The sequence below is a fragment of the Schistocerca serialis genome, chromosome 8 (assembly GCF_023864345.2).
Source record: "Schistocerca serialis cubense isolate TAMUIC-IGC-003099 chromosome 8, iqSchSeri2.2, whole genome shotgun sequence".
Taxonomy (NCBI): domain Eukaryota; kingdom Metazoa; phylum Arthropoda; class Insecta; order Orthoptera; family Acrididae; genus Schistocerca; species Schistocerca serialis.
Window position 1 is genome coordinate 148,129,162 of NC_064645.1, and position 72,089 is coordinate 148,201,250.

The 72,089-nt window shown below is 40.4% G+C and overlaps 2 protein-coding genes across 2 annotated transcripts in view; both read right to left on the reverse strand.

Moving 5' to 3' along the window:
• Positions 1–305: 305 nt before the first annotated feature.
• On the reverse strand, positions 306–42,857 carry LOC126416449 (odorant receptor Or2-like). Its single transcript, XM_050084175.1, has 5 exons — positions 42,383–42,857; positions 34,473–34,572; positions 20,933–21,046; positions 7,817–7,972; positions 306–915 (listed from the first exon to the last, which is right to left on the reverse strand). Exons 1-5 carry the CDS (start codon positions 42,775–42,777, stop codon positions 868–870), a joined length of 813 nt encoding a protein of 270 aa, XP_049940132.1. The 5' UTR covers positions 42,778–42,857; the 3' UTR covers positions 306–867.
• A 6,118-nt stretch (positions 42,858–48,975) lies between these two features.
• LOC126416885 (uncharacterized) overlaps positions 48,976–72,089 on the reverse strand; it is a 38,876-nt gene continuing 15,762 nt past the window's right edge. Inside the window, exon 3 of the mRNA XM_050084769.1 lies at positions 48,976–49,146. Within this exon, the coding sequence (XP_049940726.1) occupies positions 48,976–49,146 (171 nt within the window). The remainder of the gene's footprint in view (positions 49,147–72,089) is intronic.

Sequence of the window (72,089 nt, forward strand, 5' to 3'; positions counted from 1 at the left end):
TATTCCAATCATTTAATGTCAACTTTTTCCATTTTAATATCGTAATTTTTCTTCACAAGTCTAGAGAGAGAGAGAGAGAGAGAGAGAGAGAGAGAGAGAGAGATTGACTCATGTATGCACTAGTGCAGTGTCTGTTTCACTTTAATGAAATCATATTGGATGTTGGAGGCAATGTGTAGGATTGTAGTGGTAAGAATAGAGCACAAGAAAAGCATTTTATGCAAGAGAAAATTTTATTTAAGAACATGGTGCAGTTAATGCCCTCAGATTTGACACAGTATCATGAGCCCAACAATAAAATGTTCAGTGTCAGTGTGCGTGCATCTTATAAATCATTTTCTGTCTTGCATCTTGTCAACATGGAACTGTTTTTGTAACAATACCAGAGAAGGAAAGTTGCTACTCGCCATACAGCGGAGATGCTGAGTCGCGATAGGCACAATAAAAAGATTCACACAATCATAGCTTTGGCTCTCGTATTGTTACATTCCATACTGGATTTTCCGTTGTTTGTTTTTGTAATAGTTTATTCATGTGTTGTTTTCAGTACTTGCTGCGTTCTCTAGAACAAATAATAATACACTTATTCTGTTTCTCCATTCTCTATACATGTGAAATCGTGACTTAGATCACTTGTACTTCTCTCAAAATGTGTTGGATCAAAACATTGCTTTTTCGTATTGACAACGCAGACTTTTAGAGTAATCAACGTTACAGTTTTCCTAGATGAAACTGATTCGATAAGGAGATGCATTCATCTGTGTGCAATATAAAAAGTGGCACTTCTTTGTGTGCAGTAATTCATATTGATCATTGTTGAAATAACAGAGGTCTGAAGTTGAAGCATTAGAAGCGCTCATTTCTTCTTTAGAAATTGATCATCATGTTGAAGATCGTGTACGATGTATTCAAAATCTGAAAAAAAGCAGAATCAGTTACAGTGAAAGGTAAAAAAAGTCTTTCAAAAATTTCGAAAGTTTGTATAGCAGTGCTGAAAAAAGTGGTTACAGACAAAATTCCCGCCGTGAATAACGTAAGTGTCGCGATGTGTAACATATTAAAAGTATAAAAAGGTGTCTATCGTTGCAACATACAAGTATGAAGACAGAGTGGGGAGGAGATGGTGGGCAATGATGATGAGTGAAGTGTTTGTAATATGTGGCTGGGTTAGAGATAAATCTTTGACCTGACTGTGAGTGCAGAGCGAGAGACTGGTCATAGGACTGTTCCATGTCCGAGGAGACAATAATAGTGGATTTTTTGGGCATTGAGTTGGAGTTAGGAGATGAGGAAGGTAAAGGAACTTGTCATCAGGGGAGGAGTTGGGACGAAAGCCACACTGGTGAACAGGAACAAGGTGGTGGTGGTTCAGGTGTTGGATGCTTTGGAAGATGACGGATTAAAAAATCTTGAACAATGAGGCCTAGCTGGTGGGGCGATAAGAGGAGGTATCTGTAGGGGTCTGTGAGTTTGAGGAATCGTAGGGTTTTTACAAGTTTGCTACAGTTGAGGATTGCAACCTATGGAGAGGATCGTGTTATAAAGCATTGAAAGTGTGGCAAGAAAGGAGAGGGGACATTCTGTTAGATGCCAATAGGTAATGCGGTCTGTGTCATATGCTGTGGTACGTGTATTTGGTTCAAATGGTTCAAATGGCTCTGAGCACTATGGGACTAAACATCTATGGTCATCAGTTCCCTAGAACTTAGAACTACTTAAACCTAACTAACCTAAGGACATCACACAACACCCAGTCATCACGAGGCAGAGAAAATCCCTGACCCCGCCGGGAATCGAAACCGGGAACCCGGGCGATACGTGTATTTAATTCTGTGTATGGTATGTTGTCGTAGTAGTTGAAGCTTGGATCCAGGGGTAGGACAGCAGTATTTGTGTTTTCAGAAATTGTAGGGAATCAGGAACGAAGAATATGTCGGAGAGATAGGACGCAAAATGGTGATGTTTGCTCAGGTTATCAGGTAATGGATTGTTGTTGTGGAGGAGCGGACAGTGAGGTATGTAATTACTGCTGGTGTGTTGATGGAATGGTTTCCAATATTTGGATGGGTTAATACATAGTGTGGCGTTGAGTCTCATGCATATCTGGCGCCAGTCGCGGCGTTTACTCACATATTCTTACATTAAGATTGTTATTGTGAATTAAAACTGTGAAAATAGAAACTTTGTTCACGTTACCTGAGAAGAATCTGACAAATGACGCACATGTGTCGTTCAACTTAACAACAGAGTAAACAAAATTATTAATGGTGACTAACATCGTCACAAGATGGAAAAGCGTGATAATACTGTGATGAACACTCGTGTCCCGTGATCTAGCACCACCGTTCGGATGCTGTGCCTACAGCTGAAATATAAACAGCTTAGGATGTTCGGCCGCTAGATATCGCTGGCTGCATGTGCCGCGTGTCAGAATACCAGAGATATGTCGTAAGGTAAACATAAGCCAAATTAGGATGCGTCAAAAACGTAAGAAAAACAAAGTTTAAGCGCAAAATTGAGTCTGTAGTAAGACGTTAGTTAAAATCACAAATGCAGTCTCTAAAATATGTGTGTACGACGTAAAAAGTACCCTAGAAAATAGTTGAAAGCACAGTACTGAGACACGAGACAAGTCACAGGCTAAAGGTGCCCTCTACCACAACCACGATACGGTCGTTTTGGTACTCTGATGAATGACGCAGTAAATGGCAGGATTACCTGTAGTATCGGTAGGAAGAGAAAAATAAATAAATGTATGAGAGAGAAACCGGGAGCCAACGACTGATTTTCTTTTTTTTTTTTAGCGCATAACTAAAACTTCACATCCTTCAGTGTGACCCCACAGTGTATTCAAGCTGTATATTCTTACAAAATATAAATTGCATTTTATAAGTAATGAAAATTAGCTGATCGCATAACTTCTGCGCTCTATGTAACCAAAGGAATTACTTTCGATACAAGAAAAGTTAACATACACAAACATAAAAAATTTATATTATCACAGCTGTTTTTTGCGCTCAATAGAAAGATCATGATCAAAGGCAAGAAGTGTGAAAGTTGCTTATGAATAAATGAAATGCTTTACACAAACTCGACGAAGTACTGAACAGATGTTTGATGTGTTTTTGTTTTGCTTCTTTTTTAAAATTTTATCTCTTTTTCAGGAAATTGCATTTTCTTTCGTTGTATGATAAATCTTAATATTTTTTCTAGTTTAGTCTACTGTATTCCTATATTTAACGCTAAAAAATCAACAATTTTCGAGTAAAAACTGAATTAAATATTAACTTTTGAAATTTTCCTATATACAAATTCATTTTTAAGTATCACACAGGAGGGTAACTATAGAGAACAAAAATATTTTGTAGATTCCGTGCCACTGTATTTATATTCACTTAGTTTCTAGACGGTTCCCCACTTCTAGTTTCTTGGTGGATCTCGTAAGACAGTGATCGCATACAAAAAAAATCCCAAGAAGTATGCAACACACCCAACCTACAAGTAACGCGGTTACAGTCGTACTGAGCGAAGCTATTGGGTAACAATAGTAGTCTACGCATACTTATTACAGTCTAATGTAACCTACGGTAGTTTCACTACTCTGCCATAGGCACAACGATCATAGAAAAAGAGAACAAAGAAGCAGTGAAAAATCCAAAAGGGAAGGGATTTACATACTTGCGAACAAGCTGTCGACGGTGTTTGGCAAAGAACAGAGAGCAAAACAAAATGTAAAAAAACTGCAACAGCATGTCATGCAGTGAAGAAAGGGGATTCGCGCGAATTCTATTCGTTCATTCAGAATTTTGAGGTACTACTTCCATGTTGTTATCTATGTTGGTTACTGTATACTTGTGTTCAGTGAGGTGTGAATGAAATGCAGTTTTGTTCTGCAGATGAATGTTCCCTGGATCTAATACTAAAATTTCTAAGCGTCTGTCCAATGTAAAATTCATCACAATGATTGTAACGTATTTTCTAGGCGCCTAAATTTAAAAATCGACTTTGTTTGTTATTTGTATAATGTCGAAGCCGAAGATTTAGAGCATTATTTATTTTAAAAACGCTTATGACCGTTGCGTTCTCAAAGTGTTTTTCTCACCGTTCAGAAACTTTCTAAATATGTAATCTGGGTCTAATTTTTAATATGTCCTGTGCTCTTGGGTGTTTATGGTATTCCTCTTTTTTTTTATCTTCGTGTATCTTAGCATGATAAAGCTCTCTGTGTATCCGTTTGATACGGCAATTTATTTAATATTTGTAATTCTTTACATTTTTCATGTCTAATGGCAAAAGAATAAGTTGGCATATCACGGATGTAAAGAAGGTACTTTTACCGTTCTTTCTATTAATGTGTCAAATTCTTTAGGTATTCCATGGCTGTCTAATGGCATTAAAATAAGTTGGTACAGTAAGGAAGTAAAAAAAGCTCTTTGATATCGCATTAGACGAGAGCATTTGGTGAGATTAATATTATCAGTGTATGTAGATTTTCCTATAAATGCTGAGCTCATGTCTATTGTTATTTTTAGTAAGGTCTGAACAGTTAACAGATTTGTTTTTTTTTGGTGCATGGAAGTGAACCGTCGCGCAAAGGCATCGATATCGCTTATATTACCTTTTATCATTGCTATGATGGCTACATTTCCATATTTTATTACTGAAAGAGCAAAAGTTGTAGGAAAATTCAAGTGAAGCTTTTAAACGAGCTCAGTGTCTTCTGTTGCACTAATCTTCTTATGATGCTGTAGAATACGCTTTATAATCCCAATGATTTCGTTGAATGGGACTTTAATTTAGGGATTTGTAATATCAAGTGATTCTAAAGTTGTATCATCAGGAATGGTTACATCTCTAACGGCGGTCCTGCGTCACACGCTATGTTCAACACAGATTATCACGTTTTTATATCTTCTGATGATTCCAATCACGTCTAAAAATTTTATTTACTTCTTTTGTTAAGTTTAAGGAGAGGGTCTTGTCACTTCTCAGTTGTATCTCAAGTCATACAAACCAATGCAGGAGGTTACCCTGTAGTAACTTACCATAACGATCTTACTCATACGGGAGTTAGAGGTACAGGTGCAGATATTTTTACAGGTGTCTGAAGAGAGTGTACTGAACAACATTATATCAGAATTTACTTTATTTTCAGACTAATAATTATAGCTATTAGGTGCAGTACGTAGATTCGTTAGTACCACCAAGTACGGGGCCGATGAATGTTGCAGTCTGGTACCTTCAACCCCATAAACCAACCAACCACCAATACAGGTGGCGAGAGCAAGCCATTAATGCTTATTTTTCGGAGAGTTGGAGGGGGGGACGGAGAGGAGCAGATCAGGTGTAGAATTGTGGACGTAGAGATGCAAAACTGATAGACGGAATCCACTTAGTGGTGCATTTACGAGCCTGCCAGCAGGAAGACTGTTAGAAGGACAGAGAACACAGATCACAGTTTCTGCACTTATACCCCAACATCTCGAATATGTTCAACTTAATTCTTTCTTAGATCGATTTGATGATGATTGTAATGGTCAAAACCAGTAATTAAATAATGAAATTTACGATCAAGTAGTGTTTTAGTTTCTGGAAATGTAAAATGGTGCAAAGTATTACAGTTTTCAGAAAAAAATATTTGTAAGATATTGACAAGGACAAGTAATATGCAGTGCGTACTAACTCAAGAGGGAACACTGAAGGGTAAACAAAAGAAAGACAAAACTGATGAGTAACACAAATGAGATTAGCGAGAAACTTAAGACCAGAATTATTGACCACGAATTAGGTAAAGTGAAAAATGCTTCTGCATTGGAAGCAAAATAATACATGGCAGATGAAAAGAAAAAAACAGAAAGCAGATTAACTCAGGGAAAGAGGGCATTCCTGGCCAGAAGAAGTCTAGTGATATTAAACATATACCTTAATTTGAGGAAGACATTTCTGAGAACGTTCATCTTAAGCACTGTATCGTGTAGAAATGAATCACGTGATATGTGTTGTCTTCCGTCCAAATACTGGTTTGATGCAGCTCTCCATGCTACTCCATCCTGCGCAAGATTTTTCGTCTCCAAATAACTACTACAACTTAAACCCTTCTGAATCTCTATTCATCTCTTGGTCTCCCTCTAAGTTTTATGCCCCCCCCTCTCGACCCCGCCCCCCCCCCCCCCCCACGCACACACACACTTCGTTCTAATACTGATCTGGTGATTCCTTGATGTCTCAGAATCTGTCCTGTCAACCGATCCCCAACGCTCTTCTGTACTTCCTCATTAGATACATGATTTACGCATCTGACATTCAGCAATCTTCTGTAGCATTACATTTCGAAAGATTTTATTCTCTTCTCGTCTAAACTGTTTATCGCCCATGTTTCACTTCCATATGTGGCTACATTCCATAGAAAAATTTTCAGAAATGTCTTCCTAACACTGAAATTTATATTCGATGCTAAGGAATACGGCTTTTTCAGAAACGCTTCTTTGCCATTGCCAGTCTACATTTTCGGTCGTGTCTACTTCGGAAGTCAATAATTTTGCTGTCCAAATGGAAAAACTCAACTACTACCTAAAGTGTCTCGTTTCCTAATCTAATTCGGTCAGCATCACATGATGTAGTCCTATTACATCCCATTATCCTAGTTTTGCTTCTGTTGCTGTTCATCTTATAACCTTCATTCAACACACTGTCCATTCCGTTTATCTGCTCTTCCAAATCCTTTGCAGTCTCTGATAGAATTTCAGTGTCATTGGCAAACCTCAAATTTTTATTTCTACGCGCTGAATTTTAATTCCTACTTTTGGTTTCTTTTACTGCTTGCTGCTGAGTAACATCGAGGTTAAGCTACAACCGTGTCTCACTCCATTCTCAACCACTGCTTCCATTTAAAGTCCCCCAATTCTTATAACTGCCGTCTGGTTTCTGTACTAGTCGTAAATAGCCTTTCGCTGCCAGTATTGTACCCTTGCTACCTTCATAATTTTAAATACAATATTCCAGTAAACATTGCCGGAAGCTTTCTCTAAGTCTACAAACGCTACAAAAGTAGGTTTGCCTTTCCTTAACCTATCTTATAAAATACTTCGTGTGCCCAGCATTTCTTAGCATTATCATACATTTCTCTGCAATCCAATCTGATCTCCCCCAAGGTCGGTTCTACCAGCTTTTCTACTCTTCTGTAAAAAAAATTTTGTTAGAATTTTGCAACTGACAGTTCATCATTATAAATAACAGAACTTGGCAAAGCCGGAAATGAAGAGAATCAAAGCATTTGAGATGTTGTGCTATAGAACGCTGTTAAAACGTAGGTGAAATAAGATACGAATCTATGGAAACGACTGACAACATGAAGGGATAGGATTACTGTACATTTGTTAAGACATCAGGAAATGACGTCCATGAGAGCAGAGGGAGCTGTAGGAGGTAAAAACTGCAGAAGAAGACATAAATTAGAATACATCCCACAAATAATTAAGGTCGAAGAGAGCAAGTCGAAATGAAGAGGTTGGCATAAGAGACGAATTCGTGACAGGCCACATCAAACGAATCAAAAGAGCGAGTTTAGTCGGTAAGTAGAAGATAGCTGCAGACACAGTTGGAAAGTCTGTTCTGTACTTGTTTTATTGTCTTATAATGTGTCAATCTAAGACCGAAAAGGATTTTACTGAAATTAACGCTGGACGCCGTAGGCTACGAGCTTAATAAGTACGAACAAGTTGCGAAGCTCCAACAATCTAAATATTTTCAGACTACCTTTCTAAGCAGCTGATTATCACTGCCTACGGTATCAAAGCATGTGTACACTTCTACAAACCTGCATGAAGAGGTTTCTGGAGAGCGTGAATATCTTGCCTATCTGCAGCTTAAGCGGGCGCGACGCCTGCAGCATGAAGATGCGCAGTGAACTGCAGAAACGCTGGTCAGCGTCCGCCCAGCCGCAGCTGAAGGCGGACTCCAGCAGCCGCTCGCTCTGAAACCAAACACGCTGTAGAGTAAGACGATACTTGTGTTGCAACGAAAAAACACATTTCAACAGTTCCAGGCCTAATAGACTAATTATTCAGCAGCCACACAAATGAAGAATTTGTCCAAAATCATTTGTGAAGTATAAGTGTGCCGAGAACACGTGATAATTGGTTATACAAAACGAAAAAGAAGAGTTAGAGGGACACTTTTAAAACCCCACTGCGACGCATCTGGAGTGCCCCGGGGAAGTGTGGTAGGTCGGCTGTTGTTTTCTATCTACATAAATGATCTTTTGGATAGGTTGGATAGCAATGCGCGGCTGTTTGCTGATGATGCTGTGGTGTACGGGAAGGTGTCGTCGTTGAGTGACTGTAAGAGGATACAAGATGACTTGGACAGGATTTGTGGTTGGTGTAAAGAATGGCAGCTAACTCAAAACATACACTCCTGGAAATGGAAAAAAGAACACATTGACACCGGTGTGTCAGACCCACCATACTTGCTCCGGACACTGCGAGAGGGCTGTACAAGCAATGATCACACGCACGGCACAGCGGACACACCAGGAACCGCGGTGTTGGCCGTCGAATGGCGCTAGCTGCGCAGCATTTGTGCACCGCCGCCGTCAGTGTCAGCCAGTTTGCCGTGGCATACGGAGCTCCATCGCAGTCTTTAACACTGGTAGCATGCCGCGACAGCGTGGACGTGAACCGTATGTGCAGTTGACGGACGTTGAGCGAGGCGTATAGTGGGCATGCGGGAGGCCGGGTGGACGTACCGCCGAATTGCTCAACACGTGGGGCGTGAGGTCTCCATAGTACATCGATGTTGTCGCCAGTGGTCGGCGGAAGGTGCACGTGCCCGTCGACCTGGGACCGGACTGCAGCGACGCACGGATGCACGCCAAGACCGTAGGATCCTACGCAGTGCCGTAGGGGACCGCACCGCCACTTCCCAGCAAATTAGGGACACTGTTCCTCCTGGGGTATCGGCGAGGACCATTCGCAACCGTCTCCATGAAGCTGGGCTACGGTCCCGCACACCGTTAGGCCGTCTTCCGCTCACGCCCCAACATCGTGCAGCCCGCCTCCAGTGGTGTCGCGACAGGCGTGAATGGAGGGACAAATGGAGACGTGTCGTCTTCAGCGATGAGAGTCGCTTCTGCCTTGGTGCCAATGATAGTCGTATGCGTGTTTGGCGCCGTGCAGGTGAGCGCCACAATCAGGACTGCATACGACCGAGGCACACAGGGCCAACACGCGGCATCATGGTGTGGGGAGCGATCTCCTACACTGGCCGTACGCCACTGGTGATCGTCGAGGGGACACTGAATAGTGCACGGTACATCCAAACCGTCATCGAACCCATCGTTCTACCATTCCTAGACCGGCAAGGGAACTTGCTGTTCCAACAGGACAATGCACGTCCGCACGTATCCCGTGCCACCCAACGTGCTCTAGAAGGTGTAAGTCAACTACCCTGGCCAGCAAGATCTCCGGATCTGTCCCCCATTGAGCATGTTTGGGACTGGATGAAGCTTCGTCTCACGCGGTCTGCACGTCCAGCACGAACGCTGGTCCAACTGAGGCGCCAGGTGGGAATGGCATGGCAAGCCGTTCCACAGGACTACATCCAGCATCTCTACGATCGTCTCCATGGGAGAATAGCAGCCTGCATTGCTGCGAAAGGTGGATATACACTGTACTAGTGCCGACATTGTGCATGCTCTGTTGCCTGTGTCTATGTGCCTGTGGTTCTGTCAGTGTGATCATGTGATGTATCTGACCCCAGGAATGTGTGAATAAAGTTTCCCCTTCCTGGGACAATGAATTCACGGTGTTCTTATTTCAATTTCCAGGAGTGTAGGTAAATTTAAATTAATGCAGATGAATAGGAAAAAGAATCCTGTAATGTTTGAATACTCCACTAGTAGTGTAGCGCTTGACACAGTCACGTTGATTAAATATTTGGGCGTAACATTGCAGAGCGATATGAAGTGGGACAAGCATGTAATGGCAGTTGTGGGGAAGGCGGATAGTCGTCTTCGGTTCATTAGTAGAATTTTGGGAAGATGTGGTTCATCCGTAAAGGAGACCGATTATAAAACACTAATACGACCTATTCTCGAGTACTGCTCGAGCGTTTGGGATCCCTTTCAGGTAGGATTGAGGGAGGACATAGAAGCAATTCAGAGGCGGGCTGCTACATTTGTTACTGGTAGTTTTGATCATCACGCGAGTGTTACGGAAATGCTTCAGGAACTATGGTGGGAGTCTCTGGAGGAAAGGAGGCGTTCTTTTCGTGAATTGTTTCTGAGGAAATTTAGAGAATAAGCATTTGAGGCTGACTGCAGTACAATTTTACTGCCGCCAACATACATTTCGCGGAAAGACCACAAAGATAAGATAAGAGATATTAGCACTCGTACAGAGGCATATAGGCAGTCATTTTTCCCTCGCTTTGTTTGGGAGTGGAACAGGGAGAGAAGATGCTAGTTGTGGTACGAGGTACCCTCCGCCACGCACCGTATGGTGGATTGAGGAGAATGTATGTAGATGTAGATGTAGATGTAAAATTAGGCTAAGAGATGTCCCCTAACTTCCACTGCAAGGATGCAAAAGCGTAGCGCCCTTTGCAGTCATACTCAGGAACGGCGGCGCTTCAAACAAATGAAGTGTTGACGCATACGAAGAAAGGACCAGACCTCAGTTCACATGAGGTATAAGGTGAGTTCATGATTTCATGTTGGCATCAAATATCAGCAAAACTCTGCCCAAGGCAGCCGAGGTAGTGACATATGAGGAGAAGTTCACTACTCACCCCTTAATATCTCATCCCTTCTCTAGATGCTTCTGCAATGGAAGTCACAACCGCGATACCATAGCTTGAAATCATCGTTTTCTTACGGATGGCCATGGAAAATTTTTCAGGTCATCGCCTCTCAGAATCGACACGAAAAGGCCTAAGGAGGTGGCATAAAAGGCATCAGTGAAACCATCCCTTCGCTTACTTTTCTGGTGTGGACTATGGTAAAATGGATGCCTAAAAAGCCGCAGAATTCGTGACATTCACGCTCATCTCAGCAGCATAATGTGCAGCATGAGCGAGTATCCATCCACGGCACATTTTCTAACATCCAAAATTAACTAGTTTACATGGTATTTTATTCTTAGATGCTAATTGTCTTAGGGACATATACATGGAGGAACATACTAGGTGTACTCAGTGAGGGCCGTTTGCTTAACGTTGTCAGAACAAAGTAACAAGATAACACTCGATTACAGTATGAAAAGCCTTTCGAGATCAGTATTCTGGGGATGGGAAGAGTATAGCAGAGCATGATAGAGGATATCCATGTTGACTAAGTAGATATAGATGGCAGACAAAATAAGTAATAGCCAAGTACATCAGCATGAAGACAGTAACAGGAAGGAAATTCTGACGACTTCATATTTACTCTGGAATAATCACTTTGTGACATACGCTGTATGAAGTGCGCTGGCGGATCTAAAGATCGTATCTTGGTTAAAATTAACACGGTTGTGACAAGCTAGATGTTGTTGATTAGCTCTTGTTAAGGAAAATGTACTGAGTTGCATAGAATGAGGTGGTGAAATAGCACAATTAATTAGTTTACAGGTAGTTAGACATAAGATACGGATTGACACACAGTGGCATCCCACTCTGGGATCACATTAACAGCATAATTTAAGATCAGAAGATACAACTAACTCATATTTATGTAGATAAATTAAACATTAAATTACGATACAGTTAAATATTCAAATTAGAAGCTAATCATAAGAAATAACACAGACCTACATACGTGATGAGAATATGAAGACAATGTTCTTTCTGAACAACACAAAACATTTTCGAATATTTTGAAAGTCTTCTGCTATTCAGATCTATCATACTATTCAAATACTGGTATATACGTCAGCACTTGCATGTTCAAAGGAACGTACAGTCAGTTTTCTGTCAGTTAGAGTAGCTTTATCTTTGGTTGAGAACCACAAAAGACGGCTTGGCAGTCAGATCAGATAGCAGGGTCTCGTAGCATGTGGCTTGTGGGACAAAGGACAGAGAACAAGTGCCAAGCCCAGTATTCAGATTGATGAAATCGTAGGACAATAATTATAAAACTGGGATCTGATAGACTGACTCTGGTGCTCTGACTGATGAATATTTGCCTTTGGGCCTGACGTAATCAAGCTCGAATCTTCCTGTCTCACTTGGCCTTTTCCAAGTATATCTCCACCTTTTACGAGTTTTGAACACTGTATTTTCTATTACTAGCTGAAATACAGGTAGTTTGTTGTAACTTGAGACAACTCAATATCTCGAGTACGACCCATCATACTAAGAAAGTGCTCTAGGTGAAAAGTCTATATTAGCAGAGCTGACATCTATCTTACAAGTGGCAACCTCCTAACCACCTTTCCTGCATGGGCGGGATTAACTTCGTATTTTCAAATGTGAAGAAGCCCCCCCCCCTCCCCCCCCCCACCCACACACACCATTTTATTGCATATTCGAATTCGACGCAAAAATTCGATGGTTTACTCAAATCATTGCTTCCTATTCGTGTTAGATTGTGCTGTAATCGACTCACGTGTCCCTGTTCTTGCAATTAAGAACCGACACATTTACGATGTAAATGTAAACCTTTCCCTTCTAACGGTTGATACTGATGTTCTAAATTTACTTTAGTGTTGCGAAGGCGATTGTACAGTACAAATAATATGGATAGAAATTAACATTTCCGGCAAACAGGCTACTTGTATGGTAACGTAGGTTTCTGTCCCTAGGGGATTGATTGAGGTAAGTCCTAAGCATTGAAATGCTTGATTTCGGTGGGCGCCCTCGAGCCCCGTCATCAGGGTGATTGATTTCAGTGTGTGTTTCCATACAACTGACGTAACTCTCGTGCTGGCCGGTACGCGGCTAACAGCGGAATACAAACCACAACCATTCCAATGATTTTAAAATAATATTTTTGTGGGAGTCCATAACCTCGACGTGTTTTGAGACTGAAAACAGGGTCCAAGTAGGCTGTATTGTTTTTATTATCCGTGCGATCGATCAGTTTCAAATTTATGTCACTTTCAAGCACGTATTAGATTGTAATACGTAGCTAGTACATGTGGACATATTCCTGTCCATATGTACCAACAATGTGTTACAATGTAAAATGAGCTGCAAACTTAAGTACGAGCTTGAAAATGGTCAAGTTTGGAACTGGCCGGTCGCACAGAGAATAAAGAGAATACGCCCCAGCTGAATCATTTTTCGTTCTAATTACAATAAGGTAAAACGTCCATGAAGTAGTAGTGAAGGGAGCACCTGCCATGGGCACTCACTGAATTCAAGCACCCCAGTGGTGATAGGCAAGGGAAACCACTGAAGTCAAGCACACTAATTGTGAGAGGTAAGGGGACTCGCCGAAATCAAACACGCCAATGACGAAAGGCAAGGAGACTCACCGGTACGAAGCATCCCATGGGAACGGAAAACTAATATATTTACGTCGTTGTCCTGGATCACGCGAAACGTAAATTCTAATCAGATATTGAATCGGCTAACCGTGTTGTACCGTAATATCAAATTCACAGCGCTAAAGTAAATTTCGAACATAAATACCAACCAGTAGAACGCAGTGACTTACATTTACATCATTAATGAATTCTAGAATCAAATGCAACGGATCCTAATTGCAAAAAGAGGCACACCTGATGTTTGTCGATTACAGCGCTACCACAAGTGTGAAACAATAGTTTGAGTAAACTGTACATAGTGTTTGGCTTAGAGTTGGAATGTGTAATGAAACTAGAGGGGGTTCAGAATTTTAAAATTCAATTTTGACTCCGCCCAAGAAGGATGAATGTAGCGCAGACAGGTGTCAGCATTACTGATATTAACATTTCATTTAAGACTCTTTTTCGTACGATTCGTCGTTTTCTAGATATTTAGGTGACCCAAATTAAGACAAACACATTGTGCCCTGATGAGGCACAACATTATGACCACCGACCTACTGTCGATATAAACCCGTCCAGGCGATAGCGACGTCATCTGGCTAGGGATAACTTTTAGTCAAACGCATCTAGTACCAGTGAGTGTGCTGTCCGTGTGTCAAATGGGAAAGGCGCGCGATCTGAGTTTGACCGAGGACACAGTGTGATGACCGGAGGCTCGGCATGAGCATTTAGGGTTTTCGAGGAGTGTTTTGGGGTGTGTCTTCAACACGTGGTGAAAGCAATGTGAAACCATATCGAGACGTTGGGCGGCCACTCCTCATTACATATCTCGGGCATCGTAGGTTGGGCAGACTGGTAAAACAGAACAGGCGGCGAACTGTGTCGGAACTAACGTAAGATGTTAATGCTGGGCAGAGTGGACCGAACACACCTAACCCATTGTAACACCCCAAAACCCAATTAGGAAGGACCATCATGATGTAAAGTAGGGAAAAGCTATCCGTACAGGTACGACCACTTTGCTGATGATATAACACCAGAAAGTCTTGATAAACACCAACATTAAGCATTACAGAGTGTGTTTTGGTAGAAAGGAAGAAGAAAGAAATTTCATCTTTAGTTATTTGCCGAACATCTAAGTAATAATTGCAAATTACTACCATGAAAATTAAGTCCGAGGAAATTTCGGTCAGAGATAACTTTTATGTGGAAGAGAGTTGTAAACGTAACTAAGAAATTCAATGCGTCTACAATATGGCTCTGAGCACTTAGGACTTAACATCTGAGGTCATCAGTCCCCTAGAACTTAGATCTACTTAAACCTAACTAACCTAAAGATATCACCCACATCCATGCCCGAGGCAGGATTCGAACCTGTGACCGTAGCGGTCGCGCGGTTCCAGACTGAAGCGCCTAGAACCGCTCGGCCACACCGGCCGGCGCGTCTGCAATACTCATTCACGGAAAAAGTAACTCGCTTGCTAGCTATCGTGCTATCAAGTCATACGAGAGCAGCTCTTGCCATAGTTGAGCGAACGGAGCGCGACGAGATTGTTTTACTTTCAAGAATCGTTGCTGCGTGACGTAGACGCACGGATTTTGTGAACTGATATTCAGACTAGAGACTTGAACCGGGATAGTATGCTGACTTTGTATACCGAGTTGTAGGACTTTATTAACGGAATTAGGCAATATTGGACTCAACATTCATATAAGTGAACTTATAGAAAGGAATGGACCAGGTTTCAAAAGACTATAATACACGTTTAGTCTCGAGTACGAGACAATGACACGAATACATGAAGAAGATACAATTACGCCGAGGATTAAAGTTGTCGTAATTGTCACGATACTTGAAACTAACAGAACTGCCAGTGCTAATTAACCGTGTGTGCGTGTGGCGTGATGTTTATAAAGTATTTAGCGAAAAGGAACAATAAAATTGTTCATCAAAAGTGGAAATTAACGTGTCGCCTCAATCATTCTATGAATATTTGGTAATTGCTCATCAAAAGTTAATGAACAGCGACTATTTAACTTGGAAGTAAATTCGTGGACTGTTAGTTGTGACAAGGAAGATTTGGACATACATAGTATTACGACGCAAGATAATTAAGACATCGTTAAAGAGTATCTGTGGATCTCGCGTCATATAGAGCGAACAATTTTACTTAGCAACGAACAAACAACGACTAATACGATCTGCAATTGAACTTTTTCTCGCTTTTGGTGATGTGGATGATGCGCATGGGGGAAGATTCATCAATTACTGCACTAAAGTGTTAACTGGACACACAATAATTCAACTTAAAACCATAAGAGACAATCAGAGTGCACAGTTTGCATTAATAAGGACTCGCAATCAAACTTTAATCATTATGCGAGGAATGATTTCTTAGGAGCGTTTTCAGATCTTGTCTCTCATTAACCGACGGAGACATCCATCATCGCACATCGCGTCTAGACTCCAAAGACCGAGCTGTAGCAGTAACAGCTCCACGGCGTCGACAACACCAGCACGCGGCGGAGAGGGGACGTCACACCATCCACATGCCAATGTTAACACCACGACCACGGCAACTACGACTGAAATAGACACATGACCATCGGCGCTGGACGTTGGCGCAGTAGCACAGCGTTCCATGGTGTGATTAATCGCGATACCTTCTTCATGCCGATGGGAGGGAGCGAGCCCGTCGTGTTCCAGCGGAACAGCACCTTCACACCTGTACTGCGGGACGGAGACAAGTTGGCGGCGGCTCAAAAAAATGGTTCAAATGGCTCTGAGCAGTATGGGACTTAACATCTACGGTCATCAGTCTCCTAGAACTTAGAACTACTTAAACCTAACTAACCTAAGGACATCACACACATCCATGCCCGAGGCAGGATTCGAACCTGCGACCGTAGCGGTCGCGCGGTTCCAGACTGCGCGCCTAGGTGGCGGCTCCATTATGCTGTACGGAACATGCAATTGGGCATCCATAGGTTCAGTGGAGCTTTTTCAAGGCACCATGACGGCCAGGGAGTATTATACACTGGTTGCAGACATTTAAGCGAGTCATGACGATTACATTTCCAGACAGCAGTGGAATTTTTCAACAAGATAATGCGTCACATCACAGGGCCAGGAGTGTGAGGAGTGGTTAGAGAGACAAAGTGGCGAGTTCAAACTGATGTGCTTGCCCCCCTATTCGCCAGATGTGTACCTGATCGACACAACTGGGATGTCATTGAACGTGGCGTCAGACCTCATCACCCTCTCCCCGGAATTTACGGCAATTAGATGACTTGTGTGTGTGGATGTGGCTCCATCTCTCTCCAGCGACCTGCCAAGGCCTCATTGGTTCCATGTTAGGAGCGTCGCCGCTCTTGTCCATGACAAAGGTGGAAACCCCGACTGTTAGGTAGGTGGTCATAATGTCCTGGCTGATCAGTGTATATTGCAGACGTCAATTAGTCTCTCTTCACTCTCATTCCTATTGCTGAACCCATATTCTCCCGTAGCTCCCTCTTTCTTTCCCCCGTAATTATTACATTTTCATCTCTCTTTACATGTTGTACTTCCGTTGAATGTCCTCACGTTCTTCGTGTATCTCTTCACCTTCTGCTTGTGACGTCAGCGTGCATATCTGAACAAATGAGTTGGCGTTGGTTTGCTGTCGATTATGTTGAGGAGAATCGTGTAGCTGAACTGTTCACACTAACTCAGTATCTTCCCTACTTTCCTGCTTATTGCGAATGTTACTCCCGTTGTACCATTTTCTGCTGCTGTTGAAATGATCAAATGCTCGTCTGCCCATATATGTACAGCCTAATTTTGATTGCCTGTTGACTACTGGCGTCACTGATACGGTCAAGAAGGATGTATACCAAGATAAAGGACACCAATAGTCAGACTCTTGAAGAAGGGCAGGGAAACACAGAACATCGCTTGTTACTTAGCAATCTTTACAACCAGTCTACTGAAAATCAAAACTCTTTTCTAATGTGTTACAGGGTCCAAGCATAAATTAGTCTTTTTCTTTTGAACAATACAAGCTTTGAAAGAGGCCTAAGCATGAATGGCTATTTTCTTTAGAACATCGTAAATCTTAACGAACACCAAGCATTAATGATTCTTTTCTTTAGAACGAAGAAATCTTAAGGAATACAATTTTACTCGAGCCTCACTTTAATCTTCAACCACGCTTCAAGATTCTCTTGTCGCGAGAAGGAAGTAGATCAAACATGAAAACATTACAACTGATCAGGTCGATGCCAGCTCGTGGCGCAAGGGCGCTGGCGACACAAAAGACACAGAGGTAAATCTCGGTTGTCTGTTCCCGGCCTCAACGGGACAAGAAAAGTAGTGTTATTCCTAAAACACACATAGCAAAGCTGTCTTAGACTATGAAACACACAACAATAAACCTTTGGCTCGCCCTGGTGAAATCTTACTTGAGGGAAATACAAATGCAGGCACAGCAAAAATCAAAAAATATTAAACCGACACAGAAAATATTTAAACCATTTTAACACATGTAATAGGAGCCTTCAAAAATAGCCTCCGCAAGCCACCAACCACGTTAACAGCCGCTATACAAACACTACTAGGCTAACCTGACAGTGTAGAAGAATTTAAGGCAGTTCAGTTATCTTTAGAATACAGCTACTGGAACAATTCAACCAGAAACGTAGCACATGTTACAATCTACATTAAACAGAATCTATTACCGGCCGTTCTGCAAGATTGCTGAGGCACCATAAAACACAAGTTATGCTAGTATGTACAAATAGCGTGGCTGCGATAAGGCAGAGCGGACCTTTGTTCATAACCCAAAAGAGTTGCAAGATAAGATCCCACTTAAGGCACAGCCCACACCACTAGGCCTTAAACTCACAACATTAGTCACTGCCACTATATCTTAAATTTCAGTTAGGTGCCCACAGTTTTCTTGAGAAGAACAAACTCTAATAGGCAAACCATTTGCTCTAAGGGAGAGCTGAGCACGCGTTGGTGGTTCTTTTAGCAAAGAAACAATCGATAACCGTGGGGCCGTATGACTACCAACTTCAGACCACGAGGCGAGGCAGCTACCAAGCTGTTCCAGCACAACAACCTGCCATCGACAAAGACGTGTTTTTCGAGAATTGTCACAAACGATGCTCACTTTGGAGTAAGGGGCGGCAATCTCGGAGCTCCGTTCACGAGCGGGGAATCCAAGGAAGATGCAGGCCTGACGCGGCCCGGTACTGCACTACCACCGACAGGCATGCGGCGACAACAGCCGCACCGCTCCGTCTCGCAAGGCCGACTCTCAACTCCCCATTAGAAAAATCCCTGCGCAGGAAATACCTGCCACGCCTTCCGAAGAAACAAGTACATTGGCCCTAGCACGCCTGCTCATACCGACCGCTCAGCGTCGACATGCCCCCCCCCCCCAACCACCCCTCCCCTGCCCAATGCCGGAACCTGTCTCTCTTGCCAACAGTCCGCCAACAAAAGATCCTCTCACGAGCAGACTGTTTACAACCTACCGTGCGGGAGGTATCGATCACGCCGCACGGCTCACTCGCATGCTGGTATGATGTTGGGCCTTGCAAAGTCAACATGCCTGCCGCCGGCCGAGCGGTTCTAGGAGCGTCAGTCTGGAACCGCGTGACCGCTACGGTCGCAGGTTCGAATCCTGCCTCGGGCATGGATGTGTGTGATGTCCTTAGGTTAGTTCTAAGTCTAAGGGACTGATGACCTCAGATGTTAAGTCCCGTAGTGCTCAGGGCCACTTTAACCATTTGAACATGCCTGCGCATCAACATAAAACCATTTATGAATTGTACTTTCCGTAGTCTCTACTACCTGGAAGTTCTCGTGACCTTCAACAGTTAGATGTTTTGCCGAGACTAAAAACACTTTCTGTTACGCTTTGGAAAATTTGAATGAAATAGAGTGGAACGAATTATACCACAGGTAGGTTGGATGTAGACTCCACTATTCTACAAAGCATGTACATTTGTAGACACGTTTGGCAGTCGAGGCGTCGGCTGCCATTGTGAGATCCTCACAATACTTCAGGCGACGAACAGTGTGACGTCTCGACCGAGATCCATTTCTACAAGTAGTCCTTCGGAAAAGCGTCAAGCAACACATTTAAATAACGAGAACTTCCATGCGAGTTCATTGCCGCAGTTGCGGGACACACTCCTTCATTGCTGACGGTCAAAGCAGTACGTAGAGGACGCATTTCCTTCGAGAAATCCCTTTAATCTCGTGGAAACATCCGACGCCATCGAAAATATGGGCGGCGAATATCTACAAAGAGCTATGCGTTCAATTTTACTATCCAGAAAGCAATTTCATGATATTCTCCACAAGTTATTGTTACGTCGCCCAACTGTAGACCTAAAATTAATTTGTGAGTGTGCAGTGATTGACATGGGATACATTTTCCGAAAAACATAATCTAAATGAGCTTTCGCAAAAATATCACCACATTCATTCCACTATAGTTTCTTGAACCCCTCAGGACATCTAATATCTCCTCTCGAGACGTACCCTCATGTCGCTGACAAACGGATAAAGTTCATTTAAGTTTCCGTAACTGGGATTCACATTCATATGTAATTTTTTGAAAGACATCATGTTTACTCCAGTGACTGTTAAAATTTTTATTCCCCCTTTAGCAATTTCGGTCTTAGGTCATTACCAAGTGGAGATATTTTGGCTTTAATTCATGTCCACTTTATACAAGCTGATACATTTATATGTCGTTGTCATTTGCTGTAATATACGTACATATAAATGTGTCAGGTTGTGTAAAGTAGACATGGCTTAAAGCCAAAACATCTGCACTTGAAATTGCAATAGAAATAAAAAATGTAGCAGTCACTGGCGTAAACATGATGTCTTTCAAGGATAAAGGTCAGTCTGTTATTCATACAGTCCACTGAAGCAACAGCAGAAATTTTTTAATTACTATTTCTGTCGTAATTTCTAGTCTGTGCTATAAAAAATTAAAGTGCTTATTTCGCAAGTTTGTCAATAATTACTCATATCTCGACCTAGGTTTTGGGTTATTAGTCCACCGTATGGCAGCTCTGCTGCTGAGCATAATGGCACAAACATAAACAGGAGACAATTCACAATGGCCTAATAAGTCTATTGTTGATACTAAATATGGAGAAAATACGTTAGTAATGATAGAGCACCAAATAGTTAGTGAAACAAGCTACACTAATTGTTTTTCATGTAATAATGTTTCACCAAGTGCCTACAGTGGAGTCAACAGAAAAACTGATTTTTTCCTGTGTACCTTATTTCACGTTATAATGTTTCGCTAAGTACCTACAGGGAAATTAACAGAAAAACTAATTTCAATAGCTTGTTTGTGAACAGGGAAGGAAACTCATATCGTTAAAACATTAAGCTAATGGACAGTCCACCCATCTAACGAAACTGTCACATAATCTCCCAATCACCGGCATCAGTCGACTCCACCACGTACCTGGTCTATGATTTCCTGGCCGTACCAGCAGAAGTGGGCGGTCTGGTTGATGTACGCTGGGAAAGTCAGCACTTTCTTCAGAACAAGTGTCCTCTTCGCGCCAGGACGGAAAGCCTAGCGAATAGAAATAGAAACCAGCATGACATCTGAACTTTTGAAATGACTGTATAAAGACAACGTATGCCATATATCTTAAACATCAGATTGTTCACGTAAAAATACTGTGGCCAGAATATACGAAAGAGAGTTTTAGGTAACTACATCCAGGATATTAAAAATTTAACCTTTACGAAAGTCTCGAACAATAATGTGGAGCACAGGTTCACAATTTTCAATTATAACGATGGCTATTTCTTAAATGAATTGTATGTGTAATCTGAAATACAATGAGGCTTCTTTTTTGCGGGATCTAGTGCAATCTGTTTTTCTTGCTATTCTCTCCTTCTGCCATTGTGAGTTATTTTGCTTCCTCGATAGATAAACTCATTTATTAGTGCAAGTATAATAACGCGGCCGGGCGGGGCAACCGTGCGGTCTTGGGCGCCTTGCCACGGCTCGCGCGGCTGTCCCCGTCGGAGGTTCGAGTCCTCCCTCGGGCATGGGGTGTGTGTGTTGTTAGCGTAAGTTAGTTTAAGTTAGATTAAGTAGTGCGTAAGCCTAGGGACCGATGACCTTAGTCCCAAAGGAACTTACCACAAATTACCAAATTATAACATGTTATAACGTCATCCACCTTGAAATGAGCAACCAATAACTCATTCCTCCCGGCAGGCAATTCCGATTGAACTCATGAAGTGTGATATTAGCGTCATCATCTTTTCTTCGTTTGAACATTCCGACTAATATGATGTGACCGTCCAGAAATTCCTCTTCTGCGTCAGTCTATTCAACTGAGAGAACCACTTACATTATATCTGAACAAAAGTATTCGTAATCCACTATATAAAGCGGACATGAGCACCAGATATTACGAGAGGTGGATCGTCCAGTGTAAAATGTGGCGGGGAGTATTTTGCTCTCACTAGAGAGCCAGTAATAGCGGAATGTGTCGGCCAGGCGAACTCAGTGTCTTCGACCGTGCACTTGTCATTCGATATCACCTGAGTATCAGATCCATCAGGAACATTTCAACCCTTTTAAAGCTGCCAAGGTCCACTTTTGGCGATGTGATTTTGAAGTGGAAACTCCAAGGAACAACCAGAACCTGGCAGTCCTCACGTAATGACGGATAGTCGAGCACTGCGGAGGGTGGTTGTAAACCATCGCCTAAAACCAGTTGGAAGGACGGCTCACGAGTTCCTAAATGCTACCAGCAGCCCTGCTTGCACAACGACTGTGCGTAGGGAGTTACGAAGAAGAGGGTACGACTGTCAAGCGAATGCCTGGGGAACTTTACCTGTCATCATGTGTAGAGCCAACAGTGAAGTATGGAGGAGGTGGTTTTACACATTTAATTCCTCTTGTTCTTTGAATGTGCTCCCCTTATTTCGTTTAAGAAAATACGTTGTACAACTCTGTGTAGTACATAGAGTAGACAAACAGTTCGAAGATGAAGGTTGTTTGTATCTGGATGCCAATGTAACCTGCCATAAGGCAGCGTCTGTGAGGTTATTTTCAAAGCAGCAATTTGATAGAGAAACGACACACTACCTCACTCACTAGTGGGTCCTAATTCTACATATACATTACAATTACTACAGCTACATTGTTTGAATATAGGATGTGTATTGTGTTATGTTATTACTTCACTACGGGCATCTCTTGCTTAAGCTATCATTATTTATTCTACATGTTACTTTTTCTAATAAGCTATCTACATGGTTAATACTCTAGTATCTGCTTTCTGATTTATACTACATTGAACAAATGCTTAGGGACTAGTGTACACTATCTGCAGCGTTCCAGGTGTGCCATTGTAAGATATGAACCTACCTTGTCGGCCGTGCCCACCGAGTTATTCCCAGTGGGCATGCCCCTGTCACCGGGCTGGCCCAAGATTTTGAAATTCGAAGCAGTTTTGTGCTAATAATTTATCCTGTTTTAATCTACATCTAACCTAGAATTCATATTACTACTGTCACCACTAGCGCGTTGTCTTGGTCGGTCACTTATGTACCGTCCCCTTGAGACGTTGACGGATCCCATCCGTAAGGCAGCTAGCCAAGTCCACGCGCAGGCGGTGCAGGACAGGTGCATGGTATCTTGATCAATGTGTTACACTAATTATAACTGTTCCTTAGAAACTCTCTTGAGACTTGATTTGATATTTCGTTTGCGAGCTCATTGAGAGTTTCGAAAGTGTCCTGTTGATGGAGCATATGGTGCTTGTCGCGATTACGTAACTGTTGCCCAAGTTGTCATGCTACGTCGTTAAAAAAGGGACACTCGTACACTACATGGTCTGGAGTGCCCTGTATGGCGCCACAGTCATACGATGGTGTAGCCAGCTTCCCGAACCGGCATAGATATGTCGGATAACGTCCATGTCCGATGAGAAATTGCACTAGTTCTCTGGTTGGTTCCTGAGCTACAGGCGCTCCCTCCTATCCGGCAGCAACTCGTAACTTCTTCACCCAGTTTTAACCCCATTCCATTGCTCCTGCCGTAGTTCCTCACCCCATCTTCCGATTGCAGCTTCGTCTCCTACTTGAATTTTCTCTCTTTTATCTCTCTTTCCCCACTACCATGCTGCTTGGTTTGTGGACAGTCGTCCGCACCACCCTTACAGCCAGCCCTGCGTTGACAATATCTCTCGTTCTGTCGCCCTGCATGGCAAGCCATCGCGGGCTATTTCTTCAGCATGATAACGCCCTCCCACACGCGACGAGAATTTGTGCTGCCAGTCTTCGAGCTTGCCCAACCCTACCTTGCCCGTCAACGTCGCCGGATTTCTCCTCAGGTGAATAATTTTGGAGCATTATCGGCAAGGCCCTCTAACCATTTCGGGGTTTTGACGATCTAAAGCGACAGTTGGACAGAACTTGGCCCGATATACCCGAGGACGACTTATAACAACTGTGTTAATCAATGCCAAACCGATTAACTGCTTGCATTATGGGCAGAGGTGGACGAATGCGTTACTCACTTCCTTAATTTGTGAAGTACTTTCCCTTGAATATATTACCCAATTTTTCTGAAATTATTTGTTTGTACATATCCATCACTTCTATCGATTTTTGGCGCATTCGGATTATTCCTTCGCTGTACGTCGTTTTTTGTATGTTGGTTCAAAAATGGCTCTGAGCACTATGGGACTCAACTGCTGAGGTCATTAGTCCCCTAGAACTTAGAACTAGTTAAACCTAACTAACCTAAGGACATCACACACATCCATGCCCGAGGCAGGATTCGAACCTGCGACCGTAGCGGTCTCGCGGTTCCAGACTGCAGCGCCAGAACCGCGCGGCCACTTCGGCCGGCTTTTTTGTATGTTGTAGTGTACTTCAGTATTCCCTCAAATTATTAATTAAGTTTGTCTTAATTACGATGATTTCTTTCCAAGCCGTTGTTATTTTCCAAATCTGTACCTCACGCTGGTGTATTTGGTACCCCACTGTCCATTTCCCACTCTTTGAAACTTCGGACAATAATTCAAGGTGCAGTTTTCTCTCAAATCACAAAAAACTTTTTCTGAAATACACGGATTACTTTCAATAAAATTAATCTTCTTTTTTTCTTTTTTTTTAAACTACATCTTATTGTGGTCAATTTGTTACCACATTTGTCCATTTTATTTCGTTACACTCAAACATTCGGCCACAAATGTGTTATTTAAATGTTGTTTAGCGACCAGAGCAACATTAATCATCATGACTGACTTCCGTGTAATTTTGTTCGCTACGAAGATATGAATAGCAGCACGTCTTTTTTAAATAGATCTTTTCGAGGAAGAAACACTATGTACCATCAACGATGACATAACATTAATGGGAACTTAACACTAAACAGACTTTGATTCTCCTGTCGTAGCTCATAGTGGAGTACTCGGGAATGTAGCTCGATGACTTGCTGGAGCTGACGGTAAGCAAATCTAAACGGAGGGAAAAAGCATGCTAATCATTCAGTCAACCATTCTCAGTTGACGGTTTGTGTGAAGAAAATGTACACAACTCACAAAAGCCAATTGGAGACGGCTGACGTAACGAGTGCGACCAAATACCACGCACTCCAAAAATTTTTAGCACAATACGACCAAACATGGAAAGCATATGCAGGGCACGCACCGAAGTAGGAGCTCATCCAGCAGTTTCCGTAAATGTACGTCGTTAAACATATCAAATGTAACAGTATTTAATTATACATACAAATGTTACATGAAGTCATACAAGATGCAGGCGACCATTATGACAATAATCAGTACCTGTGTATTCAGGCTGTCTGGATACCAATGGTAAAAGTTAAACGTCAGCCAAGGAATGACATTATTGCTCATATGCAACAAACATTCGCAGAGTAGTCTGCGAGTGTTTGTTTCTCATACGTCAGGAAACATTATTTACCTACCTGCAGCAATCGCTCCTGGATATCAGCAGCAGCAGCACTCCGTCTTCAGGCCACAAGCGGCCCATTGGGACCATCCCACCGCCGTCTCATCTTCAGCTGAGGATGTGGATAGGAGAGGCATGAGGTCAGCACACCGCACTCCCGGTCGTTATGGTGGTTTTCTTTGACCGGAGCCGCTACTATTCGGTCGAGTATCTCCTCAATTGGCATCACGAGTCTGAGTGCACCCGGAAAAAATAAAGCAGTGAATGGCGGCCCGGATGGTCACCCATCCATGTGCCGGCCACGCCCGACAGCGCTTAACTTCGGTGATTTGACGGCAACCGGTGTACCCACTGCGGCAAGGCCGTTGCCCCTGGATGTCAGGTGATGAGTAAATTCCGAAACGCGCCATAAGAGGAATAATGTCATTCCTTGCTTGATGGTAGATTTGACCAGTCAGCCTAAATGCATAACTACTGATTATTATAATTTACCATTTAACTTCCTAAGGAGAATCATTTGGACCCCTTTTGGAATTTTGCAATAATCTGATGTCAGGATCACATCCCAATATTCATGGTGTCAGGCCATAAATATGGGGATTTATATGTCTAGAAACAAATACTTCTCGAGATATGTATCTCATAGTGTACGTTGTCCACTGGGTGGACTCTACCGACCTGAGCTTTTCTGTAAAATTTTAATGAGTATCTATCCAAGTGCACATATTTGTGTCCGGTTGTCACTGTGTTAGAATTCTAGGAAATTTGGAGGACGTTCTATACGGACCTTGCGAACTGACACAAAATACACTTCTGATCGCACATTTATGGGCTGATAAATGCACAGCGTTGCTACATCACAGCAAAGTGAACAAATTTTGAGGTTTCAGTTTCACTAGGCACGGCATTGTAGCAACAGTGAGGATAACACTACTCTATTCCTGAATTACATCCCGAATGAATGCTTCCTAGGTTATTTCATAACCCATAAAACTGGACCGGTTTGTGACGCTTTAACACCTTCTGGAATATCAGCTTATAAAATTACGTGTGGAAGCACTTAATTTTATAACCATTTTTTTTAAATTTTGGTTACAATAAGTGAGCCATGTTGGGCCTATGTAAGCATTGGTTTAAATCTTGGTTCCTATTCTGTGTTTGGTTTCCCGCGGTTATTGCGATTACGCTGCTGTTCGCTCCTTCCGTGAGAGGCAGCAGGGGTGTGCATCGCTATTCGCTCCTTCTACTATCTTTGGTCTGGTGCTGATAGTTTCCGGCTGTGCTGTGTGCGAGCAGTCGGTCGGTTGGCGGTGGAGCAGCGAGGAAATCTCCGCGGCGCATAGTTTGGCCGGGCCCACTGGTGGTCTCTACACAGTGTCGGAGTGTGTGTAGCTGTTCCCATTGCTACGAGGTCCGTGGCACACCCACCCTGCACATGAAAGTTGAGTTTGGATTTAATTTACCAGCAGGTCAAGACTATTCATTCACACTGTGCCATGTGGTTCTTGCTGTTGGCTTTTAGGACGTTCCAGCGAGCAACAACGTGTGCGATCGAGTAAGCGAAGGTTTAGCCACCGTCCAGTGGAGTCTAACTGTATTTGGTTATTTGCAATTGAAGTGCAACAGCGGAATTTTCTGCCTTGTGGCCGTTAACGTTCCGGTTACCTGCCCTGGCCATTGGCGTAAATTTAGGCAGTGTCCTTTCCTCACCGTATTGTCGCTGTCCATCACAGTGGATAGTTCGACAGCTTAATGTATGCTTGGTTGTAGGCATCCACACCTTGTACGTTTGCATTGAACTCCCAGTTGTTGCTGGTCGAGTGAAGCGCAAGTTACCTTGTCGGTAGGTCCGTTGACTGTATGTTGGTTGGGGTGTCTTTGGATCGAGAATGGTTTGGTCGACTGCCTGTCTTACCTAAGTGAACGTTAGTATTTCAAGTGCTGGCCGACCCCCGAAACTTCTGAGCGCCGTCAGCTGAACTGCATTTTCTTATTTTTCGTTGTGTGTACTTGTATGGCTCATAGCCAACAGTTTTGAATTACGGATGAATTGTTTTTAGTGATGTTTTAAGTCATGGGCATTCAGCCGCTTTAAAATTAAAGTTCCTTGCTTTTCAAGTGTTACATTGTTTGGGCCTTCAGCCTGATTAAAATATTGTTTAAAGATAAAGCGTTGGGCCTTCTGCCCACAAATTTTTTTTTTTTAGTTGTGTTTTAAGTCACGGGCCATCAGCTACTTTAAAATTAAAATTCCTTGCGTGTCAAGTGTTAGGCTGTTTGGGCCTTAAGCCTGATTAATATATTGTTTAAAGATTAAGCCTTGGGCCGTCTGCGTAGTAAAAATTATTTTATTTGTGTTTTAAGTCATGGGCCTTCAGCCGTTGTAAATTAAAGTTCCTTGCTTGTTAAGTGTTAGACTGTTCGGAGCCTTCAGCCCAATTTAAGATAAGGCTTTGTTGTTTAAATTTATTTTATCTTGAGTTTTAAGTCACGGGGCCTTCAGCCGTTTCTAAATTAAGGATCTTTGTTTTTCGAGCATCATATTGTTTGGGGCCTTCAGGCTAATTGAAGATAAGGCCTTCTGCCTTGTGTTTTTTATTTAATTTTACCTTGAGTCTTAAATCATCGCTCTTCAGCCGTCTTTAAATTAGGGTTGTTGCTTTTAAAGTGTTAGATTTTTAGGCCTTCAGCCAAATTATAGAACTTACTTAAAGTGAGGCCTTCAGCCTTCTAAATATTCTTTTTGGCGTCTGAATTTTGAATTAATGGCTTTTAGCTGTATCCTTTTTAAATTAAAGTGGTTGTGCCCTTAAGGCAAAAGATAGTGTGTCGTATTCAGCCGATAACTAAGATCAAGAATTTGTACTGTAGGTTGGTCAAATAAATAAAGTTTTATGTGTTCGAGTGTAACTGACAGCCGCTCATTTTGGCCCCTTTCCACAATTCCAACTACCTTTCCTGTCCTGCGGGTTTAGCAAGGCGTCTCAATATATTAATTGTCATCAAGATATCCACTGAACCCCAGGTTAACATTGTCACATGAAGTCTAAGACAGGGTAAGTGAAATTAAATTCATTTTTCAAAAAGTAACGCTGACTTAATGTTTATTCACGACATACAGTTATAATTTCGTTATACATTTGCTCCGTTTTATGAACTTGATTTTATCGATACACAGAAAAATTGTAAGCACGAAGTTTGCCAGTCTGCTGAGAGTTACTTTTCTAGTTGTTGCCGGCCGCGTTGGTCTAGCGGTTCTAGGCGCTCAGTCAGGAACCGCGCGGCCGCTACGGTCGCAGGTTCGAATCTTGCCTCGGGCATGGATGTGTGTGATGTCCTTAGGTTAGTTAGGTTTAAGTAGTTCTAAGTTCTAGGGGACTTATGACCACAGATGTTGAGTCCCATAGTGCTCAGAGCCATTTCTAGTTGTTGTAGTTTTCTTGAAACCGAAATATTCAGAGGCCTATCCTCGTTGAAACAAAGTAAGGAGAAGAAAAAGTAAATTATACTGCATTAAGCAAGGTAGTTAAACAAAACTATCACACCCTTATTCATGCATGTTTTCAGAGGGGCTGCGTGGGGAAAAACGGGTCACAACATTTTTATCACAATATCCTCTAAGCAAGGAAATAAATTCGTACTGTTGGACACGTAACTAAATTCATCTACACTAATATTCAACACAATGTCCTCAGAGCAAAGTAATTAATTCATACTATTAGATACTTACAAGTTGTGTAGTAAGACAAAAACTGGACAAGTGACAGAGCAACTCGCGCTCTGAAGGTTCCGGACAAACATAACTATGTGTATAGTTAGCCCATCTGTAAATTTTGATGAGACATCACTTAACACTTCCGGGCTGAGATGTCGTGGTCAATACATAAGACTCTTCCCTGACGTTTCGCCTTCGACTGGGGAATGCATCCTCCGAAGACAATCGGCGAACTGCAACGAGAGCACGAGTGAGCGCCGTATATATCAGCCATCGAGAGGGCGCCGCTGTCAATCACGTGACGTCGGCTGTGCTTTGATCTCTGATATTCCCAACTTTCTCAATTGAAATTAATCGATTGGCACGCTGTTGCTGCAATGTTGACATCCATATCTTATCCACCTTAATGGCTTCATCTTTTCTATTAAAATTATTGCAGTGTTTGGCCATCCCAAAGGCCTCTCTGTACATTCGCGCATAATAATGCGACGTCTTTGCTATGACGGTCGTCTCACTAAACTTAATTTCGTGATCACCTTCTTGAAACACATGTTCCGCTACAGCCGATTTATCAATATGTCAGAGGCGGCAGTTCCTTTTATGTTCGCCCAGACGGGTGTTGACGCTCGTTTTTGTTGTACCTATATAGACCTTTCCACAACTACACGGAATTTTATGGACACCTGGTGTAGCTAGAGGATGTCGCTTATCATTTGTGGATCTTAAACTTTCTTTTATTTTCGTGGTGGGTTTGAAAACTTTTTCCACATCGTACTTGCTTAAAATTTTTCCAATGTGGTCAGTGACCTTACTGATGAATGGAAAGAACACTTTCCCCTTGGGTTGGTGTCGATCCTCGTCCGTCCTGGTTGTCAGTCTAGGGCGTAGTGCACGATCTATCTCTCTGTTGGAATACCCATTCTTCTTGAAGGTCACTCTAAGGTTTTCAATCTCATCATCTAAGTGAGCTGGTTCAGATATTTTGTGCGCCCTGTCTATTAATATTTTAATCACCCCTGTTTTATGTCTTGGGTGGTGGTTAGAATCTTCCCGCAGATAACGATCAGTGTGTGTGTATTTTCTGAAAACCTTATGACCCAATGATCCGTCCTCTCGTTTGTTCAGTCACATCTGAGAAGTTCAGGTGACCATCGATTTCCTTATCCATAGTGAACTGAATTCTTGGATTAATACTGTTCAGATGTAACAGGAATGCATCCAGTTCCTCTTCCCCATGGGTCCATACAACGAATGTATCATCTACATAACGATACCATCTGGCTGGTCTTTTTCTAGCTGTTTGCAGCGCCCGTTGATAGAAAAGGTGAAGGCATTAAGCTGGATAAGATATGGATGTCAACATTGTAGCAACAGCGTGACAATCGATTAATTTCAGTTGTGAAAGTTGGTAACATCAGAGATCATAGCGCAGCCGACGCCATGTGTTTGACAGCGGCGCCCTCTGGACGGCTGATACACACGACGCTCACTCGTGCTCTCGTTGCAGTTCGCCAATTGTCCTCGGAGGATGCCTTCCGCAGTCGAAGGCGAAATGTCAGGGGAGAGTCTTATGTATGGACCACGGCATAGCCCGGAAGTGTTAAGTGATGACAATACCTGCTGTGAAAGCCTTCATTCTATGATTTTGATGAGACAGTTTGCAAATATCAAAACATGTAGCGCAAACGGCCGTATCTTTTGATTGCACTGACTTAGAGCCTTAAATTTTTAAGCCCGTCAAAGGATAGTGGAGCTCAGTATCTGACATAAATTTAAACCTGATACCTCTACGCGTTCCTCAAACAAATGGGTCTTAACGAGCGGGCAGACTCACGGCCAACAAAGTGTTCCTCTTTACCGAGTGACATACGGATCCCTAAAAACAAAGACATACATTTAATACATTATTCTGAGCAACAGTATGTTACATTTAGAAACAAAATTTATAATGTAAAAATCTTTGGGTTCTTTACTAAACCATTACAAACGTCCCAAATTTCATTAATCACACTTGTCCTTTGAAATTTCAGTTGCCATACATTTTTCTGCAGGTATATAAGCTGTCAAAAAGTTATCCCTATAATCTACGGAGATAATTCTTTTCGATTTCGAATGGTTGAAAAAAATTGTAAGATTTAATAGTTACATTTACATCTACAGCTACCTCTGCAAGCCACAATACGGTGCATGGCGGAGGGCACCCTGCACCACTACTAGTAATTTCCCTTCCTGTTCCACTCGGGAAAGGAACGAGAGAAAAACGACTGTCTGTGTGCGTCCATACGAGCTCTACTCTCTCTAATCTTATCTTCGTGTCCTCACGCGGTGTATATATTGGCGGCACGAGACTCGTTCTGCAGTCAGCCTCAGATGCCGGTTCTCTAAATTTTCTCAATGGCTCCTCGAGACGATGACCTCCAGTGATTTCCATTTCAGTTCCCAAGGCATCTCCCTGATTCCCCCATTTTGTTCGAACCCACCGGTAACAAATCAAGGAGCCCGCCTCTGAATTGCTCCGATGTGTTACTTTAATCTCACCTGTCGCGGATCCCAAACAATCAAACAGCGCTCAACAATGGGTCGCAATAGTGTCCCATATGCAGTCTCCATAAGAGGTGAACTACAATTTCCAAAAATTCTCCCACTAAACCGAAGTTCACAATTCGCCTTCCTTACTAAAATCCTTACATGCTTATTCCATTCCACATCACCTTACAACGTTACGCCTAGGTGTTTAATCGACGTGACCGTTTCAGATAGTACACTACTAATGTTGTACTCGAACATGATGAGATCCCCTGCTATACCCGCAGGACAGGACAGATAATTTAATTTCTGGAAAGGGGCCAAAATGAGTGGCTGTCAGTTACACTCGAACTTACTATCTTATTCAATTGACAAACATTACAAGAGTAAAGAAAATATTAAAAACAGAGCAAGCCAAACATTACTTTTAGAACTTCATTCCCGGCTAAATGCGCCATTCAATCTCACGCCTCAAGAGTAAAACAACTTTAATTTAAAACCGGCTGAAGGCCAATCACTTAAGACTCAAAAACAAGAATTTGAATTTTAAAAGGCAGAAGGCCTCATCTTAAAAAAATTCTCTAAATTAGGCTGAAGGCCCAAACAATCTCACACCTTAAGTACAAAACAACTTAAATTTAGCCTTAAGGACAAAACAACTTTAATTTAAAATCGGCTAGAAGCCATACATAAACAAACAACAAGGACAAATAAGTAAAGGCAGAACATCAAATGGCGCTCAGAAGTTTCCTAGGGTCAGCCTGGAATTCAAACACTAACGCTCGCTTAGATGACACAGGCAGTCGGGCAAAAAATTTTCAATCCCACGGCAACCCAACTGGCAGACACTCAATGGACCAAGCGACCGGATAACTTCCGCTCCAACTGACCAGCACACAACTGGGAGTTCAGTGGAACAACGCAGAAGGTATCGGCGCCCAAAACGAATTACACATTCAACTGTCAAACTAGACACTGTGCTGGACAGCCACAACACGACGAGGAAAATACCCTGCCTGAATTTACGTCAACGGCCAGGGCAGGTAACCGCAACGTTAACGGCCACAAGACAGAAGATTCCGCTGGTGCACTTCAATACAAAATAATCAAGTTAACTTAAACTCCACAGGATGGTGGCTAGAATTTCGCCAACTTGCAAACACACTTTGTTGCTCACGGGAAGGTTCCAACACCCCACAATGGAATTCAAACGACACAATGTGAACAGTTGCGGCTGGCTGGTAGATTAAGTAAAGGCTCGACTTTCGTGTCCGGGATGGGTGAGCCACGGACCACGTAGCTAATGGGAACAGCCCCTCACACTCTGACCGCGCACGGACACCGCCAGCGGCCCCGGCCAGACACGCGCCGTGGAGACTTCCTCGCTGCTCCACGCCAACCGACCAACTGCCCGTACACGGCACAGCCGGAAACTATAAGCATGGGGACACAGATAGTACAAGGGTGCGAATATCGGTACACGCTGGTGCTACGACTCGCAGAAAGATAGGGTAACAGCATAATCACGATAACTGCGGGAGACTAATCACAGAATAGCAACCAAAGTTTAATGCAAAGCATAACACGAGCCAGCCACGGCTCACATGAAGGGTCTGCTTTTCCTATTCATCTGCTTTACCTCACATTTTTCCACATTTAAAGCTAGCTGTCATGCATCCATCAACGAGAAATTTTATCTGAGTCATCTTGAATCCAGTTACAGTCGCCCAAGAACGACAGACTTCCATACATCACAGCATCATCAGGAAACAGTCACGGACTGCTGCTCATCTTATCAGCCAAATCATTTATGTACACAGAAAATGGCGGCGGTCTTATCACAATACCCTGAGGCACTCCTGAAGACGCCCTTGTATGAACAGTAGCTAACATACTGGGTTCTGTTACTTAATAAGTTTTCGAACCACTCACATATCTGGGAACCTATTCAGTGTACTCGTACCTTCGTTACTTACGCAGAATGGTCTGTAGATACAGCTCACTTCTGTGAACTTACATTCACGTAGTCAGCTCTACATATTAATCGTCAATAGCAGAAAGTTTGCAAGAAGTCAAAAAACACGTCGTTACACCTGCAATGAAAATGGTTTGATACCAGTCGAAGTGCAATATACGTACTTATAACTGCTCTTGGAAGCCCTAGATAAGATCATACTGCAACAGAGCTATTTGCTTTATGTTGACCCTAGTTATAATATTTAAGATGAAAAAGCTACAGCGCGCTGTTGTCACAAAGTAATTCCTAAGTGACAAAGCTGCCAGCTTTACGATGTCTTAAATAGTGAGAGTGTAAGAGTTTGACTTCACTGATTATTTGATCATCTTCTGATGAAGTGGTTTCTGTTTTACTGGTATTCTGTATCAGAAATTTCGTGCTTTGCTCCGATGTGGTTAAGTTTGAAGTATAGTTACTCTTTACACCATATTTTAATTCATACATGCATACATGCATACATAACATGCAACGCCTTTCACAATGTAACAAGTAGTGTCATTTGGAAATAAACCTTGGGAAAGAAAAGATGTATAATGCTTATTACCATATCATTGATATATATATAAGGAAAAACTATGAATCAGAAATAGAAGCTTGTGGCATTTGGCCAGTTTGTAGCGCTCCTTATTTATTGCCAATTACGTGTGTTGAGAGGAGAATAACAGACGACTCTTTGGTGGCAAAGACGATACCGTCGGAGGTAAGTGACTGATGAGGAAGTGCACTGTTTTTTTTTTTTTTTACTCTACTGTAGTTACCTTATCCACAGTACTCTAAACATGATGCAGTACTTACGTCTACAAATCCAAGACCTTGTAGGCAGATGTTTATTGAATTTACGGCCAGCATGAGGACACTCGATTCGCTCATGATAGATTCCAAGTCGTTGATGATTCTGTAACACCAAAAATACCAAGTGTGTTTCACTCGTTGACGCCTCGTTTCTCGATATGTTTTATGTCTTGAAAACAGCAAGGAGAATAGCGACTTAGTACGAAATATTACTCGCTCGATATGTTTCTCTTCACTGTAGAGGAAACTAAGGTTCGTGAAAAACTCCTAGCGAGATACAACGTGGGATAAAGCACAATAAGTTGGTAACTTGTGGTTAAATGAAATGAAATACATGGCTTGTGAATATTTTTGGAGCGTACGGAAATGAAGACTTTCTCGGTAAATATCACTGAAGTAATCTTCTCGGGCCATCAATGGAGTCCTGGCGTCATGTTGCAAAGTTTCGACGAGTTTCCTACTAGTCATCGTCAGATGACAACACGAAGCCACGGCTTGGCTGATAACCCGAGAAGATATCATCAATCTTTGGAGTGGTTTCGTTCACATATTTTCTCTTCACGTACACCGTTTCAGCGCTTCTGTCTCTGGAACAACAATAGATATTGAAGAATGACTTTCACAGATATCAATGTCTGGCAGGGCCTCATGAAAGTAAATACTATGGGACATTCTAAACCGTAAGCATATATTGTTTTCAACACAAACTTATGTTTTATTTTTTTAAATAGACAGCTCGTGTTATTTCTTATGCCATCAATAACATGAAAATCACGAAAGAATAGCGTTTTTTGCATCACAGTACGTCAATTACATCCCGAGAAATTGCAAAGCGAATTTGTTGCTTGAAATAAACAAAACGCGCCATTGTTGCACATCCACAGATGCAAGTGTGAACCCCATATTGCTCGTAATTGCGATGTGACTGACATCCGTAATCTTGCTTTCGCTGTTACCACGAGGGCCGAAAGTAATAGTAGAGTTTCCTACCACAAACACTCATATATATGTAATGGTTTTCCTCTTGTATGTGCTATTTATCTACGTTCACAACAGTATCGGTCAATGTGCGCTGACCTGTTATACAACTCAGTAAAACCGCTGGCTGCTGCAGCTGTTTACTGGAGCGAAGCGCAATCGGCACCGCTTGTGGAAACAACTCACTGCGAAAGGGGCTGACTTGGATGGAGGCCAATGGCACTGGTGTACTGTACACTGTATTTGGTATCAGTGTCGATCTGGCACAAGTGAGTAACGTATGAAGCAGCAGCAGTTGCTCTTCTGGCGGCCAGTGCAATAAACCATCATGCCAGTCTCTTGAAATGGAGAGACTGGCGGGAATCCCTCGAACGAACATGCTCTGCATTGTTCACAGGCATAAATGCTACCCATATCACGTGTAGCTACATCAAGGGCTGCAAGGCGATGACTTTCACATCTGTCTGGAATACCGTCCGTGGGTTTTCCTGTACGGATGACACTCTATGCTTAGGGTACTCTTTTTCCGGTGAAGCCATATTTACAAACCATGGGAACGTCAACATACACAGTATGCAATGCTGGTTACCGGAAAACCCACACTGCCTTCGTCAGGTGGAACATCAAAGTCAAATCAAATGGTTCAAATGGCTCTGAGCACTATGGAACTTAACATCTCAGGTCATCAGTCCCCTAGAACTTAGAACTACTTAAACCTAACTAACCTAAGGACATCACACACATCCATTCCTGAGGCAGGATTCGAACCTTCGACCGTAGCGGTCGCGCGGTTCCAGACTGTAGCGCCTAGAACAGCTCGGCCACTCTGGTCGGCACATCTAAGTCAGTGGCGTGTAAATGTACTGTGTGTTATTGTAGGACAACACATCACTGTACCATATTTCATTGGTGGCACCTTCAACAGGGCAACAGTAATGTCGGTTCTTGCGAAGTACTTTATCTGGAGAGATTGAAGACCTACCTCTTCATTTGCGTCAAATACTCGTAATGGGGAATCAGAACGATGAATACCCTGGGCATAAGTCATGTGGCGAGAAATGCACTAAATCAACAATTCCCATATCGACGGTTCAATGGATAGTGCGGGGCAGTCCTGCTCAGAGGTTTCCAGCGTGGTCGCCCGACCTTACCCCCATGGAGAAAAAATATGGTATATCACCTGGTTCCAGAAACAGTGTACAACATGAAAGCTCTTATTACAGCTGTGTGTGCTGTACTAACACCAGAGACACTGACAGCAGTGAGTTGATAAGTGTTGAACTATGCACGGCGGTGTTTCCAAGTAAATGACTGTCTCTTCGAACATACGTCATAGCGTTTCTGCTTTGAGAAATGTGATTCCAAACCGATGTACATTTTCTCTGTTTCTGAGTAGACGTAAGTTTGTTTTGTAGGTACTACATCATCGTACGTTTAAGTAATCGCTTCACCGCTGCAGAAGCTCAGTTGTAACGCTGTCATTAAAAATGTTTACTGATATGCCTGTACGTGTCATGTACCGTTATGTAATTAATGAGCAACTACTTGCAACTAGCATTTACCCTTCTGTTAGATCGTTGGTCAGCCATTAATTATGTTTTCCCAGGCCCGTGATATTAAGTATTTCGTTAAAGTTAACCCATTCTAGAACTGCAGTAAATATCAATAAAGCGCGAAAGAGTAAACCTTTTACTTACATTTCATTGTGTATGATTGGACATCTGTATTGTTTACAGTCCACGTAATAGTTGTGTAAATCGCAATCAGTCCAGCGTTTGTTGTATCAGTCACATTGCAGTTATGTCAACGAAGGTTTCACGTCTGCATATCGGGGAAATATCGGAGCGTTTGTCTTATTTAAATCATTAACTTCGCTTTGTAATTTCTCAAAATGAAACTGACTTATTACGATGCAACCATCGCCATTCTTTTTGTTATTTTTCATGTTATTGATTGCGTGAAAAATAATGTGGAGTGCCTAGTTATAAAAAAAAAACGTAAGTTTGTGTTGAAACTAGCATCTGCTTACATTTTAGAACATCCCATAGTATTTACTTCCATGAGTCCCTGCCATATGTTCACACTTGTGAAAATCGTTCTTCAATTATACTGTTGTTCCAGAGATATTTGCGCTGAAACTTGTAAATGGGCCACGCAGTGTATACGTATGCATTTGGAGTGTTTGTCAGTAGCAAAAAGGTCAAAGCGAAGTACGGGTAAAAGCCATGGTGTCTTTTGATATAACCAAGAGTTTGGGACAAACGAATCGCTTATGTCGTTCAACACTGCATTAGAAATGAAAACACAGCAAACATCCAGCAATAATTTTTGCGCTAATTAAAATGTAGCTATTTGAATGATCTTTTAGAATTCTGTTCTTCTTTTAAGCAGAAGTCAATTATAAAACTTCATAAAAATCATTAGTAGGTTTTAGCAATTGAAGCAAAAAGCACACATATTTTACAGCGCTCAAAAGACTTAGGGGAACATCACTGATTGTCTGCCATACTCCACCGAACAATAATGGAGGACTGGATACGTTATATAACTACACCCTTTTCTTTCGCAAATGAAGTACACAACAAAACTTCATTATATGCTCAATAAGTGTTTGCCTTCCGTGAGCGTTTATCGTCGCCTGACACATACGCGCCATGCTCCGTATAAGTGTACAGAGGTCACCCTGCGATATTCTTTCCCATTCCTGAATGGGAGCCCACGAGAGCTCTTGGAGAGTTTACGGTGCAACCGGACGACCGCGAAGCATGTCTTACGTATGCACGATGGGGCTTTTGTTGGGACTCACCGCCGGCCATTCAATTGCTTCAATGTCCAGGCTTCACAGGACATCTCTGCTGACGTCCGCTGCATAGACCCTGGCATTACAAGCAATTCAGGGCGACCACCGTATGCAGGAGTCACCACATGGCCTAACAGGATCCGTTCGACGTACTGCCTGGCGGTAAGGCTACCATGAAAAACGAGAAGATCCATATACCTGTCAACACTGCAGCCGTCCCACAACATCACAAAACCTTGAAATCTGTCGGTTTCCTGCACAACATTTGGCAGGTACCTCTCACCACAGGTCTCCGCACACGAATGCGGCCGTCATCATGCGTCAGAGGATATCTGGACTCATTTATGTATCACACGTTTCGCTAGAGACGTAGTTGCAAGTTGTCATTTTTTTTTTTTTTTTTTTTTTTTTTTTGGAACAGGAGAAATGAAGGAAAGTTGCAAGCTATTGTGTCCAGCGTGGTAGTCGAACAGGACGTCTGAGTCGCAACGTCCTTTTCCGTAACATGTCTGTTACAGTGTGATCGAACACAACGGCTCCACTGGCCCTTCTGAGATCGCTTTCCAATGTTCTGGGGGTATCTCTATGACGCCACAAAGCAGAGATGGCCAGATATCGTCCTTCACGTGCGCTTGTAACGCGTCGACGACCTATCCATCTCGCCTTGTGCAGTGATCTGTCTCCTTGTGGCGTGTCCTCAACCTACGCTTGACACAGGGAAAAAACATTGCCATCCACATCAACACGAACGGCAGTGCATCCTTTTTGGATCAAACAGAACGCCCTTGAAGCTTGTACTGCGTGAAATGTTACATAGAATATGACAACGTCCATAAATGACACCCACCATCCGTGTGGGACATCGATACTCACTTCCTTCTGAGGGGTCTACTGACACTGTAATGCTTAACACAGCCAACAGATGGTGAATGATTTTAACTGTTGCCAGCACTGAAACCGAAAATCTCAAATCATGCTATAAGGCCACAGGCACCACCTGTGTCAAAACAGATTTAACATACCGGACACTGGCATACTCCTTTGAACAGCGTGTAAGTGATCACCATAGAATATGCTGAGCACTGTAAAAATTTTTACAGAGAATTATTTTGTAAGTAAATTGAAATAAAAACACTATTGTTCTTATTACAGAAGTTTATTCACCCAGATCGCACAAAAATACACAATTATTGCATGCTTCAGTGAAATTAAATCGGCATGTTCCGATCACTTGTATAGAAAAAACATGTATAAAATGCAATTTAGTTGAAACTGTTGTGCACTGTTCGCACAGCTGTTTTCTTACTGTATGACGAGAGACGGTATTATTCTGTGTCACCTATGTCAGTTATGTCCAACTAATGTGAACAGTCTACGAAATGGATTGGCCAGATAAATTTTTATTTATGCCAATGATTTGAAGATAGCGATTTAATTTCGCTGAACCTAGTAACCACTGAGTATTTTGGTGAGATCTGGGTGAGTAAACTTCTGTAATAAGAAGAACAAATGTGTTTAAATTCTGAGATCATCTCCAAAACAGCTGACAGTTTCAGGTAAATATTATAAATTGAAAAAAAAAGTTGCGTGTACTTTCCTACTGCGGCAAGCCTATGAAGACTGAAATTTGTCTTCCTTTGAGAGTTGCTAAAAGAACAGAACAGTTAGACATAAACATGTCGCGGTTTTGGAAAGCAGCTGAAATCGTAAGACAGACGGTGGACTATAGAACATGACTTGGCTCCCGTGAAATTCTGTCTTCAGTATCAGGAGATAAGAGAATATCTTCTAGCATCAGGTTACCGTAGACCCTGTAACAACACCATTTCACACGACTAGCGGAAGGTGGCAGTCACATCTTCACTGACACTTTGTTGCAAAGTAGCGGAACACATACTGCTGCTCGCGAGTAAAGCAAGGCTATCTCGAGTAGAGAAAAATGACCTCAACAGCGGAAAAAAAGAGATGCAGGAACTTTAAGTGCGATGGAAAAAGTGAATGTCCCTAAAATTAGTGTAGAAAATGGTTGTTCAATCGTCGTAAGCGGCAGTAGTTACAGCAATCAGGGTAGGTTAACAGGTATTCGTGATTACCGTTTCAACTCCTTCTTTCACGACTGGTCAATTCATTGAACCAGGTAACTAAGGAGTGTAATGTAAATGTCTGTGCCTCTGAAACATGTTCTGTGATTATGTATCATTTAAGTGAAACTAGTAGAATACGTCTGCTAAGTCGCATACTGTAGCAATTGATGCAAGAAAAATTGTAGAGAGAAATCCAAATGTTGTCTAACGAAGCTACAGGCCATCAAAGCACAGTAAACAGGTTTCTATGAATTGACTTAAGGCGGCTTGGATTCGTTCTCTGGTGACGACTGAAGATTGTGTTTTATGGAAAAATAGTGGAGTCATGTAACCACCGCAATCTATGTATTTGCGGTATGATATACAGCCTATATCTTCGAGCCAGTACGCTAGTCTATGGTAGAGGCGTTGTAAGATGTGTAGAAATGTTGGACTCAGGCGATTTGAGCACTTTCAGAAATATTGTTGCTGCACTTTCAGCATCAACTTGAATAACAGACCTTCCTTTTTAGAACATGTTATATATACCGCTAATGTAACATATCATTTGTATATATTATACTTCAGGTTTGTATTTATATTTCCTTTCCCTTAAATTAAAGAACCCTTTTTTTTAGTTTTTCGAGTCTTTATCGTCACTTTCGTGTCTGGAACGCACGAATGACGTATTAGTACGCACTAATGCCCAAATTCCAAAATTTTCCATACTACGTTGCATCGCTGGTCACCGATTCATCACAGTTTTAAAGTTTTTCCGTGCCATTTTTGAACAGCCTGTATGATACGCTGAAAAGGATGGTTATCCGTTTACTTTCGCAGCCCAAATATGTTCTTTTTCTTTTTTACATCAGAGCTGTGATTTCCGAATTAACTTGGCAGTCCATTTTGTTTCACGCTATAGCAGGTGATAATATGCGGGGCAACGGTGATTTAAGCGTAGTGATCGCTAACGGGGAGAGCTACCACATGAACATGTAGTGCAGAAAACAAATCGATGTGAACCGAAAACAGAGCAAAGACTAATCCTACAGTGAGTCCGTTACTTTCAAAAACAGAACGAAGCGAGTAACAGGAAAATTAGTCACTGAAATAGCTGGTGAGAAACAATAACAATATTGCGAGGAATAGAGCAGCTCCGATAAAGGGGCGGCCGAGAAAAGTAAACAAACGGGTTCAAAAAAAATGGTTCAAATGACTCGGAGCACTATGGGACTTCTGAGGTCATCAGTCCCTTAAACCTAACTAACCTAAGGACATCACACACATCCATGCCCGGGGCAGAATTCGAACCTGCGACGTAGCGGTCGCGTAGTTCCCGCCTGTAGAGGCTAGAACCGCTCGGCCACCCCGGCCGCCAAACAAAAGGATTGTTGAACGGATATTTTGCAGGGTTATATGTGTACAAATGTGTAATTGCATGTATTTCTCGTTGGGGTTTAGTGTTACCATTAACATTTGCTGCTCCCGATTCAAACATGGTAAGTTCTGAGTTATTTTCGCATAGAATTCGGAAATTAATGACATAAAATCTAAACGAATCGAACTAATCTAAAATAATTCCGAGGTTAGGGAATGAATATAACTGAAACATTATACGAGGAATATAAGTGCACAAAACTACTTGTAGATTATAGCAAAAATCAAGTTGTTACTTATATTAAGTTATTTGAAACCCAATGCAAGGGTATAATGTTCAGACAATCTCTGAAACAACTTTGCTTATAAGAAGGCAAAAACTAGACCCCATTTGTTTCGGTCATTACATCTGCAAACAATAATATTAAAGAGTGATCTTAATAAAAGAAGGTAAATGGGAGAAAGAGGAAAATAATGATTATAAAACTTATGCGCAAGATAGAAAGCTATACAACTTCATAAAAGAAATTCAGGAGACTTAAGAATGAATATGAAGTTTCTTGTGACTATTTGTTCGACAAGAGAACAATAAAACGCTTTTGACTGCTGCGTAATTCTACACTGCTGGGGAACATTAGGTTTAACTTCAAACAGATTTATGTGCTGTACACCATTCATGAAATATAAGTACTTACGACATTATGACTTGATGGTGCTGAATATTCTTCGCTAACGTTCTGTACAGTTGCGCGCTGGGATCGGTGATATATGGTGTGGTCGTTGGTGCGATCTCGTCGTACGGTTCACCTTTCTCTGCTAGTGACTTTTTCGTCTTATACGTGACTTCCCATGCACCAGACATCTTGACTTCTTCCGCCGACTTCTTCACAACTCCATTTTCTTTATGCAGTCGCATGTTTGCGATGTTATTATTCAGTATAGCTACATCGGCTGTTATATTGATCATTAAGGAGGCGAAAAAAAGATCGACTATGACTGCCGCCTGGACAACGGTAACAAGGAGTAAGATCTGTATCACGTACGTTATTTCGTAGTTTGGATGTGTCTGCGTGTCAATAGGCATCCACATGACGAACGGAGTTTTCCGAATGACTATTGTGGTGTTTTCAGACGTCGTAACCAGTGTCTTGGACAGTGCGGGTTCCACAAACCACATGGGTACGGCGAGCAGTGGAAAAACCTGCAACATATAGTTCAATATTGAAGATGAGCTCCAAAAAGCTGCGCTTAGTTATTACTCTTATTGTACTCTTTTGAGCTATTGCCAAAATGAACACTTTTATCTTATGTGAGTTATTAGGTGTACCATCAGCTCTCAGCGTTCCAAAAGCACGGTGAGAAATTCATTTTAAGAAAATAATGCAGTATATTGTTGATCTGCAACATTACAGAACTAAGGTGAATTTTCTCTAGACTCATCCGCGCCAGTACAATAGAATGCTACTAACAAGGTAACGTTTTACAAGGACAAAAAAGTACAGTTAGATGCCATCCCGCGAGAAGTTTTGGACCATAAATCTGATAGCTGTACAGCATTAAACGCACCGATTATGTATCACTCACCAGCCACCCTTAGCCGCCTGATGGTCGAGCGCCAAGTTCTGTGCGGCCTGGTTACAACCACAGCCCTCCTGTTCTTGGGTTATTGTAGGCAGGTCATATATGCCCAATGTGTATTGATATTTTGTTTTGGAACACCTCTTTTCTACGCGAAAAAGGAGCAAGTAATGTCAACCCAGGCTAATATCCATTATATACACTGCATAAATTACGACCAACCCGTTAATGTGAATATTGTTCGTTTAAAAATGTCCTTACGGTTCGTGAGTAACGTGGCGATGTACCACCCAACTACATCCACATTCTTTTATGGTCTCTAAGTCAACAAGTGAGCCAGGCAAATTATGTATCAACGTATGTAGAAAACTATGTTGATTTGCGTAACTATTAAAAATAAGGACCGTTCAGCCAGCCCTTGACAATTCCGAAACAGACGTTAAGGATCCAACGATGTTCGTTGTCAACAGTTCTGTCCAGTGTTGGACATCTGATCAGTAATGACAGTTGTGCCTCGCCAGCATTTGTACACTACTGGCCATTAAAATTACTATTGTACTAGAACTGACATGTGATTACATTTTCACGCAATTTGGGTGCATAGATTCTGAGAAATCAGTACCCAGAACAACCACCTCTGGCCGTAATAACGGCCTTGATACGCCTGGGCATTGACTCAAACAGAATCTGGATGGCGTGTACAGGTACAGCAGCCTATGCAGTTTTAATACGATACCACAGTTCATCAAGAGTAGTGACTGGCGTATTCTGACGAGCCAGTTGCTCGGCCAGCATTGACCAGACGTTTTCAATTGGTGACAGATCTGGAGAATGAGCTGGCCAGGGCAGCAGTCGAACATTTTCTGTATCCAGAAAGGCCCGTACAGGACCTGCAACATGCGGTCGTGCATTATCCTGCTGAAATGTAGGGTTTCGCAGGGATCGAATGAAGGGTAGAGCCACGGGTCGTAACACATCTGAATTGTAACGTCCACTGTTCAAAGTGTTGTCAACGCCAACAAGAGGTGACCGAGACGTGTAACCAATGGCACCCCTTACCTTCACGCCGGGAGATACTCCAGTACGGCGATGGCGAATACACGCTTCCAATGTGCGTTCACCGCGATGTCGCCAAACACGGATGCGACCATCATGATGCTGTAAACGGAACCTGGACCCATCCGAAAAAATGACGTTTTAGCATTCGTGCACCCAGGTTCGTCGTTGAGTACACCATCGCAGGCGCTCCTGTCCGTGATGCAGCGTCAAGGGTAACCGCAGCCATGGTCTCCGAGCTGATAGTCCATGCTGCTGCAAACGTCGTCGAACTATTGGTGCACATGGTTGTTGTCTTGCAAACGCCCCCGTCTGTTGAATCAGGGATCGAGACGTGGCTGCACGATCCGTTACAGCCATGCGGATAAGATGCCTGTCATCTCGACTGCTAGTGACCCGAGGTCGTTGGGATCCAGCACGGCGTTCCGTATTACCCTCCTGAACCCACAGATTCCATATTCTGCTAACAATCATTGGATCTCGACCGACGCGAGCAGCAATGTCGCGATACGACAAACCGCAATCGCGATAGGCTACAATCCGACCGTTATCAAAGTCGGAAACGTGATGGTACGCATTTCTCCTTCTTACACGAGGCATCACAACAACGTTTCACCAGGCAACGCCGGTCAACTGCTGTTTGTGTGTGAGAAATCGGTTGGAAACTTTCCGCATGTCAGCACGTTGTTGGTGTCGCCACCGGCGCCAACCTCGTGTGAATGCTCTGAAAAGCTAATCATTTGCATATCACAGCCTCTTCTACCTCTCGGTTAAATTTCGCGTCTGTAGCACGACATCTTCGTGGAGTAGCAATTTGAATGTCCACTAGTGTAAATGTGGCTTCATCTGAAAACATTGTGATGTGAACACATCTTGAAGACGCGTGACGTCCTTCGAACTTCCGAAGAGTTAGTTCTTGTGTTAATGTGGTATGGTAAGGATGAAAACTCCGCGTCTTCAGGATTCTAAAAACCACTGCCTTCGATAATCCTAGTTCCGTTTCAGTTTACCTTGAGCTAATATAAGAATCTCAACCACGTCTACGATTTTATTTGGAGTGTAGTTAGCCATTGTAGCCACATGACTCAACCAAATAAAGCAAAACAGTTTTGACGAATTGATGACGAAAATTAGCCCTGAAACAAGAATAGTGTTCCTGTATGCGGACGTGGGCGACACCTCTGTCTCATCGGGCGTTCCGCGAAGGTCGAGCGCTGCCGCCGCAGCGTTTTCTCGCCCACTGTTCCAGCGGTGCTGTACGAGAGCAGCCGAACAGACTGTGCCACGGTCTTCGGCAGTACGACCCCGTAGTGGAAAATAATATTTACTTCATCTGATTCAAATTTAGTACCTAAACAAGACTATTATGCGCATAAATTGTGTTACAATATGAAGTCGGTACCACACACTGTATGATCGAAAGTATCGGGATACTAACAAAAACATACGTTTTCGATATTAGGTGCATTGTGCTGCCACATACTGCCAGGTAATCCATATCAGTGACCTCAGTAGTCATCAGACATCGTGATAGAGCAGAATGAGGTGCTCCGCGAAACTCACGTACTTCGAAGGTGGTCAGGTGATTGGACGTCACTTGTGCCATACGTCTGTACGCGAGATTTCCAAACTCCTAAACATCCCTAAGTCCACTGTTTCTGATGTGATAGTAAAGTGGAAATGTGAAGCGATACGTACAGCACAAAAGCGTACTGGCCGACCTCGTCTGTTGACTGACAGAGACCGCCGACAGTTGAAGAGGGTCGTAATGTGTAATAGGCAGTCATCTATACAGGCCATCACTCAGGAATTCCAAACTCCATCGGGATCCACTGCAAGTGCTGTGACAGTTAGCTGGGACGTGAGAAAATCTGGATTTCATGGTCGAGCGGCTGCTCGTAAGCCACACATCACGCCGGTAAATGTCAAACGATGCTTCGCTTGGTGTAAGCTGCGAAATCGTTGGAGGATTGAACAGTGGAAAAACGTTCTGTGGAGTGACGAATCGCGGTACACAATGTGGCGTTCCGATGGCAGGGTGTGGGTATGGCGAACACCTGGTGAACGTCATTTGCCAGTGTGTGATGTGCCGTCAGTAAAATTCGGAGGTGGTGGTGCTATGGTGTGGTCGCGTTTTTCATGGAGGGGGCTTGCATCACTTGTTGTTGTTCGTGGCACTATCACAGCACAGGCCTACATTGATGTTTTAAGCTTTCTTGCTTCCCACTACTGAAGAGCAATTCCGGGATGGCGACCTCAACTTTCAACACCATCGAGCACCTGCCTGTGGCAGAGTTGTTACATGACAATAAATCCCTGTAATGGACTGACCTGCACGGAGTCCTCACCTGAATCCTGTAGAACACCTCTGGGATGTTTTGGAACGCAGACTTCGTTCCAGGCCTCACCGACCGACATCGATACCTCTCCACACTGCTGTATCTGTGAAGAATAGGCTGCCATTCCCCAAGAATCCTTCCAGCACCTGATTAACGTATGCCTTCGAGAGTGGAAGCTGTCGTTAAAGCTAAGGGTGGACCAACACCATATTGAATTAAAGCATTACCGATGGAGGGCGCCACGCACTTGTAATTTTCAACCAGGTGTCCGGATACTTTTGATGACATAGTGTACATAACCGTTTCCTTCTCGAACTGAGCGTCATCTGCAAGAGCTTCTTTCCTTTGCTCAGAAAACATCACTTTATACGTAAATTGTGCTGCTCTTTTCAAATCTTAAATCAGTTACTAGGGTTCCCATCTAAGAAAATCACATTAAGCTCCAAATCACCTTGAAAATCACGGCAAGGTCACGGCCATTGGCAGTAATGCGAGGTCACCTATGCCACTTACAACTTTTATCTCATCTCTGTCTCGAGCTATTCCCCTTTGTGATTGAAATGGACCACCCTATGCAACCACATAAAAAAAATATTTTGGACCACTCGGTTCTGAGAGTTCCTGAACCTGTACAGAAAGCTGGTATAGAGATCAACATAAACATCATTTCCGCTCTTTTTATTGCTCATTAAAACCACACATTTCATGTTGTACCACCATACAGCGAGACCATCAGAGGTGGTGGTCCAGACTGCTGTATACACCGGTACCACTAATACCCAGTATCACGTCCTCTTGCACTGATGCATGCCTGTATTCGTCGTGGCATACTATCCACAAGTTCATCAAGACACTGTTGGTCCAGATTGTCCCATGCCTCAATGGCGATTCTGCGTAGATCCCTCACAGTGGTTGGTGGGTCACGTAGTCCATAAACAGCCCTTTTCAATATATCCCAGGCATGTTTGATAGGGTTCATGCCTGAAGGAAGTCATTCACCAGATTTGCACGGTGGGGGTGCGAATTGTCGTCCATGAAGACGAATGCCTCGCCAATATGCTGCCGATGTTGTCGGAGGATGGCACTCACATATTGTGCAGCCGTTACGGCGCCTTTCATGGCCACCAACAGCGTACGTCGGCCCCACATAATGCCACCCCAAAACAGCAAGAAACCTCCGCCTTGCTGCACTCGCTGAGCAGTGTGACTAAGGCGTTCAGCCTGACTCGGTTGCCTCCAAACACGTCTGCGACAATTGTCTGGTTGAAGGCATATGCGACACCCATCGGTGTGATCCCAATCCTAAGCGGTCCATTCGGCATGTTGTTGGGTCCATCTCTACCACGCTGCATGGTGTCGTGGTTGCAAAGATGGACCTCGCAATGGACGTCGGGAGTGACGTTCCGCATAATGCATCGTATTGTGCACACTTTGAGTCAAAACACGACGTCCTGTGCTGCACGAAAAACATTATTCAACATGGTGGCGTAGGTGTCAGGGTACATACGAGCCGTAATCCGTAGGTAGCTGTCATCCACTGCAGTAGTAGCCCTTGGGCGGTCTGAGCGAGGCAAGTCGTCAACAGTTCCTGTCTCTCTTAATCTCCTCAATGTCTGAACAACATCGCTTTGGTTCACTGGTTCATTCCGAGACGCGTGGACACTTCACTTGTTTTGAGCCCTTCCCAGCACAAAGTAACAATATGGACGAGATCGAACCGCGGTATTGACCGTCTAAGCATGGTTGAACTACAGACAGCAAGAGTCATTGACCTCCTTCCTGATGGAATGACTGAAACTGATCAGCTATCGGACCCCCTCCGTGTAATAAGCGCTTCTCATGCATGGTTGTTTACATCTTTGGGCAGGTTTAGAGACATGTCTGAACAGTCAAAGGGAATGTATCTGAGATACAGTATCCACAGTCAATGTCAGGAGTTATGGGAATTGGGGTGATGCAAAACTTTATTGATGTGTCTAAACAAGATTATTCACCTGCCCCTATCGCTGAGTTTTATGCAACCCACAATGCCTTCAAATACCACATGGAAGATTGTCATTATTCTCTCGTTTACTACTCTCAAACTATTAGTCCTTCTTACTGCTTGCGGCCATCATTCTACTTCCTATATGGACAACATATCAGTGATACAAATTTCTTGCATGATCTCTGTATCAACCACCGTAAACTAATACTATCTATGTTTTACCTGCTGAGAACCAAAGGTTGGAGATTGCAAACTCACATTGTTAAAAACGTCTGCAAACACAAGAGAGCTGTTAGTGCTTTCTCTTTTATCTATCTCATTACAACTATTATATTGCAAATATAGTAGATCGTACCACCCATGCAACGCACACAATAAGTGCACGCCTGCGGTAGGATTTGCGTAAGACTGCGCTGTTTTCAGTGAACTGCTTCCTCATGTTCAACACGTCCACCACCAGCTGCTGCACTCGGCTCTGCCGTACTAGAACCGACACCATCTGCAATGCAAACAAGGTGAAACGGGTAAATAGAGAACATCTTAAATACAAGAAAGTTGTGGGAGACTTTATGAAAGGAGGAGATTGGTAGTGCTTGCATACTTTTACAATCAATGGAAAAAAAATTGTAGGATGTATAATCTTACGAAAAATAGAATTCGTGCCGCTGCATTAGAGAAGCTACAATGAAAAGTATCATAAACAGACAGTGCACACAGACGTGCAGCAAGTATCATAATCAACTTCAATTGTACGTGAAGGTTCACGTCTAATATTATTTAGTTTTGCTGTTAGAGCTGAGGTAAGTCATGGGACATTGACGGATAACGCCTAAAAATATTCATACGAATAATTTTATGTAACTGTCTTGAATGGTAACTGCTTGGTGCTGTTGTTAATAATTACTTCAACGACCGGTTGCGTAGTGAGAGACCACATCATCAGGTTAGACCTGTTAAATTAGATAAAGCGCTCGATACAGTTGTGGTCAAACTACAGTAGCAATCAATAGTGAGAAAGAGCAACTTACTTACATATTAAATCATAACATTAAAGTTGCAACACGGACGTGACCGAACATTCCTTGTCTATGAATAAAGGGTGCACTTTGCGGATCGTCTGGTAAGCAGAAAGTGTGGTTTTCTCCACCGTGCCGAAAAATTATTTTTAAAGCCTTTAGAACCATCAAGAAATATCATTCCAACCTCTTGCCATTAAAGACGAATAATGGACTGGAACACTCATTCAGAAGTTAAAAAAATTTGCCTTGCAATTAGAACAGACGACATTAGGCCAAGCAAAACCTGTTAACCATTCGATATAGGGTCATAGTCCATCTGTTTGCCTAAAAATTAACGAACAACCTAACTGAAGTTTCTTATTTTAAAAAATCATTGTTACCTAGGATGTTCTCATGACGTAGTTCTGGTAGTCCATTTAGGGTTTGCTCGGGACACTCCTTAATAAACTTCATAATTTCCACATCTACAAGGACATTAACTGCATTCGCCTGATTTTTCTCGATGTAAAATTCAGAAATTTGAGACTGAGTCAGTAGCTTGTTGCCAAAAAAGGGTACTTAGTGCTGCTCTAGAACCTTAATCATTAAGATGGTCATTAAATCTATTGTTAAAACTACTATCGGGTTGTCCTATATAACATATTGGGCAAGACCTACACACAGTTCCATACAAGCCTGTTGAGTTGAATGTAGTACTTTTTGTAACTGACTTGTGACGTCCTGTGCTACATCACATAAAATATATCTGTCACTTTGATTTGGGACTATACAGGATCGTAGAGACCGAAATGGATCAAACAGTGACTTGAGAATTCTTCTAACCGATGATGTAAAGTTAATTTCAGTGTAACACATACCTCAATATGACGCTCTGAAGTAGTCTTGGGACTTGTAGGGGATTCACGGAACATATGAATAATTAATTCGACGTTAACATAATGTTGCCAGAAATATTTAGCAGCAGTAAGCACTTCATTACTATTAAAGTAAAATGCAATCGATTTTTTTGTCACATCAATCTGCAGTCTGCTTTGCACCAGCTGTACAGTAATTTTCTCCTATGCGTTCTTTTCATCTCAGATTAACACTCGGAACCAATGCTCTCAGTCCCTTACTCCAGTCACTGTCTTCCTATACGATACTCTCAATTACTTACTCTCACTGCTGTCTTCCCATGCAATTTCTGACCTCTGTGGTTCCCATAGAAGTTATTCTCTGATGCTTAACTTATGCCCCATCATTTTGTCCCTTTGTCTGAATAACTGTTATGGCATTTTTTCTCGACGATTAGGCATTATGCATGTCATACTATATCATTCCACTTAATTTCCAGTACCCGTCTCTGAAACAAAATGAAGTGCATCAGTTTTCCTTTTCTCCCTTTTTGCACATTTAACGATTAAAAGACATAAAATGCAGAGTTTAGCATGTACAATCTCCTAAATTTTTCACTGAAATTAAGGCCTACATTTTACACCAACCAACTTCTGGAGAGAGAAATGCTTTCATTGCCAATATTCCACTTTTTCCGATATCTGCCTTACTTTGGATGTCATGTATTACTTTTCTTTCCAAAATAGTAGAATTTCTTGCTTTGCCTACTGTATAGTGGCTAACCAGCTGTTTAACACTCCTTTGGATTTGATGCACAAAAACAGGCAACACCAAATAAGATGTCCTGTTTATTCCTAGTAGACATCGTTGTGGTTTCTGGCTCAGTTTCTAATAACACTAGAAAATAGCGAAATTTTAAGTAAATGTCGACAAAAATCATCGAAATTATGACAAAAACATTTTTATCCATGTTTTGGCAGATTATCAACAAATTACAGTAAAATTTTTATCGCAGAGATATGAGTAAAATCACCCCCTATTTCACCTATTTTCATCGTTTTTCTTGACTATTTTCATCATTTTTCGAGTATTTTATATTTTCAATGTTTTTCCAAATTGTCTTTTAATAGGTAATGTTTCTTTTACAATTTCTCAAATTTTGTACTGCTTTCCACACCATTTACTTGATATTTCGCTATTTTTTATTTTCTTGGAAAATCCAAACTCGGTATAAAATGGTTTTTAAACAAAAACTCCGAAAATGTTGTAAGCATAAAATTCAATAAAATCACTTGCTTTTTGTTCCTTCATATCTCATTTTAATGATTTTATCTCCAAACAATTAAACATCTAACCAAACAATTAAATTTGACAAAATTATTTTAAATTCATTATTGATCCTCATACTAATATTTTCTACGTATTTTGTATTTAGGTAATCACATCTTATGATATTATATAAACCTTCTTTTTACAGCTCATTGATTTACTAAACGATTTAAAACACTGGAACACAAATGTAAAGTAGATGTTCTAGCTCATTGTTCACCTCAATTGGACAATATAAGCAAATAAACAAAATTTTCTGAATATCAAGCAGTTTTAAACCATTTTCACTGTTTTTCGAATATTTCCATGACTTTATGACACAATTCTGTATTGTAACCGAATATTTACGTTTCATTAATCAAATATTAGAAAGCAAAAATGAACAACAAATATTAAAATGTGTCACACCAGATGAAAATTAAGGAAAATGAAGTAAACGCTTCTAAAAGAATAAAAAATGAACATAGTCCATGAAAAATGAAGTTAAATGAATAAAAATGGTTATAAACGAAATGTAATTAAGGTAGCTCACTCTAAACCGCCATTTCACACAGATGACCAAAACCGACAATAAAGTGAGCTAACAAACATACAACAGAAAGTGGATGGAAAAAGAAATGTACAACAAACAAATGACAGAAAAAATGACAATCAAATGGACAAAAAATGCAAACTAAAGTAATCAAATGCAAATAAATAAAAAAATTCACTTAAATTAGTGAAAATAAATACAAAGTTGAGGTTTATGTAGCTAATGAAAATTATGTAGAAGAAAAAAATTGAGCATCAAAACTTGTGGCAAATGAAGGTAAATGAATGAAAAATATAGAGAAATAAATAAAAAGTGGAGATAATGAAAAATTTAAGGTAAATGAATAAAGAATTAAGGCTGATGAATGAAAAATTGGGTAAAAATAACGAAAACTTAAGGTACATTAAGACAAAAAGTTGTTATATTACAATCAAAAAATTATGGTGGATGATAGTGAATCATGGTAAATAAATGAAAAATGAAGGTAAGTGATGGTCAGTGAAAGAAAATTGTAAATATGGAAACTTAGGTTTAATGATGGGAAAGGAATGCATGTGAATGAAAATTTGAAGTAATTGATAGAAAATATGGTAAATGAATTAATCTTGAGGTAAATACATAGAACATTAAGGTTAATGAATATAAAAATCAGCTAAAGGAACAATTACAGGGATAAATGAATAAAAAAGTAATTTAAAAGCATGAAAATTAAGGTAATTGCCATGGGAAATTGGGATAAGTAAACAAAATGTTGAGGTAATGGAATAAAAAAGGTGGGTTTATCAATGAAAAATGGCTCTAAATCAATATGAATGAATAAAAAATTATGATAACTAAAAGTAAATATATGAGAAATGAAGCTAAATAAATGAAAATTGAGGTAAATGAAGATAAATTAACAAAAGGAATGTATGGGAACAAAAGTGAGGCACAAAAAATTGATGTAAATGAAAGTAAATGAATAAAGAATTGAGGTAACTTACCAGAAAAATGATAAAAAACCGATGTCACTTAAGCTACATTAACAAAAAACCGATGTACATTAAAGGTTGATCAATAAAAACTGAGAAAAATAATAAAGAAAAGTTTATGTAAATGAAAAAATGAAGGTAAATTGATGAAAAATTTAGGTAAAGGAACGAAAATTTAAGATAAATGAAACAAAAATGAGGGTAAATGAATAGAAAAAAAGTTAAATAACTGTAAATGATTCTTCACCACAAACAAAAGATCATAAACAACAATAACATGAAATGGATGACAATTGGGGTACCAAAAGTACACACTAAAAAATGGACTTAATGTATATTTTTAAGCAAGTTTCGAATATGGGAGAAAGTTGGGTGAAACAGGACTAATGTGTAAGATTAGTGTAAATAAGTCTGAATGCAAGAGATATTCAAATGAAGGCAGTGATAATGTTGTACAGAATACTGCAGATGATATAAGAAAGTTATTAGAAAGGTGTAGCCAATGAGAGATGGAGAAAAGTATAACAGAATAATGGAAAAAGTTGGGGAAACCCAGATCAGCTTGTAAGAAATGTTTTCAACAATAATCATATTTGTAGATTTTTCAAAAAAGTAACATAGAGAATAATGGCAATGGCAGCAACCATAATAAAAGCTTGAGAATATAAGTTCCTCATGTAATATTGTACAGGATTTAGTATCTTTTCCAAAACAAATAAGGGAAGATATATTCAGTCTGCCAAGAACATATAAAATTAAGATATTAAGCTAATACTTAAAAATGAAAGTACTCTACAATATTTAAGCCATACCTCTCAGACTGGCATAATATATAATCAGAAAAATACAGTATGTAGTAATGAATCAATGGAATATACATTTATTTTATCATTCAATTTTATAATACTAAGAAATTTCAAAATTGGTAAGTAAGGATGTATAACTGTCAGTAAAAACTATGTAAGTAAAAATAAATAAATCTGTGGAAAATGTTGTATCTAATAATGAATGAATTACATTTTTTCAAAATTCATCAACAGAGGAAAATCTAAACCATTAGATATAATTGATTATATCAATTTAAACGATTACCAACTGAATGCAGCTATACAACTCACTTGTGGGTGGGCCCAATTGTCTAAATAACAAAATGTCTTACTTATTCAATGTTGTATATTTGATTCATTACATTGTTTTAGAAAATATCACTGTATCATCTGAAGATGTTAAAATTACTAAAAATAATTCCATTAAATAAGTAGAAAATGAAAATAAATAAATAATAAATGAGCAAATAAAAGATGATAACTGATAGTAAACATTTATTAATAAAAATGGTGGTAATAAAATGTAAGTCAATAAAAAATTAAGGTAAATAACAGCAATGACCATATGTCACTAAAATAGTGATAGATGAAGATATCAATGAAAAATGAAGATAAATGATATCTGAAAGATGTAAATCACTACAAATGTTACTAAGTTAAGGTAAATGTAAGCAAATTAATGTAAATCGAACTAAAATGTATGTAAATAAATGCAGATAAACATAAATCGACAAATCTCTCTTTCATAGTCTATTTTTATAACCTAAAAGAGAGAAGCACACAAATGTAAAAGAATAAGATCAGAACTGGAGTTGTTTATAGACATTATCAACTATAAATTTACTTGTAATGATCAACAAGTATTAATGTTAATTAACGAAAAAGTAAATGTTGGTTTAAAGCTAGAGATGTTGCTTTAATGTGTCAGTTTTATAAAGATAAATATTATCTTCATCAAAATAGGAGAACCAAAACAGTTTAGAAACCCATTTACCAAATGATGTATTATTAAACTTTCTGCATGTGTCATTGGAACACTTTACTAAATATCACACATAATGCAATATTTATTAAAGAACCACATTTATATAGCTTAATTATGTCATCTAAAAATGAAGAAACTAAATAAGTTTCAAAAATGGGAAATGTGATATATTACAATTGATTAGGAAGTATGATGAATGTAAAATAGAAAAAGAAAATGAACAACAAGCTACAGTATATGGAAATAAACCAAATTGTGTAACACTATATCGAAATTACAGTCCTAAAGAAAAATCTAATAAATAAAATTCTCTTAAATGTCTAGACCAAAATCTTAATCAACAAATATGCTAAATATATTTTGAATTCATTAAACGAAAAAAATTTCGCCATATCTTTTAAAAATACAATGTTTACACTGCTTCAACGAATATTTATTGGTTACTAGCGAATTTTTTTCTGTACAGTATACCGGGTAACAAAGATTTGTCACCTGAAATTATATCGGGAAACAATACCATCAATAAAAGCATGTTACTCAATATGTCCCAAGAAAGACAAAATAACAAAAGATTTATAAAACAAATAAAGAGGACAACATTTAAGTTAACCATTAAATAAGTTGACATACAGCTAACTGCTGTTATTTGTATGTTTTTATAATAATCATAAATGGTGGACATAAATGTTGACAGTCAATGTAAATGTGTACCTTTAATATAAACATGACATACATGTAAACATGAACATTGAACATAAACATAAGTGTTCATCATAAATGTGACTGTAAACATAAATGTCGATGTAGATTTTAATTTTTGGTCTTTTCTATTTAATTTTTAGTTGATGGTAATACATCTTTTGTTCCTCACTTCTTTAACGTTTTAGCTTCATGTTTGTAGGTTTTAAAATAAAAGTATTTGAGCCTGAGTCATTAATAAATTTTGTGTTCTTCTGACTATATATTAGGCCCATCTGATAGATGGGGTTTAATGTTTCTAAAATTTTCTTATTTTGAAATAATTGCTGATCTTCTTCATTTTCTTCATTCTTGACAAACTTATTGTATCTTTCGACAATTTTTGCAGAACAGTCTAAATTCTACACAATATACACAAAGCACATATTTTCAAGGTTCTGTATTGTTGCTGTCTGTGTTCTTGTTTGTACATTAGTAACATTTTTATAGTAATATCTACAAACACAGTCACTGTTGGAACATTTCTTACAAATTAATCTCGGTTTACCTAACTTTTCTCCCAGTATTACGTTAAACTTTTCATCATCTCACATTTAGTACAATTTTTCAGTAAGTGTATCATACCATTAGCATTATTCTGTATGTCACTGTTATTATTGCCATTATTTGAATAATATCTGTTAAGCTACTACATACTTCTACAAATCTTGCAAACTCATTTATTTTGTCTAACTTTCTCCCATATTCGATGTGTACCTTCAACACATTATATTTCATGCAGTTTTTACTGTCTGCTGTGTGTTGCTGTTGTCTGTAGTAAACTGTCATTTACAATTATTTACCTTCATTTTTCATTCACTTACCTCCTTTTTTTATTTATTTACCTTCACATTACACTTATTTACCTTGATTTTTCTTTCAGGTACCTGAACTTTTCACTCATTTTCCTTAACTGTCCATTCATTTATCTCAATTTTTATTAATTTACCTTCATTTATGCCAATTTTTTGTTTACTTACCTTCATCTACCTCAGTTCTTCATCCTCACTGTTTTATTCACTTACCTCAATTTTTATTCATTTGCTTCAGTCTTTTATTAATGTAGTACAATTCACATTCATTCCATGATTTACCTAAGTGCTTACATTCACTTATGTCAACCTTTTATCCCCACTTTCTATTCCGATATACAAATTTCTGATTAATTTAGATTCATTTGCGTCAGTTCCTCATTCACTTAACCACATTGCTCATCTATTTATATTCATTTCTCTTGATTTTTTATTCATTTGTCATTTCCTCAGTTTTTCATTTATTTACCTAAAATCTTTATTTATTTGCCTTTGTGCATTATTTCTTGTTCCAAGTTTATTTTACTCATTCACTTCAGTTTTTTTACATTAATAATTATGTCGTTATCAGGAGAAAGAAAACTGGCGTTCTACGGATCGGAGCGTGGAATGTCAGATCCCTTAATCGGGCAGGTAGGTTAGAAAATTTAAAAAGGGAAATGGATAGGTTGAAGTTAGATATAGTGGGAATTAGTGAAGTTCGGTGGCAGGAGGAACAAGACTTCTGGTCAGGCGACTACAGGGTTATAAACACAAAATCAAATAGGGGTAATGCAGGAGTAGGTTTAATAATGAATAGGAAAATAGGAATGCGGGTAAGCTACTACAAACAGCATAGTGAACGCATTATTGTGGCCAAGATAGATATGAAGCCCACGCCTACTACAGTAGTACAAGTTTATATGCCAACTAGCTCTGCAGATGATGAAGAAATTGAAGAAATGTATGATGAAATAAAAGAAACTATTCAGGTTGTGAAGGGAGACGAAAATTTAATAGTCATGGGTGACTGGAATTCAAGAGTAGGAAAAGGGAGAGAAGGAAACATAGTAGGTGAATATGGATTGGGGGACAGAAATGAAAGAGGAAGCCGCCTGGTCGAATTTTGCACAGAGCACAACATAATCATAACTAACACTTGGTTTAAGAATCATGAAAGAAGGTTGTATACATGGAAGAACCCTGGAGATACTAAAAGGTATCAGATAGATTATATAATGGTAAGACAGAGATTTAGGAACCAGGTTTTAAATTGTAAGACATTTCCAGGGGCAGATGTGGACTCTGACCATAATCTATTGGTTGTGACCTGTAGATTAAAACTGAAGAAACTGCAAAAAGGTGGGAATTTAAGGAGATGGGACCTGGATAAACTAAAAGAACCAGAGGTTGTACAGAGATTCAGGGAGAGCATAAGGGAGCAATTGACAGGAATGGGGGAAATAAATACAGTAGAAGAAGAATGGGTAGCTTTGAGGGATGAAGTAGTGAAGGCAGCAGAGGATCAAGTAGGTAAAAAGACGAGGGCTAGTAGAAATCCTTGGGTAACAGAAGAAATATTGAATTTAATTGATGAAAGGAGAAAATATAAAAATGCAGTAAGTGAAACAGGCAAAAAGGAATACAAACGTCTCAAAAATGAGATCGACAGGAAGTGCAAAATGGCTAAGCAGGGATGGCTAGAGGACAAATGTAAGGATGTAGAGGCCTATCTCACTAGGGGTAAGATAGATACCGCCTACAGGAAAATTAAAGAGACCTTTGGAGATAAGAGAACGACTTGTATGAATATCAAGAGCTCAGATGGAAACCCAGTTCTAAGCAAAGAAGGGAAAGCAGAAAGGTGGAAGGAGTATATAGAGGGTCTATACAAGGGCGATGTACTTGAGGACAACATTATGGAAATGGAAGAGGATGTAGATGAAGATGAAATGGGAGATATGATACTGCGGGAAGAGTTTGACAGAGGACTGAAAGATCTGAGTCGAAACAAGGCCCCCGGAGTAGACAATATTCCATTGGAACTACTGACGGCCGTGGGAGAGCCAGTCCTGACAAAACTCTACCATCTGGTGAGCAAGATGTATGATACAGGCGAAATACCCTCAGACTTCAAGAAGAATATAATAATTCCAATCCCAAAGAAAGCAGGTGTTGACAGATGTGAAAATTACCGAACTATCAGCTTAATAAGTCACAGCTGCAAAATACTAACACGAATTCTTTACAGACGAATGGAAAAACTAGTAGAAGCCAACCTCGGGGAAGATCAGTTTGGATTCCGTAGAAACACTGGAACACGTGAGGCAATACTGACCTTACGACTTATCTTAGAAGAAAGATTAAGGAAAGGCAAACCTACGTTTCTAGCATTTGTAGACTTAGAGAAAGCTTTTGACAATGTTGACTGGAATACTCTCTTTCAAATTCTAAAGGTGGCAGGGGTAAAATACAGGGAGCGAAGGGCTATTTACAATTTGTACAGAAACCAGATGGCAGTTATAAGAGTCGAGGGACATGAAAGGGAAGCAGTGGTTGGGAAGGGAGTAAGACAGGGTTGTAGCCTCTCCCCGATGTTGTTCAATCTGTATATTGAGCAAGCAGTAAAGGAAACAAAAGAAAAATTCGGAGTAGGTATTAAAATTCATGGAGAAGAAATAAAAACTTTGAGGTTCGCCGATGACATTGTAATTCTGTCAGAGACAGCAAAGGACTTGCAAGAGCAGTTGAATCGAATGGACAGTGTCTTGAAAGGAGGATAAAAGATGAACATCAACAAAAGCAAAACAAGGATAATGGAATGTAGTCTAATTAAGTCGGGTGATGCTGAGGGAATTACATTAGGAAATGAGGCACTTAAAGTAGTAAAGGAGTTTTGCTATTTGGGGAGCAAAATAACTGACGATGGCCGAAGTAGAGAGGATATAAAATGTAGGCTGGCAATGGCAAGGAAAGCGTTTCTGAAGAAGAGAAATTTGTTAACATCCAGTATTGATTTAAGTGTCAGGAAGTCTTTTCTGAAAGTTTTTGTATGGAGTGTAGCCATGTATGGAAGTGAAACATGGACGATAAATAGTTTGGACAAGAAGAGAATAGAAGCTTTCGAAATGTGGTGCTACAGAAAAATGCTGAAGATTAGATGGGTAGATCACATAACTAATGAGGAAGTATTGAATAGGATTGGGGAGAAGAGAAGTTTGTGGCACAACTTGACCAGAAGAAGGGATTGGTTGGTAGGACATGTTCTGAGGCATCAAGGGATCACCAATTTAGTATTGGAGGGCTGCGTGGAGGGTAAAAATCGTAGAGGGAGACCAAGAGATGAATACACTAAACAGATTCAGAAGGATGTAGGTTGCAGTAGGTACTGGGAGATGAAAAAGCTTGCACAGGATAGAGTAGCATGGAGAGCTGCATCAAACCAGTCTCAGGACTGAAGACCACAACAACAACAACATCAACAACAATTATTTTTGACAGTTGCCTCAAATATTCAGTGATTTACGTATATTTACCATCATTTACTTTCTTATTTACTCATTTACACTACTATACCATCATATGTCTCAATGTTTCATTCATTTACACTTATTTACCAACCTTTAACTTAATTTTTCATTCATTCACTATCATCTATGTTAATATTTCAATTCCTTACCATCAGTTATCCTATATTTTGTCCTCAATAACTTCAGTTTCGATTCATATACCCTCATTTACCTTCATTTCTTTTATTTAGCATATTTGTTATTTATTTACCGTAACTCTTTATTCATTTAACACAAATTTTTATCCAATAATCTCTTTTTTATTTATCTCATGTCTTCATTCATAGAACTTCATTTCACTCAGTTTTTCTTGATCAACTTTTCGTTCATGTACATCAATTTCTCATTCATTTAACTTTATTTATCATACTGTTCATTCAATTCCCTCAATGTGTTTTTCATTTACTTTCATTTTTCTTTAATTTATCTCTTTTTTCATTCATTTACCTTAATTCTTTATTCATTTACCTCAAATTTTTATTGATTAATCTAACTCAATTTTTCACATGCACTTTTTTCTTTTAGATCAGTTTTTTATTTGTTTATCTTTATTCACCACAGTTTTGTATTCACTCGGTCTTGCAGTAAGGTTTTCAATTTCAGCTCATGGGGTCCTGGGTTAGATTCCTGATGGGGTCAGGGATTTTCCCTGCCTCGAGGTGACTGGGTGTTGTTGTGTTGTCTTCATCAGCATTCATTTCCATTACAGTTGGAGGAAGGCAATAGCAAACCACCTCCACTACAAGCTTGCCTAGTCAGCAGTGCAGGTCTCATGCATCATTACCTATGTTTCTCAGAGTGTGGGACCACATCATCATCCTTCATTTAGCTCAACATTTTATGCATTTGCTTTTGTTTATCTTTGTTACACATCTCGTACATATTCTGTTGTCCATTCTATCATTATTACTTTTTGTTGTCCATTTGGATATTGTATTTTGCTCTCCATTCTTTGTTGCCATTTGTTGATCATTAGTTTTATTGTCCTTCTTTTGCTGTCGATTTGATGGTCATTATTTTTATTGTACATTTTTTCTTGCCTATTTTATCATCCTTACCTTTGGGTGTCCATCTTTTATTTCCATTTGGTGGACCTTTTGTTCTCTGTCCTTTGTTGTCCATTTGATGTTCATTATTTTGTGTTGTTCATTCTTTGTTGTCTGTGTGATGGTAATTTTTTTGAGTCCTTTTTTTTGCTGTCCATTTGATGATAATTTCTTGTCCATTTTTTGTTGTAGAATGAGTGAAAAATGAGTAATTTTATTTTTTCATAACTGACTTTTTGATATTTTCGGGAAAACATAGATAAACGTGTTTTCATTCATAATTTCGATAATTTTCGACGATATTTACTTGAAATACCACAACCTTTTCTTTAAGCTCAGCAGTAAAGCCCAAACTGTATCTACCATTCCTTTGAACAGTTCCTCGCATTATACCTTATTTCCACAGACAATTGCAGTACCACTAGCACTGTGAATTTTAAGATCTTTCTGAACTGTTCTTTCATTTGTTTCGTTTCTTGTTCGATGTAGATATTAGGGGATAGAGGACAAATATTGCATCCTTGGCTATGGTCTTTTTAATATGAGGATGTCTGTAATTCTTCCCTCATTGAGCTTTTACGTATTGCACAATATACGTTGTTCTCCATAGGTTCCTCCTATTTTACTCAGAATTTTGTATGTCTTGCATTGCTTTACATTATTGAATGCTTTATAGTCCAAAAAATGCTGTAATCAATGTTAAGGTGGTAAACTTTTGCAACAACAAGGATATAGAAAGATGGTTTATGGATAGCTGCCAGGTTGCAAGTAATATCTGCATGAATTTCATCCGCATAAGAATTAAAAGCATAGGCAGTACGGCAGAAGAAATAACGAACTGCACCGCTGGATGAGGGGTGGTTTGTGAGTGATAAACATTTTTGCATTCCATGAGAAGTAGCTGGACTGCTCTTTGAACACACAATAAGTATTGTTATTAATCAATTGACAGCTACTGTAGAGTAAGTACCTCTGCCTCAGATTTCCCTCCGTTTTGAGACATGCTCTTCCATGTTTCCTAATAATATATCATCATCATCGTCCATTAATTCAACATTTTAGTCTTATCTTAACTTTTTGAATCAACGAAAGAAGTTCTGTCTCGTTTTTCTACTTGACCATCCTGTCTATGTTTCATTTTCATTTCAGTGACAATTCCAGCTTCGAAACTAGTCTGTTCCCTGATGCATCTGTAACCTTTCCTGTGTTTGCTACCAATACTCACCATCCATTTCGTCATAATTCTCTGAGAACTACTCCAATTTTGAAAGTTTTTGGCACGAAGCGTTCTTACACCATTGTCAAACTTGTAAGACACTCTCTCCTTTTCAGACAGATGGTGATATGTGGTAGTCCATTGCCAGCCTTAGGTATTTCATGTACTACCCGTAATCTGGTTTATAATCATTACTATTGGAACTTGATTCCTGTAAGTTAATAAAATTGTTAACAATTGTAATCATTAGCATCAGTGATTACCATGAGTAAACCATCTTCCTTTATACTAATTACTTCTTCTTTTTCTTCCTGATAGCAGTTTTTCACCCCTCCACCTGTGGTGCTTGTGGCCTACCTCTTCAGAGCAAAGCGCAAGGCAAGCCATTTGCTAATAGCAGCTACCAGACACTGTCCCAACTTTTGTCTGGGCTGGCGCCTGTCATCCGCCTTCCTGCAAGTTTTGCATACTCCTACGCATTCTGCATGATGTGGTTGTTGAGATGCAGTGCTACGTTCACATAAGTAGTTAATGTTGCACCTTCACTCACAGAGCGTTTCAAGCAGAAACAATCGGACAAAGCATTCTACAGGGCACTGTTTTGTGCTGAAGTCTCCTTCCAGGAAAGTGAGAGGAGGCGCAGACGGTTTAATCTTCATTGGCACACGAAAACTGCGTGGACTTGCAGAGTAGAGAACAAAGTCACTGTTGATAGAGATCTTTTGACCACTGTTCGAGACAGGGAAGAATAACACACTTTTGCTTGGAACAAGTTGAAGGATACCTAGGTTCAGAGGTGGAAGAGAATATTTCACTTAGGGATTTGTTCTGGAGATCAGATGGAGAGATAATACGTCACAATCCGCTGCAGGTCGCAGCATTCACTACACTCCCGCTTTTGATTGCTGTATACGGTCAGAACTTGCAATTTGCTGGAGCAGGGTAGAAAAAATAACGTATATTGTAGGTATGCTTTTAGGATACGCCACATTTAATATTTCTATGCTTTCCAGAGTGTATAAGGATTCATGTTGACTCAGTGGAATGTAAGTTGCATGTGTCATTTTCCAGTCTGCTGACTGTTTCAAGCAATCACTGCTCAACCACTACAGCTTCTGTCTTCCGATGATTCATACGTAGTTTACACTCTTTCCCTATTCTCCCGAATGATCGAATATTTGCCATTTTTTTCTCATCTCAGATTCGTACTGACTCATGTTGACCACTGTAGCTTTTTGTTCCCTTGTCTGAGAAGACCCTGTAAGAGTTTGTTAATCATGTATGCTAGAATGGAGTTTTGTAATAAAAAGGGTGCACTGTGTACCACTTGTTCATAGTTAGATGAACATTCTATTTCATTTGTTTTGTGAGGTACAACACATGTCTCATATTTGTTAATTATCTGTTGTGTGACACATTTTTATTGAAAGCACCATCCAATGCGGGTAATTCTGACATCTACAGGGGTAAATCGAAAGCTCAGCCATGCCCTCACAACCAGAAATATAGTCACCTCTGTTTAGTTATAAAATCTTATTTGTTCGTTGATTTGTAGTGCTGTCCACGATGCTGTTGTAGTAAATGCCTTAAACACTAAAACTCATTGACTGGCTCTGTGAATTCATTGATAATGAGCGTAACTCGCTTTTAGTTCTATATATACATCATGTTAGTCTTCTCAAACCCACATGCGTCGCCGACGACGTTGAACGAAGCATGTATGGTTGTGCTCTACTTATAGGTACGTCAGATCGAACCCTTGTTGTAGGAAATTTTCATTGTCAATGAAGTTCATGATCAGCAGTCTCTGTAACGCTATTCTGGATTCTCTCCATTGTGTTTCATGAAGTGAGCCAGTGACAATGTTGACGGGGGTCTGTTTGTCGGATGAGGGACATTAAGCTCTGTTGGCGAATTAGTGCTGTTTGGGAGGAGTACGCCATGTACCAGCATTGGGTTGCAACCTCTCGTTTCCCTTCGTTCATAACAACATAAACCCAACGTTCCACTGTATAAGCACTAATCACAGTCATTCACACAACACCAATACATACATCACTCTTCATAGTAATTCAGTCTCTCAGTGGTCAATCACCTCCACTAGGACATTGCTTGGAACGGCGATGCAGGATTCCTGCATCTGCTCACACACACTCATTCCCCAGTAATAGGACTACCCTCACTTTAAGTCTCATCAAAACCGTCTTTCATGCTTCAGTGCAAAACTGCTCCATGACATACTTGTTTCAATTGATAGTTATCAGAACAAGAGGCAAATAGCGATATGTCTTCAGTAAACCTATGATGATTTAGGTTCACCTTATATCCATATATTTTCTCTTAAAGATATGAATACTCATTCTGTAACTACAGACAATTATTTTTCCTCTTATGGATTTGCATTTCCTGACACCCTTATCAGTTTTGACTTTTCCTTTATCCTGATGAAGTTTAATAGATGTTTTAGTACTGACACAAACATACTCTTCTGTATTACCAGCGATTAAAAGAAAGCTTTGTTTTTCAAAGGGTCATAATTTTGTGTTCATTTAAATTTAAAACAAATCTTTCACTAGATCTATAAAGTCTAAGTAAAACAGTAATTCACAATCGTTGCCATATTCTATAATGCTGATGATGACAAGCAAATGCGGTACTGTGCTGTGTTCTCTTCCAGTTTGTTTCAAATCCTTTGTGTAGTTAGGAATCTCATGTTCTTTAACAAATTTTTATTAGATGAGCAACGAACTTGAATTTTTAAAGCTCCTATCTGGATGACATGGACGACAATGCTTTCTTGTCCGTGTGATCTACATAGCTATAGGCATGACAGTGGTCGTGAAAATGATTGGAAAGACCTGACATCTCGGCCGCCTTGTGGCACTGGGGTGTTGTATGGGTAGTATCGCAATGTGTCCCGAGTATTATATGGCGAATTCAGTGATGGCACTGCTACACCGGCGAGTACTAGTATCGCCGCTGCATCTCTGACCTTGCGGCGCTGCAGGCTCTCGTCCAACTTGCCCGCCAATTAGAGCCTGTTGCCTCATTATATATCTAGCTGTGCAATGGGTTGCCTGCAGTTGTGTATTGACTGTACCAACAAATTATTCGCATTGTATGGCGCTAGTCTCAGATTTCGCCATGTGTTAGGTTTTCATCTTTGGATTACTCGTTTGAACTATGTTATTGTGCCATGCAGTCTTTGTTGTCTATTGACCTGTTGTTGTTGCCCTCATGTTCACGCGTGGCTAAGCTCTGTCGACTACCTGTGGACAAATTGCCAGCCTCTGCTGGGTGTTTGAGTCATTCTCGAACCTTGCTAGATCCTGGGCATAACAGTTTGCAACAGTAAAGTAAATGTTACATAGAAATAAAAGGTAATTAATTTTATTTGCTTCTTAATGTTGTTTTTTAGGAAAATAAAAATTAAATAGATTGTTACATTATTACCAGATAGGCATAACACCATTCTGTTTCAGATATGATCAGGTGAAAACACATAGAAATAAAACTGAAATTTAACATGTCTCCCTTACAATTTTATAAAAATGTTTAAAATTCGATGAGAAATTTCACACACTAAATGCAGGAAATCATAATACACATTTTTAAATTGGAGTAAAATCAGTAAAAGAATTTCTCATAGTTTTATACAGATTCCTAATCACATACAGATACGTCCGAAAATTTATGACTAATTTTTTGGTAACTATGTAAGTACTTGTAATATTTATAACGAAAATCGTTCACTTTCTAAGTATTATCTATTGGATACGGGCCAAATTTTTCATTAAAGATTTAACTGGTAGTGTCACAGCTATCAAGTATTCATACTGAACGAGTTGGAGCAGTGGTTAGCAAACTGGACTCGCATTCAGGAGTACAACAGTTCAATCCCAAGTCCAACAATCCTGATTAAGGTTTTCTGTGGTTTTCTGAAATAACTTCAGGCAATGGCAGAATGTTTCCTTTTGAAGACTATGGCCAACTTCATTCGCCATTCTTCCCTAATCCGATGGGACCGATGACCTCACTGTGTGGTTCCCCCCTTCCCCCACCCCACCCCAAATCAACAACTTAGTATTCACAATCACTATTTTCAGAACTATTTGTGGAGGGTCATGAATCTGTATGTAGGTAGAAGAAAATATTGTACTTTTCATACAATTTAAAATGTGTTATTGTAATTATTTGTTTTGTGTTAATAATAATTTTCCATGCAGGTGGACGTAATTTTGGGAATCATCTTGTTCATAGCAAAGAGGAAGCTGGTATATGTATCTTTTGTGTGCTTCCTGTTTTTTTCTTGTTGAGCAGAACAGCGACAGCATTGTCTTAGTTCTCATCATACTTCACAGATATTTTGTAAATAAGTTTTAGTTTCGCTTTTGGCTCCAGGGCCACATATTTATTGAAGGACCCGTCCACTTTCCACCCTGTATCTTGTATTCACTATTTGTTTACACCACCATCAGCTGATTTCGGCTGTAAGTGATTTTCAACTATATATGAATGAGAATGTAGGAGTTCTATGTACTTACTACAGTAAGTCTAGATTTTCTTTAGTAAACATGTATACTTCTAAGGCATCTCTTTCGTGGTTGTTGTTCTGGTCTTCAGTCCTGAGACTGGTTTGATGCAGCTCTCCATGCTACTCTATCCTGTGCAAGCTTCTTCATCTCCCAGTGCCTACTGCAGCCTACATCCTTCTGAATCTGCTTAGTGTATTCCTCTCTAGGTTTCCCTCTACGATTTTTACTCCCCACGCTGCCCTCCAATACTAAATTAGTGATCCCTCAGTGTCTCAGCATGTCCTACCAACCGATCCACTCTTCTAGTCAAGTTGTGCTACAAGCTCCTCTTCTTCTCAATTCTCTTCAATACCTCCTCATTTGTTATGTGATCTACCCATCTAACCTTCAGCATTCTTCTGTAACACCACATTTCGAAAACTTCTATTCTCTTCTTGTCTAAACTATTTATCGTCCACGTTTCACTTTCATACGTGGCTACACTCCATACAAATACTTTCAGAAAAGACTTACTGGCACTTAAATCTATACTCGATGTGAACAAATTTCTCTTTTTCAGAAACGATTTCCTTGCCATTTTGAGTCTACATTTTATATCCTCTCTACTACGACCATCATCAGTTATTTTGCTCCCCAAATAGCAAAACTCCTTTACTACTTTAAGTGTCTCATTTCCTAATCTAATTCCCTCAGCATCACCCTACTTAATTCGACTACATTCCATTATTCTCGTTTTGCTTTTGTTGATGTTCATCTTATACCCTCCTTTCAAGGCACTGTCCATTCCGTTCAACTGCTCTTCCAAGTCCTTTGTTGTCTCGTGGTACAAACTTAAAAGTAAATGGATGCTAAGATTTTCTCTGTTCTCAGATATTGTGCTACCAACTGTCATGATGAAATGTGGTCTCTACCAAATAACCTTCTCTTTTAATGAACTGCGACATCGTTAGTCCATTTAACTAAATCCAAATTTTGCTCTCTTGAAAGACTTGGCGGTAAAGTGGGCATCAATTTTGGCCGTTAGGTGGAAGGATACTCTACAGTCCCAAGAGCAACTAAAGAACACAATATACCCCGCTACCATCGGCACTATATGATCACATACTGCAAACTAACGTGTGTCCAGGAAGTAAGGAAGAATTTGAATCTGGCGCCGTTTTGTCGTATGATAGTTGACAGCAATGGTTTTTTCAGGTTTATTATCTGCGACCCTTCCCGTTAGTAGCCTGATAGCTTTTGTGTGGTGAGCATTATTTTCGTCATACAGCAGATGATAGCTGAGCAATGTATGTAAGTCATAAAAAGATTTTACAAAAACAGTGAAAGTCCCACGGCAGCCGTTCGTGAATTGCGTGTGACACTCGGACGTAATGCTGCTCCAACAGAATCATCTGTTCGGAAGGTGATCCAGAAGTTTGAGACCATGGGTTGTGTTTCAACCGTTAAGAAAACAGGACGACCGCATTCTATTCGAACACAAGAAAACATTCCTGCCGCGCGTGACAATTCACTACATGAAATCCTTTCAAAAGATCTGAAAGTAATGCGTACAAGATTCAGCTAACCCAAAAGTTGAAGCCAGCAGATCATGTAAATATACGTCGATTTGCGCACTCGGTCTTGGCTCGACAATCGGCGAACGAGAACTTCACAAAAATAATAATTTCCTCAGATGAGCCGCACTCCCACTTCAGTGGGTACACCAGTAAGCAGATACGCAGAATTTGGGCTAACGGAAATCCGACACTGAAATACGAAATTCATCCCAACGCGCTACTGTGTGGAGTGGGCAGTAGAAGTGATCAGCTCGTATTTTTTTTTTAATATTGTGGGAATTGCCGTCACTGTGAACGGCGACCCTTATCGAATCATGCTTTCTGACTGGTTTTCCCTCTTATTAAAGAAAATTAGGATTTTTGGTTTCAACAAGGTGGTGCGACGTATCACACATCCCGTAAAACGATTACTCTGCTGAATGAAAAGTATCCGTGAAATCAGAAGTGTATGTGAACAAACCATCAACAACACCTCAATTGAAAAGTGAAATTAAAACTTTTATTAACGGCGTACCAAAAGATGTTTGTGAACGCATCATCCACAACTTCAATGAACGCACTGCTCTTCACTGCATGGCCTTGCGTGGTCATATGGGGGACATAATCTTTCATAGGTAAATGGGAGAAGTTACGTAATGGTTGTAACAAAATTTCATTTTCAATATTTTTTTATGTCTATAGTACTTTAATATCTGTCCCTACTTCCCAGATACACTCTATAAGGAATGCTTCCCATTTGGTTAGGCTAGGGAAGAATCTGGACGATTCTTTCAGGTCAGCCCTCACTTGTTTGTCTATACTTGGTTGAGATGCGTAGCAGTTTCCTATCCATTTCCATTAAATATGTGAGTACCTTGCCGTCAGGATAGCTTGTTCCAATATTACTCATCACTGCAACATAATACCTCATCTCCACCTTGTTAGACCTTTCATAAAGTAATTAAAAAGTAAGTAAAAAATGAGTAGCTGCAATAGAACAGTCTGATGTATCTAGAGTACTTGTGTATAAAGAGTGTGTATGCGTTAGTGTGTGTACGTCTTTTAATGTTTCATTAAATGTCTGATTTCATAATACACTACTTAGTCTTGTTTTTAAATGAGAAAGATACCCTATTACTGTGTTATGTAATGGTAGTAGGGAGGGGTTAACTTTTCCCTTCCACAGAGTGGTCACTGTCAGGAAAGCTACAGCATATGGACCTCTCCTGCAAGTAGTAAAAGAAATACGAATTGAAAGGGATAAATTATTCAATCACTCTTGTTGACTGTGAATAAATTTCACCAGTCACCATCACACAACACCTAATCAATCTTAACTAAAGTAAGTGCTCGTTTGTTTTTGACAAGAGCTGGAAATTATTGGCTAATTTAATCTAGTACACCTCAATAATCATAAACAACTTTTCATGATATACATTTCTGATTTCCCTATTTGAAGAAATATTTGTTTTTACCCTTCATACGTTTCGGTTGTGTATCTTATTAGTCTACGATTACATCAAATTCTATCCTGTAAACTTTATTTTTGGTTTCATGGAAAAAGACGGTTACTAAACAGTTCCATTTGCATTTGTCAGCTCCATTTCCTTTTTTACTGTACTTGGGAGGAGGCTAATGAGAACAATCTACTCTTTTCAGTAAGTTCAACTATGGTATAACCTTTCTCCTGTCTGGTATGTGCCGACAGTTTCCCATTACAGAGCTATTGCTTCCTGCCTTACCGTTACATTAAAATCTTCTGTTATCAACTTTTAGTTGATTACCTAGAAATTATGCATCGCTGAAACTAACCTTGGAAATCTTCTGATAAACTTTTAAACACCTGAAAAATTGTCTAACATATAATTTGGTCAGAAATCTCCGCCAAACGTATTTCCACCGATTCCTTAATAACTGAATCTCAGAAGGGTCTAGTAGGCGATGATTTTTGTCACAGAACAGGGAGACACAATGCTTGAATATGGCTAACTTACTGGACTGCGAAAGGCGAGTGTGTCGATCGTGTTCAACTCTGTGTGGGCGTTGTTTGACCAGTGTAGGCTTCGCCATACTCGCAACATGTTCTGTAAATTCCAGCCCTCCACAGTTCCAGGTCATCGTTTGCCGAACCGAGAAAAGCACAAGTCTTTCTAGGTGGGCTGAAGATTGCCTTGAGATTATGTTTCCTGAAGACTATGGATAAGGTTGACGAAATATTTCCGTCATATGGGAGCAACGCCCTGAACTGCAACCACAACTTCTCCTTTTGATCTTGTGGGATGTCAATATCCATTGTCTTTGAACACACACTGTAGACGATCCAGCTCCTCCTCAATGCTGTGCCCATCAGACAACTTCCCACAATTCTTACTGCTGCAAAATTCATTCAAATGGATGAAATAAATGCCCCTGTGTCAAAAAATTGTATCCCGAGTAAAACAAGAAAATTACACGAACAAAAGCCCTTTACAACGCTTCCCATGGCTCCCTTGATTCGTCTATAATTAACCACATTCAATAATATCTATCAAAATACACACAGTATCCTACCTATCCTTTTGCGCGATATTAGTATGTAGGGCATTTTGCTCGCAGCCTATACGCTAGATTCTGTATCCATTCTCCATCTTTGGCCCCATGTCTTCTTCCCAGACAGCGATGCTGGAACCTGCAGTAAGACGTGTGGAGCGCATTTGAAAGATTTAATGTCCACCACTTGGACAATGGTTCTCCACGTTGACCTGTGAAGTCAATTCCACTACTTGTGTATCCTGTAATATCATAATCACCATCGTCATTATCTCCTTCCAAAGATTAGGCGTTATAGCCACCTGTTTTGGACTCCATCATTCATCCACTTCTCATAAGGAATACCTAGTTCTCTCTTTACAGTTGGCTGATAATTCGTAATTTTTTTGCAACCTATTTTCTATCATATCATCAAAATGACACATTTAGTTCATTCTATTCTCTTCCAACTTATCGTTAACTGAAGGATTTTTTAATCTGATCCCTTCGTTTCATTCCTTTTTTATTCTTTTTATTACAGACCCTGACATATCTAATGGAATTCATCTGTGCTGCATGTGTATGTGACTTTTCTTTTTCTTACTATTGCCCATGATTGAGAACCGTGTGCAAGAGTAGGTACAAAGAAAACATTTTGGAATTTCGCTTGTGTTTCCTTTTTTGTTTTTATTCCCAAAGCTCTTCCAATTGTTTAGCAGATAGCTTGAAATTGATTGACCTTCTTCTAAATGTCATTGTCGTAGTTACAACTAATAACACATCATAGGTAACTGAAATGAGATACATGTTCTAATTCGGTATTTTATTATTATATTCTGTCTGACAGTATTTTTCCCTTTGAAAGCCATTATCTCTGTCGTGTTTGCAGACATTAATAAATTGTAGTATACTACGTTTTTTCTCTATCTTATACTGCTCTTTGTAAATTATTTTGTTTCCTGTATAATTATCTCGTCTTCAGCTTATAATAGATTACTTATCTTTAT

What these genes read in the sequence shown, in the direction of transcription:
- LOC126416449 (XM_050084175.1), bottom strand. Translation starts at nt 42,777, where the DNA reads ATGTGGATGCCTATTGACACGCAGACACATCCAAACTACGAAATAACG. An exon ending in GCCAGGAAATCATAGACCAG is followed by an intron (nt 7,973 to 20,932) that starts GTACGTGGTGGA and finishes GTTTGGTTTCAG; the next exon opens with AGCGAGCGGCTGCTGGAGTC. An exon ending in CCAGAAACCTCTTCATGCAG is followed by an intron (nt 916 to 7,816) that starts GTTTGTAGAAGT and finishes GCTTTTTTTCAG; the next exon opens with ATTTTGAATACATCGTACAC.